The sequence below is a fragment of the Sorex araneus genome, chromosome 2 (assembly GCF_027595985.1).
Source record: "Sorex araneus isolate mSorAra2 chromosome 2, mSorAra2.pri, whole genome shotgun sequence".
Lineage (NCBI taxonomy): Eukaryota > Metazoa > Chordata > Mammalia > Eulipotyphla > Soricidae > Sorex > Sorex araneus.
This window is the reverse complement of record NC_073303.1, coordinates 221,876,093-221,948,181: the sequence shown is the minus strand read 5'-3', so window position 1 is coordinate 221,948,181 and position 72,089 is coordinate 221,876,093. Positions and strand designations below refer to the sequence as shown.

The 72,089-nt window shown below is 37.4% G+C and overlaps 4 protein-coding genes and 1 pseudogene across 4 annotated transcripts; 4 read left to right on the top strand and 1 right to left on the bottom strand.

The window, feature by feature from the left end:
- Positions 1-2,916: 2,916 nt before the first annotated feature.
- LOC101538309 (olfactory receptor 6C74) lies at positions 2,917-3,858 on the top strand. The gene has a single exon (XM_004601571.2). It carries the CDS (start codon positions 2,917-2,919, stop codon positions 3,856-3,858), a length of 942 nt encoding a protein of 313 aa, XP_004601628.2.
- Positions 3,859-16,014: 12,156 nt separating this feature from the next.
- Positions 16,015-16,954, top strand: LOC101538582 (olfactory receptor 6C74-like; annotated as a pseudogene).
- An 11,860-nt stretch (positions 16,955-28,814) lies between these two features.
- Positions 28,815-29,753, top strand: LOC101550998 (olfactory receptor 6C74-like). Its single transcript, XM_004601856.2, has one exon. The coding sequence runs from the start codon at positions 28,815-28,817 to the stop codon at positions 29,751-29,753; it is 939 nt and encodes a 312-aa protein (XP_004601913.2).
- Positions 29,754-45,891: 16,138 nt separating this feature from the next.
- LOC101551265 (olfactory receptor 6C74-like) lies at positions 45,892-46,821 on the top strand. Its single transcript, XM_004601857.1, has one exon. It carries the CDS (start codon positions 45,892-45,894, stop codon positions 46,819-46,821), a length of 930 nt encoding a protein of 309 aa, XP_004601914.1.
- Positions 46,822-68,708: 21,887 nt separating this feature from the next.
- LOC101538852 (olfactory receptor 6C6) lies at positions 68,709-69,650 on the bottom strand. The gene has a single exon (XM_004601573.2). The coding sequence runs from the start codon at positions 69,648-69,650 to the stop codon at positions 68,709-68,711; it is 942 nt and encodes a 313-aa protein (XP_004601630.1).
- Between the last annotated feature and the right edge of the window lie 2,439 nt (positions 69,651-72,089).

The following is a 72,089-nucleotide window of genomic DNA, read 5'->3' as shown; positions in this document are numbered from 1 at the left end:
CTGTGTCTCAGTAAAGCAAATGCATTTGACTTTATTTCTTTCTATATTTCTGATCTTTTTAATGGTTACAAAATACCACTTAGTATTTTCATTTTCAATGTTGACATTATCAGGCAACCTGATCAATGACAAACATTTTGTTCCTCTCCTATACATTGGTTGGCAATAAAAGCACAGAAGGACCCTCATTCTAGGCTTAGTCTCTGGGTTTCACTAATACCTCCCAACTTGGAGTCCAACTCATTATGCTTTCTCTCTAGGCTGGGCCTGACTTTGGCTGAGCTGGACTCAGCATCAAAGGCTTAAACAAGGTAACTAAATATAAATCTCTTACTGAAGCATCTGAGTTCAAAATTATAATTGCCTTATGATATAAGCAGAATATAGATTGATGAGTGTTACATTTCCTTTACATACATATGTGTGATTTCGTATATATATATTTATCATGGACATAAAGGGTTTTCTTAAAGGTTCAGGAAATGGCTTACAATACATGGCTATCTCTTGAAGTTTTTATCTTGTTTTCTAAAGTTGTTTATGGATTACTTTTGCCCCACTTATATTTTAAGCAAACTTGTATAGTGTTATCCAGGAAATTTTCTTTTAAATCATAAATAAATAAAATTGTTCATTCTCAAGACAAGTGGAAAGTACATACAAAAGATTACGCTCTTTGTGGCTTTAAAAACTATAAGCCAAGTAATTGAACTTCTCACATTGAAAAATCTTTAAACATGAGATTTTATTTATTTTTAATATTTTTAAATGGAATTACTGTTAGATACAGTTACAAAGCTGTTCATGATCTGGTTTCAGTCACACAATTTCCAACCCCCATTCTGCCACTAGTGCATGTTTCCCACCACCTGTTCCCTGATTCCTTCCTCCCACCCCTACCCCAGCCTGCCTCTATATCAGGCACTTTCTTTCTCTCTCTCTCTGTCTCTCTCTGTCTCTCTCTCTCTCTCTCTCACTCTCTCCTCTTTCTCTCTCACTCTGTCTATGTCTCTCTTCTTTTGGATGTTATGATTTGCAATATAGATACTCAGAGATTATCATGTTTGTTCTGTACCTATTTTCAGCACACAGTTCTTATCCAGAGTTATCATTTCCAACTATCTTTGTTATAGTGGTTCCTTTTCTATCCCAACTGCCTTCTCCCCCCAGCCCCTGAAGCTGGCTTCCATCTGTGGACAATGCTTCTGGCCCTTGTTTCTACTGTCCTTGGTTATTAGTCTTACATTATTAAACAAAGAGTTTAAATCTCTTACCACTCCTTTCTAAGTGATTTGCTTCTAACATAGGTAAGCAAATGTGTTTCTTGTTAAATATAACACAAACTGAGTACATTGCCTATTAAAAAAATAGTAACTGAAACTCACAAAGGATCTTATCATTATTAAGTTTGAGTTTATGTCCCAGGTGTATTCTGCTGGGGATAAGACTCTTTTGGATAAGGAAGCAATACAAAAATAGAAGTTAAGCCATAATTTAAAAAGTGGATAGAAAAACTTCAAAAAATATTGTGTTCTGGAATCAAAAAAAGTGTTAGAAAGGTTTGAAAATGTTGTTATTTCCTTTGTATTAGTCATAGTAACTGTTTAATGAAGCTGGGAAAAAAGCGGTTCCTACATGGTTCATTGACTTCATATAGGGTGAACTTAGAACTATATATATATTTTTACAAACCTAACACTAAGGTAATATTTTTAAGCTATACTAAATGAATAAATTATGTTAAAATCAGATGTCTCTGAATCTTTCCCCATATAAATAAATTTTGAACAGACATGTTTCATAATGGCCCAATATAATTTCAGAAATACTATTTATGAAACTAACATATTGTTTCATAAATACAATTATAGATAATTATACTCAAGTTTTGACTGTAATGTATATGGCCATCATGAATATTATAAATAATCACAGTAGAATAATGAATTAGTCTGGAGTTTGCAAATTATTTTATTTCCTATTTATTAGTTATGATATTGAACTCGGGCTGGAGCGATAGCACAGCGGGTAGGGTGTTTGCCTTGCATGTGGCCAACCCAGTTTCGATTCCTCCGCCCCTCTTGGAGAGCCCAGCAAGCTAACAAGAGTATCTTGCCCACACAGTAAGGGAGTAAAACAAAAAATAAACATGAGAATTTATATCTTAAAATTAAAGAGAAAAATGTGAGATTTTGAATCCTAATTTATATGGGCAAGAGAAGTTGAGGTATTTTTACTGTAAAATTCAAAAGCTGTCAGTTTGTAGCTAGGATTTGACTCTTGAATTTATGAAGTCTACAATTAAAGGTAATACACCCATAAATAGTGTTTGTACAGTATATGAGCTTGTTAAATAAAGATAAGACATGTTATTTATTTTTCAAATGACTTCCCAAGATTTTCTCGATTGTATATTTTTTCATACAATGGCCCAAGAAGGTAATTTTACTACCTTGCACTTTCATCAGCAAACTTTAAAAAGTTAAATATCGATAGTTTTTCTGACTTTGTTAACTTTTACTTTGTGTTATGACTATTTATTTTGCATTTAATTTTTTTGTTATTCTTGACATGTAGAATATACCTGGCATTCTTATGGGTCCAAGATCACTCCAAAGGCAGTGGGGCAGGGCACTTAATACTGAGGACAGGACCAGGTCCTAGTCCAGATAAGACATGTGCTCTACATCAGGAGCCACACCTAAGCCCCTGAGATCATTGCCTTGCAAATACTAAATTTATGAAAAGAAAATGCATAGCAATTCCATTTAGTCAATAAGGTTGATAAAATTATCAGAGTGATTGTTATAGTCTGTTATTGTGACTAGAGAGTTTGGTTGAGTAGAACTGTACTTAGGAAGGGTTATATTTGTTTCTGATTTTTTAAAAATTCTTTTATTTCTAATAAAAGGTATAATGATGAGAAACTACACAACAGTGACTACGTTTATTCTTCTTGGACTGACAAATGATCCACAATTACAAGTGTTAATCTTTTTTCTTCTTTTCTTCACATACATGTTGAGTGTTGCTGGGAACCTAACCATCATCACACTCACCCTATTGGATTCACACCTAAAGACACCGATGTATTTCTTTCTCCGAAATTTCTCATGTCTAGAAATCTCCTTCACGACTGTCTGCATCCCCAAATTTCTTGTCAGCATGGCAACAGGGGATAGGACCATTTCTTACAACAGTTGTGCAGCACAGTTGTTTTTCACTATTCTCTTGGGTGCGACTGAGTTTTTTCTTTTGGCTGCCATGTCCTATGACCGCTATGTGGCCATCTGCAAGCCCCTTCATTACATGACCATCATGAATGATAGAGTCTGCAATATGTTGATTTTTGCTTCATGGTTCTCTGGCTTTATAATAATTTTTCCAGCACTCATTATGGGTCTTCAGCTTGAGTTCTGTGCAGGCAATGAGGTGGATCATTTCTTCTGTGATGTTTCGCCAATATTGCAGCTCTCTTGTACAGACACATCAACCATAGAATTAATGGAACTTATTTCAGCCATTTTGACACTCTTGGTTACTCTGGTGTTAGTGATACTCTCCTACACAAAGATCATCAAAACCATTCTGAAGATACCTTCTGCTCAACAGAGGAAGAAAGCCTTTTCCACATGTTCTTCTCACATGGTGGTTGTGTCTATTTCCTATGGCAGCTGCATCTTCATGTATGTGAAACCCTCTGCCAAGGATAGAGTGTCTTTAAATAAAGGGATAGCTCTGCTCAGTACTTCTGTGGCTCCTATGTTGAATCCCTTTATCTATACACTGAGAAACAAACAAGTGAAAGATGCCTTTAAGAATATGTTCAAAAGGATGGATGTTATGTCAATGAAATGAACATTTAGTGACAATGCTAACTTTATGATTAAAATAAAACAGCAAAATTGTGGGGCTAGAGAGATAGTTCAGTTGCCTTGCATGTGGCCTACCTGGATTCAATCCCCAGCATACCATATAGTCCTCTGAAATCACAAGCCATAATTGGTAAGTACAAAGACAGGAGTGACCCGGGAGCATTACTTGGTATGACCCCAAAATTAAAAAATAAAAACCAATAAAATAGTGGGGCTATTACACTGCTTCTATTCAGTGTGATATGCCTCTCTTTATAATTTTCATTATGTGTTGTATAATTTTTGAATATATTCTTTACTTTAATTATTTTCATGCTGATGATACATATGAAATATATTTCTTGTTTATTATAAAGTTAGATTTCTTTCTCTTGAGTGCCTCTTTAGAATTCAGATTTTCTCAGGTGTGTTTAGAATTGAAATCCATTTTATCCATATTCCTTTTACTTCTCTCAAATTTAGAGATTGAATATGAAATTGAATGTGGAATATTAAACAAGCTTAGTTTTATACCTATATTTAATTACCTAATGTTGGTGGATTTAAATTTTCAACATGATTTCTTAAGTGCTTAATAGAAATTTAATTATTGTAGTAATTCAATTGATTGCATTTTGGTAATTACAAGCTTTGATTGCTTTACATTTTCTTCAGCTTGTGAAATATAGTTGCTTTTTAGGAACATAATTAAGGAAATTCAGAATGACTAAAGAATTGTTAACATGTAGGATTCAACAGAAAATTTTATTGTAATTTATTGACAATTTAATGATTATAATGCCTACTTTTAAAAATATAATTTTGTTTATATATGCAAAACTATACAAGGCAAGTATATCTTATATATTTTTTCTGATCACAAAAAAACATACATTCATAAAAAGTACTTTCTATAATGTAAATAATATATATTATATAAATTTATACATTGTATAACGCAGGCTAATTTATCTTTTATACTTTGTTACCAAAATAGAGTGGTAATAATTTCGACTCTTTTTTCTTAAGAGATAAATAGCATTAATATCTGTAGAAATCACTTGAATGATTTTAATGAACATTTTAGTAAATAATGTTCTTAAATAATATTTAAATAATATTTGATGTTAAATAAATAAAACCTTATGAGATATAGTGTACTTTGCTTTCCAAGTTAAAAGGTCTTAAACACTAAAAATTTGGTATGATTATTTTCAAAGCAAAATATTTGACCATATTTCTATTAGTTAAATTATATTTTAATGTGATCAAAACAATTTTAGAAACACTTAAAAATTTCTTGTTGAATATTTTATGATTTTTATCACAACAAAATTTTTGACACTATATTTTGGTGATAAGATTATTACTTTCAATATTATAGATTATCATACAACTTATCCCAATATATTGATAAGAGAGTGAAAGAAAACTAGGCTTTCAAGGTAGCAAGTTATTCGAAGTAATTTAGTGACCTCTAGTAAGATAACTAAATTTTAGTGCAGTGTGTAGGGCCCTTGTCTTGCATGTGGACAACTTAGGTTTGATTCCTAGCACTATATATGGATATATATATAGATCCCTGGAGCCCTTTCAGGAGTGATCCTGAGCATAGAGCCAGTAGCAAGCCCTCAGCACAGCAAGGTGTAGTACCCCCCAAAAACAAACAATAAAAAAATTACCTAAGCAATTATTAAAATGAGCATTCAGAAGAAATGTGGTACATGTAAAATAGGAAGTAGTTAGTGCAAATGACTTCTGTAAAGATATAATTTTTTAAAAGAATATTTTATTTGCAACAGCAATTTACATATAAAAATACACACTAGGGTCAAGCAGTGTGAAAAATACACACCTTTCAGCCAGAGACTCTACGGGGATTAAGATTCTGGCCCTGCATGTTGCTAAGGGCATTCCCTGGCTCTATATATGTCTTCCTTCCCCACTTCAGCACTAGGAGTGACCAGTAAGTGCAGAGCCAGGAGGGAACTCCTGAGAATCTTTAGGTATAGCCCAATATATAGTTTTTTCTTTCTGGATCACACCTGGCTATGCACAAGGGTTACTCCTGGCTCTGCACTCAGGAATTACTCCTGGTGGTGCTCAGGGGACCATATGGGATGCTGGGAATCGAACCCGTCAGTCACGTGCAAGGCAAACGCCCTACCCACTGTGCTTTCACTCCAGCCCCCTGGCCCAATATTTTTAAAAGCACTTTCAAATTTACTCTTTAAAGATTTTCCTTATGAATGCATCATAATGTCATTTTATATGCAGAAAAATTTGAATTTATAGATGACAACTGCATACCTTATTTTTTAAGGTGCAATTAAATAGATAATAAAAAGAAAAGGAAGTGCAACCCTGTACCTAGGTATAATGGAAATTATTAATCATTGTAATTTCCCACTTCATTTAATATGTGAATATTAGTTGGTTCACCATTAGTTGGTGAAAAAAATATGCTTGCTTTTGCAAATAAGATGAACCCTTTGATGAGGGTTCTTTTTACGAATCAATGATTCTCAGACATTGTTTGTTTTTAGGCCATACCTGGTGGTGTACAGGATTGATCCCTGATTCTATGTCAGGGATCAATCCTGGTGGCACTCAGGGGCCTATAGTTAATGCTGGGATTGAAATACGTGCTCAAAGCAACCTCTGTACTCTTCATCCCTTGCCTTAGATTTTTAAAATTTACTTTCCATGTACCTATCTCTACCATTTCTGAAGTTCCACTATATCTGGAACATAAATGTGACAAACTAACTGCACTCTTACTTCAAAATATATGTTGAATGAGTACGAAGAAAACATGTAAGCCATGTATTAACAGAAGAGACAGCTCTGAGTATGTTATTTCTCTGTGCCCCTGAATGAAATGCAGAATCCATGTGGGACCTCACTGAGAAAATCCACTAAACCATTACTGGGAGTTTTACAATTGCTCTAAACAGGACCATGCCGATTTTATATCTTAAGAGTGCATCCCCACGGGAGGGGTGGGGAGGAATACTTGGAAGTAGGAGCTAAAAGCTAGAAGGACTGTCAAGTCAATAATTGGCAACAGAACTTAAATCTCTACTTCACTGTTAAGCAGAAACCATAGGGGATTCCACTGTGAGAAAGAAAGCTTTTCTAGCAAAGGCTCTGGGACTGGCACCCTGGAAGTAGAGTGCCTTGCTGGAAATGACAAAGGGGCTTTCTCTATTGGATAGCTATACATATAGGTAACCCAGGGAGGAGGTTTTAGAGCTGTCATCCTGTTTAGACTCTAACAGATTAACCCATTCTCTGTAGCACTGTCGTCCCGTTGTTCATCAATTTGCTCGAGCGGGCACCAGTAACGTCTCCATTGTGAGACTTGTTGTTACTGTTTTGGCATAATGAATATGCCATGGGTAGCTTGCCAGGCTCTGCCGTGTGGGCAGGATATTCTCGGTAGCATGCCAGGCTCTCCAAGAGGGATGGAGGAATCGAACCCCGGTGGGTCGGATGTGTGCAAGACAAATGCCCTACCTGCTGTGTGACACTGGGTGACTTCAGGATGGCCAGGTCTAAGCCCATTCTCACTTCATCAAAAATTGACTGAGGAAACAGACCCCCTGCTGCATTGTCTGTGCTATTCAGAGGTTGCCCCTGGCAGTGCTTGAGGCAACATGAAGTTCAACTGCACTCAGCCCTTGGAGCTATTTTCCCAGGCCTGAATTCAACAATCTCTTCATTTTGAGAAGGAGGCTCACTTGCTTCCTTTTCTCAGACTTCTTTTCCATCAGGGTTGTGAAATTAGAACAACACAGGAATAGGAGGAGGAAATAGGTAGGGCAAAATTAGAAAAAAAGAGAAATAAGTTCCTGAAAAGGGCCTCAAGTGGGCCCAAATTATGCAATCAGAATATGCAAAGATGAGCCTTTCAAAGTCTTGCTATTTTCCCTGGAGACTTTTTCTTCCCATTTTGCATGCAGCAAACCCATTGCAGACTGCTTGTACATCTTCCTAGTAAGCAGAATACAAAGAAAGAGAACTTCAATCAAGATTTTTTAAGAAGCGTAAAAATATAAAAGTTGTTTTCCAGGTTTTCTGGGCTTTCTGCTTAAGGATATCCCATGCCCCAACTTTCAGATAATTCCTTTACTTTTTCAAATAATGTTTCTAAATTCAGTCCTCTCATCTTCATTCCTCTGCTTTCAGTTTTGACTGCCAGAGCTCGTGTAAGGTTGAATATTTTTTTAGTTTATTTTTTTTATTAGTGAATCACCGTGAGGGTGCAGTTACAGATTTTCACATCTTCACGCTTGTGTTTTCATCATACAATGTTCGAAAACCCATCCCTCCACCAGTGCCCATTCTCCACCACCAATGAACCCAGTATCCCTCCTACCCCACAATCCCATCCCTTCCCCACCCAGTCTCTGTGGCAGGGCATCCCCTTTGTTCTCTCTCTCTAAAGGTTGAATTTTTGGTTGGAAGCTCAATGCAGTTTAATTGGAAGGAAGGTAAACAATCCCTTAGGCTGAGTGCCTAGTTGCTTTGAATTATATTGCCTGGGAGCAAAGTGTCTCCTACTTTATGGAATAGCACTTTCTGTTGGCATTCCTGAAAAAAGGAGGAGAGAGGCTGCATCCTGATGAGGGTGCATACCCATTTCAGTCAACCTGGGGAAGTGTTGGGGGAAATCTAGGACTGACGTAAGTCAGCTCTGATTCCATGCTTGGTACAGGCTTTAAACCTGACTATCCCCAGGAGACAGCCATCAAATTATAAGTGGGTTCCACTTGCTCTGCCTGGGTTGGGAAATGATCCCTGACACCCCCTTTCTTCAGGAGCTGTGGAACCTAACCTGGAGCCCTTGAACCCAGGCTGAGTTGCTCTTTGCAGAAAAGGAAAGTTCTAAAATCTTACTCTGACCTTTCAAGTTCTTCACCTAGCTTCATTGTCATCATCACTGTCATCCCATTGCTCATCGATGTGCTCGAGCAGGCACCAGTAATGTCTGCATTGTGAGACTTGTTACTGTTAGGACTGAGACCACCCCTCAGTATTCAGAGAGACAAAAAGTCCAGCAGGACTACAAAACACATACCGAGACTTGATTATTCCAGCTAGCTGGGCCTGAGCTGTCCTGCTGAAGCAGGAGGTCCGAGCTCGACCCCGAGGGCTTACAGCCAAGGGTTTATATAGCCACCCTGGGCACACAGGCCTCAGGAGCAAGCGCAAAGATAAACAATTCCAAGGACAGAAATAACTACAAACATTTCATAATGAACAAAGGCATACAGGAAAAAGCAAAGATAACCTCAAACGTTTCATAATGAACAAAGGCATACAGGAAAATGCAGAGATAACCTCAAACATTTCATAATGAACAAAAGCATATAGGAAAAAGCAGAAATAACCCAAAATATTTCATAATGTACAAAAGCATACAGGAACAATATATCAATAAAACATTCCCAATTCCCATAAATCAAGAAAGCAAGGGATTTCTATACATTCAAGAAAGCATCTTATCAGTTAGATTCTTATCAGTTAGACACTGGATACAAGACACAGGTGCGTCAACTCCTGACCTTCCAGCTCCATGTCTGTGTAAACACCAGTTAGTACCTTTAGTCCATTAGCTCAGTCATAAATCCTTCATGGCCAAGGATGCTTCCCACCAGGTGGTACTGTTAAACAATTAGCTCAGTTAAATCATATATCCTTCCTGGCCTGAGCTGTCTATAGCCAGAGTGAGAAGAGGCGTATTCAGCCGCTTCTCACATTCCCCCCTACCACCTTTTCTCTGATCATACTGAGGAATCTACCTCTCACAGTTACTGTTTTTGGCATATCAAATACACCATGGGTAGCTTGCCAGGCTCTGCCTTGCAGGTGGGATACTCTCAGTAGCTTGCTGGGCTCTTTGAGAAGGATGGAGGAATCAAACCCGGTCGGCCGTGTGCAAGGCAGATGCCCTACCCGCTGTGCTATTGCTCCAGTCTGACCCTCCTAAAAGTAAAGAAATAAAATGTCACTCATCTTTGTTGCATATATATCATTATTCTTTTTGTTTGTTTTGCTTCTGTTTCGATTGCTCCGTCCCTCTTGGAGAGTCCGGCAAGCTACCGAGAGTATCCCACCTGCACGGCAGAGCCTGGCAAGCTACCCCTAGCATATTAGATATGCCAAAAACAGTAACAACAAGTCTCACATTGGAGATGTTACCGGTGCCCGCTTGAGCAAAATTGATGAACAATGGGATGACAGTGCTATGACAGTGCTACAGCGCTTGCTTCTGCTTTGGGCCGTATTCAGTGGGACCATGGGCTACCTGCTCAGCATTCACTCCTGGTGATGCTCAGCACCACCAGTGCAAGAGACCTAACCTAGGCCTCCAGCAAGCCAAACACGAGCTCCTGCTGTGAGCTTTAGTGAAAAATAGTCAAAGTTTATCAGAGTAATTGGAATTAGGAGTAACAGTTGTTGGGGTTAAGGGATAAGGTTGATAAAGGGAAAGACAGGACAGGAAGGTCTATGGGCTCTTTCAACCCAGAATGCTGGCACCTGAGACAGAAGGCTGGTTTGTGGGGGTCCTGTACCTGCTTTATCTCTGCTCATTCTCCAGAAGACCCTCCTCTGAGAAAGCCCATTACAAAGATGTTTGTTCTGATATACTAAGGCTCTCAGATGTGTAAAAGTCTAGACCTGATAGACTAAGACAAATATTTAACCCGAGAATAGTGTTCTCCTTCTGATAGTTATTGGTATTAAGCAATAATTTTCCTATGTGGAGAATAGTCAAGCTGTCCAACTATGAGACTGAGTCCCCTGACCCTATGCTGCTGTTTCTCTCTTATTTTTCTCTTTCTTTCTCTCTCTGTGTCTCTCTCTCTTCCTTCCTTCCTTCCTTCCTTCCTTCCTTCCTTCCTTCCTTCCTTCCTTCCTTCCTTCCTTCCTTCCTTCCTTCCTTCCTTCCTTCCTTCCTTCCTTCCTTCCTTCCTTCCTTCCTTCCTTTCTTTCTTTCTTTCTTTCTTTCTTTCTTTCTTTCTTTCTTTCTTTCTTTCTCTTTCTCTCTTTCTCTCTTTCTTGGTCACGCCCAGCAATGCTCCAAGTTACTCCTGGTTCTGCACTTGGGAATCACTCCTGGAGGTGCTCTGGGGACCATTTGGGATGGCAGGGATTGAACCCAGGTCGCCGTGTGCAGGGCTAACACCCTACCTGCTGTGCTATCCTTCAGGCCCCCTCTGTCTCTTTTCTTAAGTCTTGCAGAGTTCATTCTTCAGATCTGTTGATCCAGGCCCAACCCCCTAGCAAACAATCATTCCTGAAAAAGATAATGACCAGAAAGGAACAGGAATGAACTAACTGCTTTGTTTCTTTATCTGAGTGCTTATACTTGGGTATATTTAGTTGTTAAATGTGACCAAACTGTAAAACTCTGTTGATTGCCTTTTCTCTATGTTATACTTTATTAAAATGTTCTAATATCTAAAATGCTGCAACAAAATAAAATTTAGCTATAATAACAGATTATTTTAACTTAGATACTTAGTAATTAAAAGGGGAATTGTAGAGGGATTGGAACTATAATTTTATGTAGAACCAATCAAACTTTTCCAAAGTTTGGATCTAAATACCTAGAGAGCTGGAACAAATATAATGACTCTTCTCTATCTCGAGAAGCTCATTTCACTTCAATTCAGAATTTTATTTTCGAATCTAAATGGTCATCACATGTCAGTTAATATTTCCTTGTCATTGATTATATATCATGGCTTCTTATATTCTAATCCTGGTCACATCTCTAAATTTTTAAATGCAAATTTCTGGACTTTTGAGATTTAAACTCAGGAGTTGCTAATATATAATCATATATTAAGTAAATATTGGTACTTGGCTAGTGGTTGTGGCATGGTAACATGTTGAAGCTTATGAGAAATAGCAGGCTTTAAATATATAGTCTTATCAATGGTACCTCAATAAAACATTTTAAAATTTAAAAATATATCAAAACAAAATAAATTTTAGCAATTCTTAAAGATCCTATGTGAACATAGGTAATGAAGATTTTATTTACTATTTAGAGAGTACTGGCACACATTCTGTGTCAAGCAAAAAATTTAAGACCACCCACATGGAAAGCCTATAATTTGCTACTTGAGCCATTACTCCAGCTCCTTGATTTTGCCTTTAATGTTTTTGGTGGCATGAGGTTGTGGTACCAAAAGTGCTTTGGTAAATTGGTATAAGTGTGATAAGATGACAAAGTTTGAAGATGCATAAAATTGCACTCAATTCCAAAAAATGAGCACCTAAAAATACTCAGTTGTATAAAGTCAATGTAACTTCAGTAAATGATATAAAAATTAAAGGCTGATATTTAATAAATTTAATAAGTGATAAAAAATTAAAGGTTTGTTCAATCCCACAAAGACTAAGTTGTATTTTTAAGCAATTGTGATCAAATGATTTTTCTTGCTATTGAATTTTTGTATTTCTGGCATGTGTTTATATTAATGTCTAGGGAAATGTTTTCCTCTTTAGCATTTTTGAAATTAGTAATTCTCCTGAGAGAGTGGCAGAGTATAAATTATATTACAACCATTTTAGCCTTAGAACTAAAAACCAAACAATATGGCTTCTCATATTTTGAGGACCTAACAGCTCAAAATAAAAATCAAGTATTAACTAATCCATTTATATGTCTGTTTTAAAATTTTAAAATGTATCTTTTTTTATAATATAGAGATATATGGTATCTGAGTTAAACATAACAAATTGAAGAACACTACCTGTTTTTTAAAGATGAGAAATAAAACTAGGTAAGTTTCTTGAAATAGCATCTTTCATCTTTCATTATGAGAGTTTTTTTACTAGAGCTGATGTAGATTTGGTGAGAGTCAAGATAAAAGTAGAGGATACAGCAAAGCAAAATGATCTGGATAGGCAAACTGCAGAAACTCTTTTTGTGTATTCATGTAAAAAAAAGAATCAGAAATAAATTTTATGTTAATGACATTAAGTTTTGGAAAACTTTATTATTTTTATTAAAATTTTAATCCAATTGCTCTACCATATAATGCAAGTATAAATGACTCATAGGTAAGTGTTAATATAACATAGCATTATATGTGAACTATGTAAAGAAAAAAACACTAGGTTTTTTTTAAAGTTATATGCAAAAAAATATGCCTTAAAAAGAAACCTGTGACTTTTCTTTAAAGGAAACTCTGAACAGATTAATTCAAAATGTGAGAATTTCAGAATTGCATATGATTTTGGCATATTACGTGACTTTGAGTTAAATTATAGGAACAATGGATAAGTACAGAACAAGAGAAGATATTTTTTAATTTATTAAATTTACATTTAACTCAAGAAAATTCAAACATCTAATAAACAGCTTATCCAATTATCACATACTAAACTACTCTCTCATTTCTTACCTATACTATAAATCACCAAAGCAATTGTAGAATCCCATAAGATTCTAAAAGAGGACAGTTGCTATTTTAATAACTTGCAAAGAAGTTTGTCATGGAATTCATTGTATTACTGTCACTGTCATCCCTTTGCTCATTGATTTGTTCGAGCGGGCACCACTAATGTCTCCATTATGAGACTTGTTCCTGTTTTTGAATTGTTGTTACCGTATATTGAATACGCCTCAGGTAGCTTGCCAGGCTCTGCCATGTGGGCAAGATACTCTTGGTAGCTTGCCAGGCTCTCTGAGAGGGGCGAAGGAATCAAACCCGGGTCCACTGTGTGCAAAGCAAACACCCTGCCAGCTGTGCTATCGCTCCAACCCATCATGGAATTCGGAAGAAAAATAATGTTCTTAAGTTGATTGTAATAATTTTTAATTTACTTTTTAAAAAACAAGTTGTAACTTTATGCTAGAGAACAAGAATATATTCATATCTTTATATATTATGATAGTGTATATACCTCATCATTATTGATTAGTATTGTCTTAGCCTTTAACCTTCAAAAGAAATGCACCTTTTATTAAAAGACAATCTTACCAATAAGTATTAATTTTAGTTAAATGGCCAGAATATAGAGTTTAAAATTTAAATTAACTACCAAGATTCAGCAAATGAAATAAAATATTTAAGATGAGTAAAGGAAAAATAGAAAAAATTTTAATAGTAAATAATTTATAATTATTTTAAATATTTGTAATTGTTTCAACACCAAACCTGTAATAAGAAAATATTACTATCTAAAAATAATAATGTGATAATAAATGTGAGGACATAGCTATGGCCTAGAGGAAATTTAAGAAATAAAAACTAAGAAAAATAAAATTATTTATTTTATAATTAATATAGTCTATAGTTGTTCTGTGTGATCCAGAAGAAAACTTGGACATAGACAAAGGTGGCATCATAGATATAGGGAAAATTGTACAGATAAGTGACACTAATATTAGCTAGAAGACATGTCCAGATAATGTAGTATATGTTAAAAAGATTGTTTCTAGATATCTCCTCTGTCACAATAAGTATGCAGTAAATAATGTTATATAACATTGCAAAAGTCATGTGAGAATATCCTTTGTACAGAAGAGAAAAGGAACTGAGAGGGTGAGGGGAAAGAAAATTCAAAATTTCCAAAAGAAAGGGGGGGTATGAATAAAATTAGTCATCAGGATTTAAACCATGAAAGTTTGAAAATTTTGGTGAAGCTATTATTTCTATTCTATGTTTATGTGAGCCCAGCAAGCTACCGAGAGTATCTCACCCGCACAGCAGAGCCTGGCAAGCTACCCATGGCGTATTCAATAATATGCCAAAAACAGTAACAACAAGTCTCAAAATGGAGGTTACTGGTACCCGCTCAAGCAAATCGATGAGCAACGGGATGACAGTGACAGTGACAGTTTGTGTGAGACAGATAATATAAAATTCATTATAAATTTTAAAAGTTATAGTTCTCATGAAAAATTCCAAACTCTACTGAGGATAATAAAACTAAAGAAAGGCATTTATCAATGATGAATCTTATTCCTCAGAAAAATGAAGGTCATGAATTCTCCTGAAGCCAAAGATTGGTCTTAAGATTTCTTGATGTTCAATTGTTTTAAGACCTTCTACCAAGGAGATAGTTTAGGTGCTTTTTGCTTTTCATTCTTAAGTCATGCTAAGTGAAATAAGAATGACAGATAATTTCTAGATGTTTGCACTAATCTGTAGAAGATTTACCAATGCAGTGTAACTAGTTAAAGACTATAAACATCAAAGCAAAACTGACTCAGTTTGGATGAATGCCACAGAAGTTACAAAAGAAAGAGTGTGTCAAAGAAGTGTGTGTAGCAATGTCTTTGGTGATGGGGTAACAATTTGGGGTGATGTGACTCTTATGTACATATAAAAGTATGAAGCTAATCACCTGAGACTTCCGAATACTATTAAAAATGATGAACACAAATAAGAGGAGATTATAAATGATTCTTTAATACAAAAAGGTAAAAAGAAAGAATCTGTAACTAGAGAGAGTAAAAGAATGAAGTCGGGAGTGGGTGGAGCTCATGTGATTCTTAAGCATTTCCAGGGTGTCACTGAAGGCCTCAGTATAGACTAATAAGTACCACAACACTAGGATAAACAAAGAAGTATTAGACTAGCACCACTGGGTATAGTATTGCTGCAGAGGCTTCCCTAAAATTGGTTATAATCTAAATAAGAAGGGGGAAATCAAAAGTACAGAACTTAAAGTACTCTACTTAATTTTTGTGCCTTCATTTAAGTCACAATATATTTTTTTTCATTAAAACATCTGAATTTATAAAAACAGGGAAAGAAAAAAGTGGGATTCCATTTTGTTCATGATTGTCTAAGAGTTCCTACGATGGACTAGCAGACGATTGACGGTGGCTTGGCAAAGGTCTTCTGTGCTTAAAATTTCAAAATAGTAGCTATGTCATAAGCCTTTCCTCTCTCTTTTGTTTTTTCTTTTTGGGTCACACCCGGCGATGCACAGGGGTTACTCCTGGCTCATGCATCAGGAATTACTCCTGGCGGTGCTCAGGGGACCATATGGGATGCTGGGAATCGAACCTGGGTCGGCTGTGTGCAAGGCAAACGCCCTACCCGCTGTGCTATTGCTCCAGCCCCTCCTCTCTTGATTCTTAAGTATTTCAATTATTATTTGTTCTCTTAAATAGGAGCCAGCTATGAGAAACCACACAACGGTGACCACATTTATTCTTCTTGGACTGACAAATGACCCACAATTACAGGTGGTAATTTTTGTCCTTCTGTTCTTCACTTACCTATTGAGTGCTGCTGGGAATCTAACCATCATTACACTCACCCTACTGGATTCACATCTCAAGACACCAATGTATTTCTTTCTCCGAAATTTCTCATTTTTAGAAATCACATTCACAACTGTCTGTATCCCCAAGTTTCTTGTCAGTATAGCAACAGGTGATGGGACCATTTCTTATAACAGTTGTGTGGCACAACTGTTTTTCACTATCCTCTTGGGTGCGACTGAGTTTTTTCTTTTGGCTGCCATGTCCTATGACCGCTATGTGGCCATCTGCAAGCCCCTTCATTACATGACCATCATGAATGATAGAGTCTGCAATATGTTGATTTTTGCTTGCTGGTTCTCTGCTTTCCTGATGATTTTCCCACCACTTACTTTAGGACTCAAGCTCGAGTTCTGTGCAGGCAATAAGGTTGATCATTTCTTCTGTGATGTTTCACCTATGTTGCAGCTTTCTTGTACAGACACAAAAACAATAGAATTGATGGCACTTATTTCAGCCATTTTGACACTCCTGGTTACTCTGGTCCTGGTGGTACTCTCCTACACAAAGATCATAAAAACCATTCTAAAGATACCTTCTGCTCAACAGAGGAAGAAAGCCTTTTCCACATGTTCTTCTCACATGGTGGTTGTGTCTATTTCTTATTGGCAGTTGCATCTTCATGTATGTGAAGCCCTCTGCCAAGGAGAGAGTGTCTTTAAATAAAGGGATAGCTCTGCTCAGTACTTCTGTGGCTCCTATGTTGAATCCCTTTATCTATACACTGAGAAACAAACAAGTGAAAGATGCCTTTAAGAATATGATCAAAAGGATGGATGTCATGTCAATGAAATGAAACTTTAGTAATAATACTAACTTTATGATTAAAATAAAATAAGAAAATAGTAGGTCTGGAGAGATAATATACCTGGTAGGGCACTTGCCCTACATGTGGTCAACCAGCTTCAATTGTACACATCTACGGTCTCTTAAACATTACCAGAAGTAATTTTAAGTGTGGAACCAGGAGTAACCCTTGAGCATCACTGGTGTGACCCCAAAATTGAATACAAACAAGAAAATAAAGGGTTGATTGCATTGTTTCTGTTCAGTGTGAAATGCCATCTTTCTTATTTTATTATTTTTTTCAGTATGGGCTGTTTACACTTCAGATATTACCTTTACTTTTTGCATGCTGAGAATGCATATGAAATATATTTCTTGTTTACTGTAAAGTTAAATTTCTTTCAAACAGAAAGTGCCTCTTTAAAATTCCTTTCAGATTTTCTCAGGCATATTTAGAGTTGGAATCCATTTTATCCATATTACCTTTTAATACCCTGGAATTTAGAGACTTAGAATGAATTTGAATATGGACTCTTTTACATGAAGTTTAGTTTAATATCTATAGTTGATTACCTAATGCTTGTTGAATCAAATTTTGGAGTTCATTTCATAAATGCTTAATATATATTTGACCATAGCAACTTAGTAAATTTTGAGTTTTGATTTCATTAAATTTTCCCCAGTTTTTGAAATATAGGTAATTTTTAGAAATGGAATTAAGGAAATTCAGAATTACTAAAGCATTATAACCCTATAGGATTCAGTAGAAAATTTTATTTTAATTTGTCAACAATTTAATGGTTACAAAGCCTATTTTTTTTCTTCAAGCCTACCTGCCAGGGGCAGGTGCTAAATAATTTATTTTTCATTGCTCTATTTGAGTATCACAAGAGCTCACATGGCCGTGCTTGTAAATGTAAATTTCTAGATTGTAAATGCTTGGGTTCCAGAGACTGTATGGGACTAATCCATTTTGATTCAATCAGAAGTCTCTGGGCCAAGGCTATTGGTGCACTAAGATGGTACCCGGAGGCAAATTGTGGGCATGACAGTCAGTCTGTTTGGTGGGCGGGGACCTGGGAAGGGACAGCCCATGTCCTCTGCAACCATGCAGCCTGGAGATTCAGTCCTGGAACCTGCATACCTGGACCTTGCTTGTGATAACTCTTGGTCCCTGGGATACCATCTGGAGTAGGCGGGGAGACTGCATCTGCTCCATCTGAAGTGCCCCAGTGAAACTGGCCCGGAGTGGGGCCCGGAGAGATCTCCGATGCTGTGGTATCTCTAGGACTCAACAAAACCTATTTTTAAATATATAATTTTGTTTATATGTACAAAACCAGACAAGGCATGTATCATCTTATGTATCTTTTTCTAACAAAAAACACACACTGACAAAAATATCATCTATAATTCTAATTATATGTAATTACATATATTTTTAAAATTATATAATACTGTCTCATTTATCTTTTATAGATTATTACCAAAATTGGATAGCAATAATTCTGACTTCTTTTTCTGTTAAGAGCTAAATAGGCACTGATATCTATGTAAAGAACTAGAGTGATTTTAATAAACAATATAGGAAAATTAAAGCCTTAAAGAGATAGAATTGTACTTGTTTTCCTCAAGAGGTTGAAAATATTAAATAATTGGTATAGTTAAATTCAAAGCAAAATATTCTGACCATATTTCTAGAGTTAAATAAAATCTTAATGTGATCAAAACAATTCAAGGAACACTTTAAATTTTCTTATTGAATATTTATTAGCTTTCTTACAACATAATTTGTGGCTTTATGGAATTCAGAGGCATGAGATTATTACTTTGACATTTCAAAATGTCATACAAGTTATACCAATATATTTATGAGAGAGAAAGGAAACGACTTCTGTGATAGCAAGGTATTCAAACTAAATTAGTGACCTCTGGTAAGATTAATACATTTAGTACAGCGGGTAGGGCTTTTGCCTTGCACATGACCAAATCAGGTTAATCTCTGGCACCACATATGGTCCCCTGAGCCCTATCAAGAGTGGTCCTGAATGTAGAGTAGGGAGTAAACACTCAGCACTATATGTGCCCCTCCCAAATAAAAACAAACATTAAGGATAAAGATGAATACATTTTATCTAAACAATTATAAAAAAGGGCATTCAGAGAAATGTGATACATGTAAAATAGGAAGTAGTGTAAGTGATTTTTGTCAAGCTCTAAGTTTTAAAGAATATTTCATTTACAACAGAAATTTACATGTTTACCCTAGGGGCTGGGGAGGGGGTTGAAAAATGCACTCTGTGGGGCCAGAGAGAATACAGGGATTAAAGTATTCACTTTACGTGCTCCTAAGGACCAATTCCTGGCTCTAGATAAGCCCTCCTTCCGCTATTTCAGCATTAAAAGTGACCAGTGAGCACAGAGACAGGAGGGAAACCCCTGAGAATCTCTGGTATAGCTCCAATATTTTTATTTTTATTTTTTTGGTGTTTTTTTAAAATTTATTATTTTTTTAATTAGTGAGTCACTGTGAGGGTATAGTTACAGATTCGCACATTTTCGAGCTTGTTTTTCCTTCATGCAATGTTTAAGAGCCCATCCCTCCACCAGTGCCCATTTTCCACCACCCATGAACCCAATATCCCTCCCACCCCCCAGTCCCATCCCCCCACCCCACCCCGCCTCTGTAGCTAGCCCCAATATTTTTAAAAAGCACCTTCAACTTTACTTTTTTAAGCTTTACCTTTTATAAACACATCATATTTTGTTTGCATACCCTAAAATTCTAATTTATGGATGACAACCAACTACCTTATTTTTCAAGGCTCTAATTAAATAGTAAAAGATAATAATAAAAGAAATGCAATCCTTTGCCTAGGTATTATGAAATTTATTAATAATTTTTTTCACTACATTTGATGTGTGAATCATGAGTTGAACAAATATTAGCTCTTGAAAGTATAATGAACCCATTGATGACGGGTCATTTTATGGAGCAATGATTCTCAAATTGTATTAGATATTTTTGTTTTTATTTTTAGGCCAGGCTGGAGCGATAGCACAGTGGTAGAGCATTTGCCTTGCATGCTGTTGACCCGGGTTCGATTCCTCCACCCCTCTCGGAGAGCCCAGCAAGCTACCAAGAATATCTCCTCTGCATGGCAGAGCCTGGCAAGCTACCCATGGCATATTCAACATGCCAAAAATTGTAACAAACAAGTCTCACAATGGAGATACTACTGGTGCCCACTCGAACAGATCGATGAGCAATGGGATGACAGTGACAGTGACAGTTTTTTAGGCCATGCCTGCTGGTGCATAGTGTTTAGTCCTGATTCTGTGACCAGGGAGCACTCAATCCTGGTGGTGCTCAGGGGGCCCATAGGTAATACTGGGTGTGCCCGTGGCAACTCTGTATTCTCTAGTCCTGTGTTAGACTTTTAAAACTTAGATTCATGTAAATATTGCTGCCACTTCTGAAGTTCCATTGTCACTAGATCATAAAGGTGATAAGATAACTGACCTCATACTTCAAAATATACACTGAATCAGTATTAAAGAAACATGCAAGACATTTGTTAACAGAAAATATAGCTCTGAGCATGCCCTTGTGGCAATGACACAAAGATATCCATATACCTGAATGGAATGCAGAATGCACATGGGACATCATGGGAAAAGCTACTGGACAAGCCAGACACCTCACTGAGGGTTTTACTGTTGCTCTATGCAGGGCCGTGCTGTGTTTTTTTTTTTTTTTTTTTTAATCTGAGGAGTGCACTCCCATAGGGGAGCTGGGGACGGGTATGGTGAAGTAGGAACAAAAACCTCTCAGAACTTTGCACTAAGAGAAGGGACTGTCAAGCCAATCATTGGCAGCAGGACTTAAAACTCACTTGCCTGTTAGGCTGCCAGAAACCAGACTGGACTCCACCGTGAGCAAGAAAGCGTTACTAGGAAGATTGTGGGGCAGGCAGTTGGATGCCTCACTGGCAAAGACAGGGTGCTTTCTTTATATAGGCATAGCTATATGTTTAGGTCATGGAGGGAAGATCCTTTCTTTCTTCTTTCTCCTTCTCTTCCTTCCTTCCTTCCTTTCTTCTTTCTTTCTTTCTTCTTTCTTTCTTTCTTTCTTTCTTTCTTTCTTTCTTTCTTTCTTTCTTTCTTTCTTCTTTCTTTCTTTCTTTCTTCTTTCTTTCTTTCTTTCTTCTTTCCTTCTTTCCTTCCTTCTTTCTTTCTTTCTTTCTTTCTTTCTTTCTTTCTTTCTTTCTTCTTTCTTTCTTTTCTTTCTTTCTTTCTTCTTTCTTTCTTTCTTCTTTCTTTCTTTCTTTCTTTCTTTCTTTCTCTTCTCTCTCTCTCTCTCCTTCTTCCTTCCTTCCTTCTCTTCCTTCCTTCCTTCCTTCCTTCCTTCCTTCCTTCCTTCCTTCCTTCCTTCCTTCCTTCCTTCCTTCCTTCTTCCTCTCTCTTTCTCCCAGCATCTATGTCAGCACTGGTTGTTCTTGTTCATTTTGATGTGTGCCAGTCTGCCAGTTTTGTGTTGTGAGCTAATGTTTCATTAGATAATGTTTCATTAATGATTTGCATCTCTTCGATGACTAGCGATGTAAAGCATTTTCTCACGAGCCTTTTGGCCATTTATATTTCTTCTTTGAGGAAGTTTATGTTCATTTCTTCTCTCCATTTATTTATGGGGCTGTTTTTTTTCATGCAAAGTTCTACCAGTGCCAAATATATATTTTATATTAACTGCTTATCAGTTGGGTTTGAGTAAATAATTTTTTCCAGTCTGTTGGATGTCTTTGTATCCTGGTTGCAATTTCCTTTGAGGTCCAAAAGGCTTCTTGGTTTAATGTAGTCTCATTTGTTTATCCATTTGTTTATTTTTGCTTTCACTTGCGCAGTCAGTGGTGTTTGATCTTTGAAGATGCCTTTAGCTTCAACATCATGGAAGATTCTGACTACATTTTCCCTATGTACCTCATGGATTTAGGTCTCATATTATGTCTTTAATACATTTTTATCTGACCTTTGTGCATGGCACTTGAAAGATATCTGAATTCAATTTTTTTTGTATGTAATTGCTGGAGTGATACCACAGCGGTAGGACATTTGCCTTGCATGAGGCTGACCTGGGTTCAATTCCTTTGCCCCTCTCGGAGAGCCTGGCAAGTTACAGAGAGTATCTCGCCCACACAGCAGAACCTGGCAAGCTACCTGTGGCGTATTCAATATGCCAAAAACAGTAACAAGTCTCACAATGGAGTTGTTACTGGTGCCAGCTTGAGCAAATCGATGAGCAGCAGGATGACAGTGACAGTGACATGGAATTGCCTAGTTTTCCCATCACCACTTGTTGAGGCACTTCTCCTCCAGGCAACATTCTCCAACTCACATAAACACTCAACTAAAGGATTGTTCATTTTCTTCGAATACTACACTTTACTCAGCTTTCAACAAATCCAAGCTTCATGCTGGCTCAGATTTTCATTCAGGCAATCAAGATTGAAAGCAGAGAAATGAAGACGAGATGAACAAACATAGACACTTTATTTTGAAAAGTAAGGGAGAGTACGGATGCTGGGGACTGAAGTATTTAAAAGCTTTCTCTCTATGTATCCTGGTTGCTTAACCTGTGCCCACCTTGGGTCTTTCTCCGGAATTTCTTTCTTTTCAAACTTGTTCTGTGTATTTCCTTCCACTCCTGTGTAGTGTAGTTATTATATCACAGCCATGACAGAAAAGAAGTTTGAGCAAAGAAAGCACCTAAGCTTGCCAAATGAAAAGATGAAGAGTTGAATTCAGGCATGGGAAAATAGCCCCAAGGGTTGAGTGCATTTTGCTTTAAGATGCTTCACGCACTGCCAGAGCAACCTCTGAGTTGCATAAATAATCAGTGCAGCTGGGGTCTGTTTCTTCAGTCAACTTCTGATGAAAAGAAGAGGGGTTAATCTGTTATAGTCTAAGTAGAATGAAAGTTCAGACCTTGTCCAGGTTTCAATAACAGAGATATGATGAGCCTGATGGGCTACTATTGCAACAAGTATTAATACATCTCTTCTTTTTTTTTTATCTTATTTAAATATTCAGGCAGGTATCGAAAACATCCTGCAATGAGGAGGAAAGAGAAATTTGTGTTCTCTGTGTTCTCTCTGGATTTATTTTATTTTATTTTTTTATTGAATCACCATGTGATAAGTTAAAAAGCTCTCAGGCTTAAGTCTCAGTTATACAATGATCTGACACCCATCCCTTCACCAGTGCACATGTTCCACCACCAAGAACCCCAGTGTACCTCCCATCCCACCCCACCCCCTCCTGTGTGGCTGATGATTTTCACTTTACTTTCTCTTTACTTTGATTACATTCAATATTTCAACTGAAAACTCACTATTATTGTTTGGAATTTTCCCCCAATAATCAGACCTGCCGAAAAGGCATCATTTGGTATTTTGTTTTCCATTGCTGAGAATGAAGAGCATATGAGCAGTTTTGGATTTATGGTATTTTAGTAATTAAGTCCAGAGGGATTTCTGCCAAAAGTCGCATCATTGCAAGTTTGTACCTTTGTTTAGTGGGCCTTATAAGATGGCGGTCACCAGGCCCCCGCCGCCAGGGAAAGGAAAGGCAGAGAGAGAAAATCCTTTGGGGCTGCATGGGGCCATAGCTTAGTACACAGTCTAGAGGCATTTCTGGAAGAAGCCGCTGGGTGCTGAAAGTAGTCGTTGGCCTCCAGGATCATGGGCGTTCAGGAACCGAGAGGCTGCTCATGTGCAGCCGCTCGGAATCACATCTGGGCGAAGAGCGGCCTGGATTTACTTTTTCTGCTGCAATTTCTCGTGCTAATGACTGAAATAATGCTTTACCATACAGGATGAAGTGACAGTTGGTGACAGTGGGTTTCTGTGTTCATCTATAGTTCTTAGGTTCTCAGGAATAGTTAAATAGATAAATTTTAGTACATATTTCATCTATATATTGTTTTAAATCACTGAATCACTGTATCACTGTCATCCTGTTGCTCATTGATTTGCTCGAGCGGGTGCCAGTAACATCTCCATTTGTCCCTGTTACATTCAGAGGAATGAGGTCCATTATTGTTATTGTTTTTGACACATCAAATACCCCACGGGTAGCTTGCCAGGCTCTGCTGTGTGAGATTCTGCATTGCTCTCTTCCGGGAGCTTAGTTTTATAGTCTCTGGATCTTGCCAGTTGATGGGATTACATGGCAACAGGGGCAGTTTGTGGGTGTGGTTGCCAAGCTACTGGAAAATGGGGGATCTGGGTGGAGGAAGCCCAGTCCCCATCTGAGCAAGCTTGGAAATCTCAGCCACGGGTCCCACAAACCTGGGTTTTTCTATCAGTTCCTTCATGTGTGAGGCTTGTCTGAGCATGTGGAGAATGACCTGGAGCATGGCTGTGGCTGGGTTCTGGAGGTTTTCGGCTTCCAGAGTTCTTCTTGGGGCAGGAAAAGAAACTCAACCCGGTTCCCTCTGAGGGGTCCCTGATGAAGACAGCCTGGCACGGGGGCAGAAGGTTCTGCCACTTATTTGTTTTGCTATTTTGTTTTTTAGTCACACCTGGCAGTGCTCTGGTTCTTCTCTCAGGCATCACTGCTAGTGATGCTAACTGTAACATATGGGGTGCCAGGATCAAACTCTGGTCAGCCATGTTCAAGACAAAAGCCCTACTCACTGTCCAAAAATAAAAACAAAAATTAAATTACTCAGAGTTAGATAAAAAGTTTATTGGAATGTAGAAGAGAAAGTTACTCCCCAGCAGGGAGGAACTTAGTATAAGACTAAATTAAGTATGCCTCTCCTTTTGTGAGGTTTTTAAAGGAAAACTGGGGGAAATTTGTGTTACTTAACAAACTTAGGAATCAAATTATCAAAAATTCTGATTTTTTTCTTGAGGATGTTAATGCAAGGCCCATTTGTATTGATTAAATAAGATCAATGATTTGCATTCCCACATACGCTGGCAGGGACTGTCTATTTATTTAAGACCCTTTAGATTAAGTTTTTTCTCATTATGCCTGGTACTTCCCCTTTCCTTTAGTCTCATGTGAACCAAAGATCTGGGGCAGAATTCATGGTTTTCAAAAATTGGAAACTTCCCCAGTCTCAGAAAGAGCCCAGAATTAGCAGGAATGCTTAAAGTGGAGGATACAGACAGCAGAAATGAAGATGTTTGCAGCAGTTGGCAAAAAGAAATTGGTGCTTCCTCTTTCAATTTAATCATTGTATAATAGAAAAGTAAAGAGGAGGACAAACCAATTTCGATCAGATGATAATAATGGAAATTGCTCATTTATTCCCGACATTTGAGAAGAGACTGGGGGCTGCGGTTTGGACCAAACCTGCAGTGCTGAGGACTTACTTCTGGTATGACTCAGGGTCATAGGGACAAATGGGAACAAAAAGGGTGAGACTAGGAATATGGCTTTATCAAAAGGACTGAATAGGATAACACAAGGTTGAACATAGGTAGTGACTAATAGCCTGAATGAGCGAGGCTCTGCCTTATAACCCAGATGATCAAATAAAGTAGATGACAGGATGCCAGCTGACAATTATCTCAACATCCTAGCCCATTTCCTCAGCCTATCTTCTTTATTTTATCTTATTTTCCTTTTTATTTATTTTATTTGTTTTATTTTTTTGAGGGCGGGGAACACCCAGCAGTGCTCAGGGTGTCTCCTGTGCTCAAGGGTCACTCCTGTTCTTTCTTGGGGAACGATATGGGGTGCAAGGATCGAAGCTGCCTGATAGCAAGCAAGTCCAGTATCCTGCCGGCCATACTATCTCTGGCCCCAGACAATCTCTTTTAAACTCTATAAAGAAATACTAAAGCAAAAATACTCCGCTTTTATTTTTAAAGTTTTTAAAGGGGAAAAGTTTTTCCTTTTCTCTGGAATCCTTCTTCAGGGATTGCTCCCTCCACCCCCCACCCCACCCCACCCTGCCACACACACACACACACACACACACACACGCCATATCTGATCATCTAGGAGCTCCCTGCCTTTTCCCCTTTTCCCTTTCCCTTACTCTTCCTTTAAAATCTTTCCTGTATTTCATATGACCACAGTCCCTTGCTTTCATTCTTGACTTCTTGAGGTCAAGGACCCAAGTGCCTGTGCCCACTACAGCAGGGGGATCATACACAGTGTCAGGGATCAAACCAGGGCCCAAGGGTGCAAGACAACACTTTAACCTCTATTCTAGCTCTCTGGCCCTTAAATGATATTTTGGGTGGGGTAGAATTAAGTTCTATAGCATACAAGACATATAGATATAAATGCACATACTATCAGCATAGAAGAATTGGAGGATGCTGTTATGAAATACTAGTTTAAGACCAATTAGACTATCACACAGATTATTTTCAGAGAAGGCAGCATTCAAAATGAAATGCAGGCCATCAAATGTTTCCTGAAACTGAGCAATTATAGTGGCCCATTAGCTTGAGGTACAAAATTTCTACTGATCAAATAAGCTTATTCATCTTTATTACCAATTACTACATTTTTCCCTCTTCCAATATCTATTTATCTCAGCTTTCAAATTACAAATTTTGGAGATAAAAATATCATAGAAGTATATACTAAATTCTCTAGAGACATTGTTAACAGTTGTTCAAGAATATAATTTTTATCAAATATTTAGTGTCTGGGGAGAACTTATTTAAGAATACATCTGGATCCTTTGGGAATGGTGTCTTCAGCATCATAATCTCCTGAGAATTTTCCATTTTTATAAATATTTTCATTGAAAATGTACAAAGTATAAATATTCCATGGGTTCTATTGCTGATTAATGTTATATGGACTTGTGAGTGATATTTGGAAATGATTTAAGCCTAAGTAAGTAAATAATAATAATAATATAAAATTGATACACTAAGTCTAAATCCAGATATAACTGAAAGCAGTTATAGGCTGCAAAATCAGTTATAGGCTGCAATTTATAGATAAGGGAATAAGTTGTTGTTGGGCACAGTGATATTTATTTAGAGATAAATTAAATATCATAATGTCTTGATCCCATAACAAGATGATGAAAGAGTTAAGTATTGAAGTGTAGAAAAATTTATTAAACCAAGGCTGTATATATGTCTTTTTTACAAAGGAAATGGTGGAGTTTTCACATTTTGAGCAGTTCATATTTCCATTTTGCATTCCCTGCACCAGAACAAACAGGAAATTATTATTTTTCAGTTAATATTTCTTTTATTATATTTTGTATAACTTTACTGATTGCTTAAATATTTTTTTGACAGGGAAATATATACCTCCTAAAGTTTTCTGATGATTATTGTGTGATTCATTGAGTATTTGAGATTTGACACGGTTTCACTTCTCATTTCTTTTAGGCCATATTGACCATTAAATTGTTTTTCTTTACATGTGTTTTAGACAAAGTATAAAATACTAAGTGTAAGGACCTGAAATATATGGACTCAATTTTAATATAGACATAAATACACATTATTAACATAGAAGAATTTGTGGATGCTCTTATGAAATAAGTTTTAGAGCCATTAGACCATCACAAAATTAGATTTATCACAAAATAGATAAGCATTTTTGTAAGTTTTATTTACTAAATATTGCTTGCTCTGTTTCTCATTCTTTATTTCCAATTAACATATCTATATTATTTATTTATTAATTTTCATTCTAAGTCTTATAATTTTTACTTACAAATTTTCATATTTTACTTTCAAATTTTCATATTTCAAAATTCTCTTTTTTCTGATTACTAGCCTATACCTAATCAAAGCTTCCATCTCTACGAGTTTCCTATAGTCTATTTTCAATGTTGCCCTACTTTTAATTTTTTGTTCCTATAACTTCATATACTATATATATATCACGTTCTTTAGCCTCACACTTTTTCTTTTCCTATTTTTCAGAATCATCACCTGCTGAGAGAAATGGCAGTTTCTGATTTATATATGAGATTTATATATATTATTTATATATGACGAGACTGTTGCTGCTGATTTTCTCTTCTCATTATAACATGAATAATGGAGATAATAACAAAGACTGAGGGGCTGGAAATCCTAATGTTAAGTACAGTAAATGCAATGGCTCCTCATGTCTCATATTTCCTTATGTGAAACTGGATCTCACTGGTCATGAAAATACATGACAGAATCAAATATTTAAGTTTAAGTAGTTGAGTGACAACATGCTAACCCTGTTTATTGATGATGGATAATTTTTTAATTGAAAATATATGTGTATAGTGCAAAGAATAGTGTAAAGAATTTTCTAGAATAAAAACGTCTTTTATCCAAGAGAAAAAAAACAACACACTCCTAATTTTTGCATATTACAAGATAGGAAAAGAATTTGTTTTTTATTGTTTAAACCCTCTTCTAATTTTCCTTCAATTGATTCAGATAAAATCATCTATAAACTACAATTTTTATGGCGGGTGTTTGACTATAGAATTGTAGAAATAAGATTGAATTCCATACGTATATAATGTACCCTGGAAATTTTATTAATTGTTTTTCATAAAAAATCATCTTGCAAACATGAATATTATTTTACTGTTCCTGAAACATTGGTTTGCTATCCTACATTAAATATTAGTAATTCCTTTTATTTTTATATTGGGATTACCAATATTTAAAAATTATATTTGATCCTCCAAAACTACAACACAGCAGGCAAGTTGCTTACCTTGCATGCAGCTCACCCAAATTTGATGGGGCCATCAATTGTGGTGTCCTGAACATTACCATACCCCTGAGTGGAGAACCAGGAGTAACCCTGAACATCTCAAAATGTGGATCAAATTCAAAAACAAATAATAATTTAAAAAAATCCCATAAAACCCCTACAGCACAGCAATGGGAAACCATACAAAAGTGACAGTCTTCATTCTTGCAGGTTTGACGGAAGATCCACAAATACAAGTTATATTATTTATCTTCCTCTTTTTCACCTATTTGCTAAGCATTTCTGGTAATCTGATCATTATCACACTTACTCTAGTAGACACTCAACTCAAGACCCCCATGTACTTTTTCCTCCGGAATTTTTCCTTTTTAGAAATTTCCTATACTACTACATGCATCCCTAAATTGCTGGCTACGATGGCCACTGGGGACAAAACCATTTCCTATGACTGTTGTGTTACTCAATGTTTTTTTGCCTTTCTGTTTGGAGCCTCCGAATTTTACTTGCTAGCAGCCATGTCTTATGACCGTTATGTGGCCATCTGTAAGCCCCTGCACTACACAACCATCATGAATGGTAAAGTGTGCCTAACGCTTCTTCTCTGCTGTTGGGTGGCTGGCTTTTTTACCATCTTTGTGCCTCTCCTTTTAGGCATAAACCTTGATTTCTGTGACTCCAATATTATTGATCACTTCTATTGTGACACAACTCCTCTTATGCAGATCTCCTGCTCAGACACCCACGTCCTAGAGACACTGGGCTTCATTTCTGCTTTAGTGACACTCTTGGTCACATTGATAATGGTGATAATATCTTATGCCTATATTGCAGTAACAATTCTAAAGTTCCCTTCAGCTAGTCAGAAGAAAAAAGCTTTTTCAACATGTTCGTCTCACATGATTGTGATATCCCTTTCTTACGGCAGTTGCATTTTCATGTACGCTAAACCATCAGTTGAACAAAGAGTATCATTTTCGAAGGGAATTGCCGTGCTCAATACTTCCGTGGCTCCACTTTTAAATCCTTTTATCTACACCTTAAGGAACAAACAAGTGAAAACAGCCTTCATGAATACATTGCAAAGAGTTGTTTCCTCCTTAAAGAAGTGAATTGGTATATGCAACATATAAAATAAAAAACTTCTTTGTATTATATATATATTCAATTCTAGTGTACAGTAAAAATGTTCTCTTATTTTAGGGGTCTCATTTTCCTGATGATTATCTTATATTTTATAGCTTTATTTCCACATCAATCTTTCAGCTAATTTCTTATATAATAACAAATTATTTTTATATTATCTAAATCAGTTCATTTTTCAATGTATCTTTTGCTTTGAATTCTCATCAAAATATAAAATATTTTCCTTCAAATTATGTTGAATATTCTATGACACTTTAAAGTATTGCCATCCTTTTAGACTTTACAGATGACTTTAAAGTGTCTAACAGGGGCTGGAGCAATAGCACAGCGGGTAGGGCATTTGCCTTGCACACGGCCAACCTGGGTTCGATTCCCAGCATCCCATATGGTTCCCCGAGCACTGCCAGAAGTAATTCCTGAGTGCAGAGCCAGGAGTAAGCCCTGTGCATCGCTGGGTGTGACCCAAAAAGAAAAAAAATAATAAAGTGGCTAACATTTGTACTTTTGAAATACTTCCAAATTATTGGTGCTTACTTTAACAAACTAAAAGAAAGCTGCTGCAGTGTAAGAATTGATTTTTTTAAATTTTTTTTTATTTGAAAGTGTATATTGTTTGCTACTAACTATTGATGCCCAGGTTAAAAATGTTTTCGTGTAGAGCGGGTACAGTACTTGCCTTGCATGAGACAGACCTGACTCTGTCCCTGGCACTGTATTATGGTCGTCGGAGACTGCAGGAGCAAGTCCTTAGCACAGAGCTAGGAGTGAGTCCTATGCATAGCCCGGGGTGGCCTCCAAACAAACCAAATAAAATTTTGCATTTTGAAAAATTGCATTTTTTAAAGTACATTGTAGATAACCAGTTGCTAGTTTCTATTACAAAATTGTTAAAATTAAAAACAAATATTGTAGATAAAGCATGTCAACCTTTAGAATATTTTACAGTTAAATTAAAATATATGGTTCATTTAATATTTTCTTGTCCTCCAAACTTGGGATATGAAGTTATCTATAAATTGCTTCTATAAAAAGACATAATTAAGTTCTTATCTTAGAGATCAGAATACAATAGAATAATACATATTACATGTAATTGACGGAACCACTCTGTAAGTCCATAGAAGTCATTGGTGAACTAAATCTAAAGATATTTGACTCATTGTTACTGTGATTTCTGAAATAATAAATATTGAAATAATTGTTTAGATATCTTTTGATTAATATGCTTTCAATTTAAGTAAATAATGTATTGATCTAGGACATGAAGCAATATTAAAAATTCTAAGGACATAGAGAATAAAAAAATATTAGATTATACTACCATTTAACATCAAAATCAGATTCTATCAATAATTTTACTTTAGATACTGTTATGTATCAATCAGGTTAAGTTTTAAGGTTTTTACTTATTTGTGTACTTTGTTATTATTGTGCAAATTAAACTGCAAATTTATCACTAAGTTGTCCTATAATACATCATATGTTTTTTCTCTTTTTAATTTGGGGGGGTACTGTACCTAATATTTCTCTGGGCTTACTCTTGGTTTGATGCTCGTCACTCCTGGTAGTACTAAGTAGTACTCCTGGTAGTACTCAGGGGACTCCACATGGTGCTTGGGATCAAACAGGGATCTGCTGCATTCAAAGCTAGTGCCACCCCCTTTACTATGTTCCAAACCTCATTTATATATTTTGGGCTGGAGCAATAGCACAGCGGGTAGGACGTTTGCCTTGCACGTGGCTGACCCGGGTTTGATTCTCCGTCCCTCTCGGAGAGCCCAGCAAGAGTATCACGCCTGCATAGCAGAGCCTGGCAAGCTACCCATGGCGTTTTCAATATTCCAAAAACAGTAACATGTCTCACAATGGAGATGTTACTGGTGCCCGCTCGAGCAAATCCATGAGCAACGGGATGACAGTGACAGTGACATTTCTATATTTTAAAATTCCTGGCATCATCTAATGATTTACCATGGAAGTATTCTATGACTATAAATATGAGTCTAGCTCTTCTAAACAAAGGCTTTCTAGGAGCCAGAGAGAAAATACAGAGTTAAGACATTTACATTGCCTGCAATCAGCCCTATTTAAATGATCAGCAACTCAAGGTCTCACAAACATCACTAAATATTGATCCTAACTGTCCTGGCCCTGATTCTCCACAGGAATCATAAGAATGATGGGAAAAGACCCCTGTGTCTTCTGAGCACTCTTTTGGAGATGCACCTCCCCACCAAAATACCTTCTCATTCAATCTTGTTTTAACTTTTGAGATGTGTGATAATCAGATGACTTAGAAACATACAATTTTGAAATTCTTCAAAATGTCTTCAAATCAAAATCAAACAGCACTATTTTAGACATTCTAATTAAATTATAATATAAAATTTAGTTTCCCCAGTTGCTGTTGGAAATGGTTCAGTCTTCAACTATGTGGCTATCAGAAAATGAAATAGTGAAGCAGTCTGAATGAGATTTCCAAGAAGGAGAAGTTGTAGAGGAAAAAAATATGGTGAAAATCATTAAGCATGGAATCTGCAATACAAAAATATAGTCATTATCATAGTTAATATGATGTTTTTAAAAAAGAATCAAGAAAGTGACCATTTTAACAAAATTCTATCTTTAAGTCCTAGCAGAATAAAAAACTTTATCTCCATTGATTCATTCTTATTTCCTTTTGATAAAGCTTGTGAAAAATACAAATAGGTTATAATTAAAATGCAATAACTTTTTGGGCTGGAACTATAACATAGCAGGTAGGGCATTTGCCTTGCACGTGGTCGGCCCGGGTTCGATTCCTCTGCCCCTCCCAGAGAGCCCGGCAAGCTACCGAGAGTATCTTACCCGCACAGCAGAGCCTGGCAAGCTACTGAGGCGTATTCAATATGCCAAAAACAGTAACAAGTCTCACAATGGAGATGTTACTGGTGCCTGCTCGAGCAAATCTATGAGCAACAGAATGACAGTGATACAGTGAAAGCTAAAAAGAAAAATGCAATAACTTTATTAATTTTTAAAAATACATTATATTGGCAATACTCCCCAAAGCATTATACAGATTCAACGCAATCCCTATAAGTATACCCATGACATTCTTCAAAGAAATGGATCAAGCAATCTTAAAATTTATATGGAACAACAAACGTCCAAGGATAGCTAAAACAATTCTTGAGAAAAATACGATGGGAGGCATCACCCTCCCCAACCTCAAACTTTACTACAAAGCAGTAACAATTAAAACAGCATGGTACTGGAACAAAGGCAGAGCTGTAGACCAATGGAACAGGGTGGAATATCCTTACACACAACCCCAAATGTATGATCATCTAATCTTTGATAAGGGACCAAGAGATGTGAAGTGGAGCAAGGAAAGCCTCTTTAACAAATGGTGCTGGCACAACTGGACAACCACATGCAAAAAAATGGGCTTAGACCTTGACCTGACACCATGCACAAAAGTCAGATCAAAATGGATTAAAGACCTCAACATTAGACCACAAACCATAAGGTCGGCAAAACCCTCCACGATATTGAAGATAAAGGTATCTTCAAAGGTGACACAGAACTAAGCATTCTAGTAAAAACAGAGATCAACAAATGGGACTACATTAAACTAAAAAGCTTCTGCACCGCAAAAGTTACAGTGACCAGAATACAAAGACTATCCACAGAATGGGAAAGGATATTTACACAATACCCATCAGATAAGGGGTTGATATCAATGGTATATAAAGCACTGGTTGAACTCTACAAGAAGAAAACATCCAACCCCATCAAAAAATGGGACGAAGAAATGAACAGAAACTTTACCAAGGAAGAAATATGAATGGCCAAAAGGCACATGAAAAAGTGCTCTACATCACTAATCATCAGAGAGATGCAGATCAAAACAACCACGAGATACCACCTCACACCACAGAGACTAGCACACATCCAAAAGAACAAAAGCAACCGCTGTTGGAGAGGATGTGGGGAGAAAGGGACCCTTCTACACTGCTGGTGGGAATACCGACTGGTTCAGCCCTTCTGGAAAACAATATGGACAATTCTCAAAAAAATTACAAATTGAGCTCCCATTTGACCCAGCAATACCACTGCTGGGAATATATCCCAGAGAGGCAAAAAAGTATAATCGAAATGGCATCTGCACATGTATGTTCATCGCAGCACTGTTTACAATAGCCAGAATCTGGAAAAAACCCGAATGCCCTAGAACGGATGACTGGTTGAGGAAACTTTGGTACATATATACAATGGAATACTATGCAGCTGTTAGAAAAAAGGAGGTCACAAATTTTTTATTTAAGTGGATCGGCATGAAAAGTTTCATGCTAAGTGAAATGAGTCAGAGAGAGAGAGACAGACATAGAAAGATTGCACTCATCTATGGCATATAGAATAACAGAGTGGGAGACTAACACCCAAGAATTGTAGAAACAACTACCAGGAGGTTGACTCCATGGCTTGGAGGCTGGCCTCACATTCTGGGGAAAGGGCAACTCAGAGAAGGGATCACCAACTATAATGTAGTCGAAGGCCATGTGGGAGAAGGGAGTTGCGGGCTGAATGAGGGCTAGAGACTGAGCACAGTGGCCACTCAACACCTTTATTGCAAACCACAACAGCTAATTAGAGGGAGAGAACAGAAGGGAATGCCCTGCCACAGTGACAGGGTGGGGTGGGGGGAGATGGGATTGGGGAGGATGGGAGGGATGCTGGGTTTACTGGTGGTGGAATATGGGCACTGGTGAAGGGATGGGTTCCCGAACTTTGTATGAGGGAAGCATAAGCACAAATGTGTATAAATCCGTAACTGTACCCTCATGGTGATTCATTAATTAGAAATAAATAAATTTATTATAAATAAAAAAAGTCAAAAAAATACATTATTTTCTTTCTATATAAAATGTCATATTGAGGCTAAAAATAACAAAAGAGAAATCATGATATTATGAGAGATATTCCATGGAATTGTGCTGTTCTACTTGCTAAAACTAAATTTACCTTAGGGACACTCTGGGGATATTTTAAAGATTTAGGGAATATTAATAAGTACTAGGAGGTTGACTCCATGGCTTGGAGGCTGGCCTCACATTCTGGGGAAAGGGCAACTCAGAGAAGGGATCACCAACTATAATTTAGTCGAAGGCCATATGGGGGAAGGGAGTTGCGGGCTGAATGAGGGCTAGAGACTGAGCACAGTGGCCACTCAACACCTTTATTGCAAACCACAACAGCTAATTAGAGAGAGAGAACAGAAGGGAATGCCCTGCCACAGTGACAGGGTGGGGTGGGGGGAGATGGGATTGGGGAGGATGGGAGGGATGCTGGGTTTACTGGTGGTGGAATATGGGCACTGGTGAAGGGATGGGTTCCCGAACTTTGTATGAGGGAAGCATAAGCACAAATGTGTATAAATCCGTAACTGTACCCTCATGGTGATTCATTAATTAGAAATAAATAAATTTATTATAAATAAAAAAAGTCAAAAAAATACATTATTTTCTTTCTATATAAAATGTCATATTGAGGCTAAAAATAACAAAAGAGAAATCATGATATTATGAGAGATATTCCATGGAATTGTGCTGTTCTACTTGCTAAAACTAAATTTACCTTAGGGACACTCTGGGGATATTTTAAAGATTTAGGGAATATTAATAAGTACTAGGAGGTTGACTCCATGGCTTGGAGGCTGGCCTCACATTCTGGGGAAAGGGCAACTCAGAGAAGGGATCACCAACTATAATTTAGTCGAAGGCCATATGGGGGAAGGGAGTTGCGGGCTGAATGAGGGCTAGAGACTGAGCACAGTGGCCACTCAACACCTTTATTGCAAACCACAACAGCTAATTAGAGAGAGAGAACAGAAGGGAATGCCCTGCCACAGTGACAGGGTGGGGTGGGGGGAGATGGGATTGGGGAGGATGGGAGGGATGCTGGGTTTACTGGTGGTGGAATATGGGCACTGGTGAAGGGATGGGTTCCCGAACTTTGTATGAGGGAAGCATAAGCACAAAAGTGTATAAATCTTTAAATGTGCCCTCAGGGTGATTCACGAATTAAAAATAAATTAATTAATTAAAAAAGATTTAGGGAATATTAATTATTAGAATTTTATACTCTTAGAAACTTCATTAATACAACCTCATTGGCAAAGAGAATAAAAACAGAAACAAATAACAGGGACTGTTTCATTATTATCATTTTATATACTGATCATTATGGCAATAAAATATACTATAGACTTTATTCAGTCAGTATTCAGCTCAGAAGAACATATGTGGTGCCAGAGTTTGTATCAAGGTGGCCTCCATGCAAGACAAGGACCTTAACCCTGGCCTATTTCTCTGCCCTCACTGTTTGGGGTTTTATTTTTCTCTTGGTGCTTTATGTATGAGATCACTCAGCAGTTGACCTGACTCACTTTGCTTAAAATGACACCATCAAGTTCCATCTAAACTGTAACAAAACGTGAGATTCATTTTTTTTAATTGTTGAGTGTACTGAATATATTCGGGTAGAGTACATAAATGCATATATGTTTAATGTAACTACCTATGCTCAATATAATATAAATGTATATTTTAAGTATAATGAAGAAAAATAAAATTTTACATTTTACTACAACTTGAATGGAACAAGAAGGTGTCATATGACATAAAATGAGTCAGGAGAAGAAGAGCTGTATTTGGCAAGTGAATCTATAAGGCTTAATCTTGAACTAGAGGAGAAGAGTGGCAAGAGAAGGCAGAGGTGTAGAACAGAGGTTAAGGAAAATGCCCTGCATGCGGTCAACACCAGTATGACCCCTGACACCACTTGATTCCCCAGTATTGCCAGGTACATCCCTGGAAGGCCCTGAGCAGCACCAAGTAAGTTTTTGGAGTTCCTGTGCATGACAGGGTGCCCCCCTCCCAAATACCCAGTACCACAGGGCTGATATAGCACCTTATCCTGGGACCCACACTTTGAACTTCAGCACGGTCGGCAGAGACTAAGATGAGGGGTTACCAAACATCTTAAGATCTTCCGTTAGGCTACAACAATCAATTCTCTACAACAAATTAAAGAAAGCCACAAAGTAGTGGGAAAATAATACATTTTATTTATTTATTTTATTTTTTTGATTGAATCACCCTGAGATAGTTACAAAGGTTTCAATGATTGAGCTTCAGTCATGCAATGATCAAACACCCATCCCTCCATAAGTGTATATTTTCCATCATCAATGTCTCCAGTATCTCTCCTCCCACCCCAACCCCACCGCACTTCCTGCCTCTATGCCAGGTACTTTCCTTCTTACTCTCCCCCAAAAAACAATCTGAAAGATCAATGAAACAAAGAACTGGTTCTTTGAGAAAGTAAACAACATTGATAAACCATTAGCAAGATTCACAAAGAAAGAAAGAAAACCCTAATAAACAGAATAGAAATTGGGGAGGGGGGGTGCTGGAGTGATAGCACAGCAGGTAGGGCATTTGTCTTGCATGCGGCCAACCTGGGTTCGATTCTCAGCATCCCATATGGTCCACCAGCACTGCCAGGAGTGCAGAGCCAGGAGTACCCCTGTGCAATGCCAAGTGTGACCCAAAAAGCAAAAAAAAAAAAAAAAGAAAGAAAGAAAGGAAAAAAGAAATCGAAAAGGGGACATCAAAACAGAAACTAGAGATATTCAAAGGATCATCAGAGATTCTATGAGAATCTCTATGCCACAAAAAAGAAAACCTTGAAGAAATGGATCAAGTTCTGGATTCCTATAGCCTTCCAGGCTGAACTAAGAAGATGTGGAATACCTGAACAGATCTATCACTATCAAGGAAATTTAAATGGTAATCAAAATCTCCCCCAAAACAAAAGCCCTTACTCAAATGGATTCAGTGTTGAATTCTTCCAAATATCTAAAGAGGACCTATTCCCAGTCCTTTTAAGCTTTTCCAAGAAATTGAAGAATCAGAAATACTTCCAAATAGTTTCTATAAGGTAAATATTGCCCTGCTACCAAAAGCAGACAGGGACACCACAAAGAAGGAGAATTATGTGTGGGCCAATGGCATAATGTATAACATATCTGACTACAGATCAGGAGGATTATAGGCCGATATCCCTGATGAACACAGATGCAAAGATCCTTAGCAAAATCCTAATAATATATTTTTATTTTAAGCCATATTATAATAAAAGAAAGTGTACTGGCTAGAGATGAGGTAAAAATGGAATGGAAGTAACAGTCCAGAGCAAGCCCATAGATCTATGGTAAAAGAAATTTTGAGAATGGTACCAAAACCAAGCGGGGGGAAAAATTAGTCTCTTGCTATCAGGTAAATAGTACAGGAAGGAACTAAGGTGTTTGTGTGAGTGCAATGCAGTTCTGATCTGATCCCTGCATATGGTCCTTGGAGCACCACCAAGAAAGCCCTGAGCACTACCCTAAAACCAAGAATGACTAAGTTAAACAAATAAAAGAAAGTAAAGGCAGTCTTTCCCACCTAATGATTCTGGGTTAACTAGATATCCACATACAAAAAACAAAAGTTCAGTCTTTACCTTGCATTACATAAAAATCAATCTTTTTACATGGTGTTCTAGATAAGCAGGTAAAAATTAAAACCTTCTTAGAAGAAAATACAAAGGTTAAACTGTACAGAAAAACTTTGCTTTTTGACATTGTGATAAACTTTTAGATAGAGATAACCCCAAATTAAATTGGATTAAAGCTTTCATTAGAAAAATAATTAGATTTAAAAGTGGGAAAGAAAAATTTCTAAATTATTTTGCATAGAAAGACTTAAGAAAGTTTAAATAAAATCTATAGTATGGCTGAAAATATTTTAAATATTATATCTTATATTTGATAAAATCCTGATTCTTATGACGTATGCATACTAATAAAATTAACAGCAACTTCAACAATGCAAACAATTCTATTAAAAATGTACAGCATTGGGCTGGAGACATAGAATAGGGGATAAACTTTTCATACAGATGAGTTCAGTTTCTTTTGAAAAACAATACGAACATTCCTAAAAACTCCTAGAAATTGAGCTCCCATTTCACCCAGCAATACCACTTCTAGGAATATGCCCTGAGGCACACAGCAGAAATGTCATCTGCACTTCTTTGTTGCAGTACTACTTACAATAGCCAGAATCTGGAAACAACTTAAGTGCCCAAGAATAGATGACTGGATAAAGAAAGCAGGGTACTCAACCTGTACCTGCGGTGCTAGTGCATCAGTATCCTGGTGGTACCTTCAGGCTTCCTGATACCCCCTAATTGCCATTGTGCCTTTGGCCAGACCCCAAAAACTTGGGACCAAATTTACCAAGAAATTAAATGGCCAAAAGCTAGGTATATGGGAGCCACACCCACAAACCACCTCTGGCTCAGCTATACAAGCTCAATGATTGGCCTTTTTTTCAGAAACCCATAGATAAATCTCGAAAGAGATCAAAAGCCACAGTTAAGCTCAGACCTGCTCATGGCTGAACAGACCATGAGTAAATCAGAAGAGGGTGGGTTGGCCTGGTGGCCCACCCAAGTAGAGCCCCCAGCAGCCACTTACTTCCACAATCCAAAATTGTTGCCAACACTCTGGCCTGACTCCACCATCTCAGGATGGGCCTCACCAAGATATAACCTGCTGAAAATTTTGGTATGCGTGTTTTGTGACTGGAATCTCTAGGTTTTCTCAGAGTTATGGTGGACTATCTCCCCAGTTCCCACTACACATGAAAGCACTGGCAGTCACCCCCCAAGAACCAACTCCAGTACCACCCTTTAAGCTCTACTAACTGGCCTTGCTTCAGAGACCCCTAATAAATCTCTTTTTTTTTTTCCCTAATAAATCTCGAAAGAGATCAAAAGCCACAGTTAAGCTCTGACCCATGCATGGCTGAACAGACTGGGGTGAATTGCAGGGGGGCGTGTTGGCCTGTGCCTGGCCATGCAGAGCCCCTGGCAGCCTCTTGTTTCCACAATCCAGAATTGATGCTATATCACCAGCATGACTCCACCTTGTAAGGATGGACCTCTGTCACTGCCATCCCTTGTTCATCATTTTGCTCAAGCGGGTACCAGTAATGTCTTCATTGTGAGACTTGTTACTGTTTTTGGCATATTGTGTATGCCACGGGTAGCTTGCCATGCTCTGCTGTTCGGGCAGGATACTCTCAGTAACTTGCTGGGCTCTCTGAGAGGGGTGGAGGAATCGAACCTGGGTCAGCTGCATGCAAGGCAAACGCCCTACCCTCTGTGCTATCACTCCAGCCCCAAAGACACATAGTAGGGTAGCAATAAAGATGAACCTCATCAAGATACAATCTGCTGAAAATTTTGTAATGTGGATTTTAGCGCACAAACAGCCCTGACCCAGAAACACAACGGCAAGTCCTGGAAGACACCACAGTGCCAGAGATCTCTTTGGGCCCCATACCGAGCCAATTTCACAGGGGCAACCCCCAGATAGAACAGGCGCAATCTCCCTGCCTACTCCAGATGGAATCCTGGTGACCAAAAGCTTCCACAAGCAAGGGCCCCGGTATATGGGCTCCAGGATTAAATTTCCAGGCCACATGGTGGGAGAGGACATGGGTTTTCCCTCACCAGGTCCCTCTGGCCCAGCAGACTGGCTGTAATGTGCACAATTAGCCTCCGGGAGCCATCTTAGTGTTCCAATAGCCCTGGCCCAGAGACTCTCAATTGAATCCCAAAATGGATTAGTGCCATACAGAGATGTCTGTGGAGCCCAAACATTTACAATGTAGAAATTTACATTTACAATCATGGCCATGTGAGCTCTCATGATATTCAAAATGAGCAATGAAAAATAAATTATCTATCATCTGCCCCTGGCAGGTAGGCTTGAATGGTGTTGGGAAAATTCAAGCAAAACATAATGCCCCAAGAGAGCCTCCCGCCTACTGACTGTGATCCTGAGGTCTCCTAACCCATTTTGGCACCAGAGCAGATTCTTGCAGCCATGCATTTTGACTGCGAACTGAACTACAACCTCGTGCAGCCCGGGGAGGGATTTTTTTCCCTCTCCACCCCATCTTTCTGAGCGAAAATGGCGGCAGCGGCAGCAGCCACGCGGTGAGAGCCACCCTCTAAGACCCCTCCACCAGGAGGTAGGACTTTCTTTAGTGACGTAGCCTGTAGGTGATCCTGGGAGGGGAGGTGTTCCCGGCGCGCCTTCCGCCCAGAGATGAACCAAGAGCCGCGGCACGAGAAGCAGAGCCTCCCGCCTACTGACTGTGATCCTGAGGTCTCCTAACCCATTTTGGCACCAGAGCAGATTCTTGCAGCCATCCATTTTGACTGCGAACTGAACTAAAATATTAGAAACCCAATAGCGGCCGCGCGGACTCAAAGTCTTCACCTTTACCAAGGAAGAGAATTTATTAGATGATGCTTATTCAGCAGGCCTGATTGTTGGGGAAAATTTCCAATCAACAATAGTGAGTTCTGTATGGAAATATGAAATGTACTCAATATATAGAGAGAATAATGGGAATATCATCAGCTACTTAGATGGGGGGTGGGGTGGGAGGGGGGTGTATTGGGGTTCTTGGTGGTGGAACGGGTGCACTGGTGAAGGGATGGTGGTTTAATCAGTATTTGACTGTGACTTAAAAAAAAACAAAACATAATGCCCCAAATTAGAGAGAGTATTGGGGAAATTATCTGCCATAGAGGCAAGGTGAGGACTGGGATGTGTATTGGGGGGATACTGGGGACATTGGTGGTGGAAAATGTGCACTGGTGGAGGGATGTCTCCATTCATCCTAGCCCTGAGATTTTAGAAGCCTCTCTTTACTCGTCCTTTCTAATGGTGCCTCATTGGAGGCTCTTTCAGAATCAGGGCAATGAGACCCATCATTGTTACTGGTTTTGGCATATTAATACGCCACAGGGAGCTTGTCAGGGTCTCCCATGTGGGCAGGAAACTCTCGGTAGCTTGTCAGGTTCTCTGAGAGGGATAACTAGCCTATAACATGTCCAAGTTTCCAGGAACTTGGTTTTATAGTCTCTGGATATTGGCCATTGATGGGATTACATGGCACTGGGGCAATTTCTGGGTGTGACCGCCTAGCTACTAAAAAATGGGGGATCAGGGCGGAAGAGGCCCAGTCTCGATCCAAGGAGGCTTGAAGATCTCAGGCCTGAGTCCCGTACACATGGGCTCCTCTGCCGGTTCCTTCATGCATGAGGCTTGTCTGAACGTGTGGAGAGAAGCCTTGAGCATGGCTGTGGCTGGGTTCCGGAGGTCTTCGGCTGCCAGGGCTCTGCTCGGGGTGAAGCTATAGTGCACAATAGTTAAAGCTTATTAGATTTACTGGAATTAAGGGTGACAACTGTTGGGGATTAAGGGTTAAGATTGATAAATGAGAACGAGAGGTTGGACAGGTTTATGGGACGTTTTAACCAAGAATTGAAAAGAGGCTGCATCAAGACAGAATTTAAGGTGTCCCATGTGGAAAGCCTAGGATTTACCACTAGACCCAATTCTCTAGCTCCTAGATTTTGATTTTAAAAATTTAACAGACTCTGGTAGTACTCAGTGGTGGTACCAAAAGTACTTTGGCTTTTTGATGGTAAGTGTGATGTGATAACATAGTTTGAAGAAGTGTAAAATTGCGCTCAAATCCTAAAATTGAGCACCTAAAATATTAAGTTGTATAAAGTCAATGTTGCTTCAATAAGTGATACAAAAAATTAAGGGCTGTTTTTAATAGCTTAAATAAGTTATAAAAATTAAAGGCTTATGTTTAGCCTCACAAAGTCTCAACATGTTTTTAAACATTTACGGATTAAATAATTTTTCCACTTATTAAATTATATTTTTATAATTTTAGCATCTGTGCTTACCAGTCTTTAGGGAAATGTTTCCTTCTTTAGCATATTTGAGATCATTTAATTCTCCTGAGAGAGTGGCATAGTATAAATTAGATTACAATTTTTCCTTTAATCTTAAAACTGAAAACCATACAATATGGTTTTTCATATTTTGAGGACTAAAACATCTTAAAATAAAGAACAAGTATAAACTATTCTATTTACATTTCCATTCTAAACATTTTTAAAGTACTTTTTGTCTATAATATAGGTATATACATATATATGTCATAACTGAATTAAATATAACAAATTGGAGAACATTTTCTGATTTTTAAAAATGAGAACTAAGTCTAGGTAAGTTTCTTATAATAAATTCTTTCATCTTTTATTAAGAGGGTATTTTAATAGAGCTAATGCAGTTTTGGTGAGAATCAAATTAAAACTTGAGGCCAAAGCAAAACAAAATGTTTTGTATAGGCAACCTGCAGAAACTCCTATTGTGTATTCATGTCAGAAAAAGAAACAGTAATTCATTTTCTGTTAATGACATTAAATTTTGGAAAACTTATTTTCTTTAAAAATTTAATACAAACTACTCAACTACATGAAGCAGAAATAAATTATTTATTATGTTTTGATTTCATAAGACATTATATGTGACATATTCTTTAGAAAGAAACATTAACGTTTTTAGAAAGCTATGCTGTAAAAACAAATATGAAGAAACCTATGATTTTTCTTCCAGGGAAACTGTTAATAGACATCTTTGAAAATGTGATCAGAAATTCAAAAGTATTGAATGTGCTGTTTATTCCGGATAATCATACACAATTGCATATGACTTTGGCATATATAGTGATTCTGAACACTTGAATTGTATTATTGGAACAATAACTAAGTACATAGCTAGGGAAAATATTTTATAATTTATTAAGTCAAGGAAATTCAAACATTTAATAAACATCTTACCAATTCTCACATACTAAAGTATTCTCTTATCTCTATCAATACTATAAATCAGTGAAACAATTGTAAAATCCCCCAGGATTATAAAAGAGGTTGGAAAAAATTGCTTTTTTAATCATGTGCATGGCAGTTTATTATGAAATTAAAAGAAAAATAATACTAAGTTGTTTGCAAATTTTTAAATTTACTTTTTCAAAAACAAGTAGTAAGTTAATTTATGGTAGAGAGTAAAAATATACTTTCCTTTTATATATTATGATAGTGTTTATACCTCATCATTATTGAGTAATATTTTTATGCTCTTATCTTCAATGAAACCACATTGTATTTGAAAAATATTACTAATAAGTATTAATTATATTTAAATGGACATAATAGAGAGTTTAGAAAATAAATTAGCTGCCAAGATCTAGAAAAGGAAAGAAAATACATAAGATGAATAAACAAAGGGAAATTATTTTAAAGTAATTTATAATTATTTGAAACCTTTCTACATTGTTCTAGTACCAAAACTGTAATATATTAAATATTACTTACCAAACATAATTATATGATAATATTCTTCTTAAATAAAACTTTGATGATAGAGTTTTGAGGTAATAAGTGTAAAGACATAGCTATGGCCTAGAAGGAAGTTTTAAAAAAATAGGAAAAACATGAGAAAATTATTCTAATCATATACTAGAATTATTCTGTGTGACTCAGAAGAGAGATCGAATATAGATAATGATGTTATCATAGCCAGGGGGAAAATCAAACAGATAAATGACAGTAGAAGAAATGTCTATGTAACATATTATATGTTAAAAAGATTGTTTCTACAAGCCTTCTCTGTCATGATAAATATGTAGTAAATCATTTGTATTACATTATAAATGTCATGTGAGAATATCCTTGTTTAGGAGAGAAAAGAAAATGAGAAGTAGTAAGAGTTGAAAGAAATTCACCCTTCCAGAAAAAGGAAACACAACTTGTCATCAAAATTTAAACTCTGAAAGTTTGAACCTTTGTGAAGTTATCATTCCTATTATATGCTTATGTGAGACATTTCTATATTATTTCAGTACCAAAATTGCAATATGCTATATATTACTATGCTGATATCAAATTCATTGTAAATTTAAAAAGTTAATAGTTCTCATGCAAAAGTCAAAGTCTACTGGGAAGATTAATAAACCCAAAGAAAGGCACTTATCAAAGAAGAATCTTGTTCTTTAGAAAAATGAAATGTCATGAATTCTCTTGAAGCCAAAGATTATTCTTAAGATTTGTTGATGTTCTATAGCTTTAAGACTTATTGCTAAGGAGATAGTTTATCCAGAGAAAAAGTGAGGAAGAGAAGTGTGTATAGAAATGTTTTGGGTGATGAGTTAACACTGAATCTATGGTGGTGATTTTGACTCTTAACATACATATATCAGCATGATGCTAATTGCCTGAAATTCTCTAACATTGTAGCACTGTTAGCACTGTCATCCCATTATTCATCGATTTGCTTGAGCAGGTACCAATAACGTCTCCATTGTGAGACCAGTTGTTACTGTTTTTTGGCATATTGAGTACCCCACAGGTAGCTTGCCAGGCTCTGCCGTGCAGGCAGGATATTCTCGGTAGCTTGCCGGGCTCTCTGAGAGGGATGGAGGAATCGAATCTGGGTCGACCACATGCAAGGCAAATGTCCTATCTGCTGTGCTATCACTCCAGTCAACAAATGAAAAATCAGTAAAAATAAATGAAGATCATGAATGATTATTTAATATAAAAGGGGTGGGAAGTAAGAATGGGTCACTAGAGAATGTAAAGGAATAAAGTAGGAATGAGGAGTTAGCTCGAACAGCTGGAGCTCACATGGTTCTTAAGTCCGTCCAGGGTGACCCTGATAGCCCCAGTATTGACTAACAGGTGGTACATCGCCAAGACAAAAAAGAGACCAGTGTTACTGGATAAATATTGCTGCCAAGGCTTCTCTAAATTTGTTGCAAACTAAGTAAGTAGAGAAACTATAAGTATAGAAGTGCTTTATTTTGTTATGCCTTCACTATATTACAATAAATTTGATATTCTTCAGAAATACCTCAATTTATAAAAACAAAGAGAGGAAAAAAGTGAGATTCCATTCTGTTGATGGAAGTGAGTAAAATTTGTCTGTGCACTAAAAGGTCCTTATTGCAGCGTGGCATAGGTAGCTCAGTGTTTGCAAGGACTTCAAAATAGTAGTTATATCACGAGCTTTTCCCCTTCCGATTCTTAAGTCTTTCTATTAATATTAATTGTTCTTTTAAATAGAAGTCAACTATGAGAAATCACACAACTGTGACCACATTTATTCTTCTTGGACTGACAAATGATCCACAATTACAGGTGGTAATTTTTATCCTTCTGTTCTTCACTTACCTTTTGAGTGTTAGTGGGAACTTAACAATCATCTCGCTCACCCTACTGGATTTACAGCTCAAGACACCGATGTATTTCTTTCTCCGAAATTTCTCATTTCTAGAAATCACATTCACAACTGTCTGTATCCCCAGGTTTCTTGTCAGTATGGCAACAGGTGATAGAACCATTTCTTATAACAGTTGTGTAACACAGTTGTTTTTCATTATTCTTTTGGGTGCAACTGAGTTTTTTCTTTTGGCTGCCATGTCCTATGACCGCTATGTGGCCATCTGCAAACCCCTTCATTACATGACCATCATGAATGATAGAGTCTGCATTATGTTGATTTTTGCTTGCTGGATATCTGGTTTCCTAATGATTTTTCCACCACTTACTTTAGGACTCAAGCTTGATTTCTGTGCAGCCAATGAGATAGATCATTTCTTCTGTGATGTTTCACCTATGTTGCAGCTTTCTTGTACAGACACAAAAACAATAGAATTGATGGCACTTATGTCAGCCATTTTGACACTCTTAGTTACTCTGGTGTTAGTGGTACTCTCCTACACAAGAATCATCAAAACCATTCTAAAGATACCTTCTACTCAACAGAGGAAGAAAGCCTTTTCTACATGTTCTTCTCACATGGTGGTTGTGTCCATTTCTTATGGCAGTTGCATCTTCATGTATGTGAAACCATCTGCCATTGAGAGGGTATCCTTAAATAAAGGGATAGCTCTGCTCATTACTTCTGTGGCTCCTATGTTGAATCCCTTTATCTATACACTGAGAAACAAACAAGTAAAAGATGCCTTTAAGAACATTATCAAAAAGATGGATGTCCTGTAAATGAAATGAACTTCTTAAATGACAATATTGGCTCATAGGTAAAATAAAACAAGAGTGGTAGGCTGTCACAGAAGAACTTTTCAGTGTTTCCATAGATGTATTATTTTATTTTTTTCTGCCCTCTTTAATCACCAGCATCTAAATAGCACTGTGTTTTTTTTCTCACACTGAGAACACATATGGAATATATGTCTTTATGTTAATGATTTTACCTTTCTGTTTCTTTGATTTGTTTTCCAAATGTTTTCAGATGAGTTCTAATTGTACTTATTTAGCCACATTCCTTGTCTTTGTTCTTGAATTCAGAGATGCATTTTTCCATATATTTCCATGTGAAGTTGGATCCCTATATAGGTCTGTTCACCTCTTCATCTTATTATTGGTTCAGTTAGAATTTGAAGCATAATTTATATTGGTAATTAATTGAAGCTTAATTGGGAAATAAATAAGCTTAATGTTATTAATATTTAAATTTAGTAACATTAAATTATAACAAAGACTTCAGTTGTGCATCAAGATACATCAACCACCAAATCTATTATTAGCTATGATCCAAATTTAATATTTTTCTTTTGTAACCAATTTCTAATCTGTACTGTAGTATTGATGCTTTCCCCCTCAAAAAGTCAACTGTTTTCCCCCTTATTCTGATAACCACTAATTTTATCACATAGTATTAAAATTTAGATTTGGAATGGAGAAATAATGAAGTAGTAAGGGTCTTACCTCGAACATATCCCACTAAGTTTGATTCTAGCACCTATTGTGGTTCCCAGAGCCCAGCCAGGAGGAAATCCCTGAGCTGAAAGCCAGGAATAATCCCTGTTTACTACCAGGGTTCCTGACTCTGCATTCAGGAATTATTCTGGGTGGGTTCCAGACCATATGGGATACTGAGGACTGAACCCAGGTCAGCTGTATGTAAGGCAAGTGCTCTAGCTTCGACACTATATCTCCAGCTTGAAATGCTATTTCTTAGTTACACATTTAATCATCATATTTTTACACAGATAAGAGTTACAGAATAATTTTAGAAAATATTTTAGAAAAATCCCAGACTGGTCAAGGCTTTTTTGCTCTTACATATTCAGATAGACCCTTTTGGCAATATTTATTGATTACCTTGTGATTACCTCTCCACATGTTTGGTCAAGCCTCACACATGAAGGAACCTGCAGAGGAGCCGGAACAGGCAAGCTACCGAGAGTAATACAGTGATGCCTTGTGATTGCCAAATTGTGAAATGCATGCTATTCTGTCTTCAAAATTGTATAAGACAACAAAGTCTGGTCCTTTAATATGCAAGCATCTTTATTCCTAATTATCAAAATAATGTGGAAATTATGAGTACCTGTCAGGAGACAAACAGCTATCTCTATGAAATGCTAATTCCTTAAAATAGAATCTAAAAAATGGCACACACGCTCAGGCCTTATGAAGTATTCTGGTATTTTTTTTAAATTAAAAGTTTTGAGTATTAAATAAGATAGAATGATTATCATGTGCAAGAAAATTTGGCATTCTTTTACATAAATTGTATTATATGTCACTGTGACCACCTAAAATTTTTTCAAGAAGAATCATTTGAAATTTTTAATCATATTTAATCATTATTATATTTCATTAATGAAAATTCATTAAGTTTGTATATATCTGTTGGCAATATTGTGGATAATTATTATTGTGGATAATTATTTATCCACAATATCTATTGTGGATAATGATTTACAGTATTATAATTTTTTTACTTTTGAAATTATTGCATGAATCATCCTAATAAATTTAGAAGAAATATAACTACAGTTAGATCTTAAATTTTCAAGTAGGCTGACACATAATTTTGCATTTGTGAAACATTAAATTTACATATCTTAAATCATTTAAGTAGAAGTATCGATAAATATCAGAAAAGGTTGAAATATACACTTGGGATAGGTCCCATGTTAGTTTGAGTTATTTTTCTAAAACTGTAACATTTTAAGAATATTTTATTTGGCAATATAAGTCATAACATAAAAGATGTATCTTTTATTTTTCCCTTTGTGACTACTATTTTTCACAGATCAACTTTGAAAAGCGTCATAACTTTGATTTATATGCACACAATTTTCTACATAATGGTTATCTTAGAAAAGTATTCACAAAATATCTGGCATCTGTCATTAAAAATAATTTCTTGGGGGCTGGAGAGACTTTGAGTATTAAGGGGCTTGCCTTGTTTGCAAATGACCCAGGCTCAATCCTTAGCACCTGAAATAATCTTTCAAATCTGTCAGGAGTGATCACTGAGAGCAGATTAGATGTAATATCTGAGCAAACCTGGTATGGCCAACACAAAATTAAAAAAATTTCTTACATTTTTGGAACACTTTTGCATAAATCCTGAATTTTGTCAAAGTCAGTTATTTGAATATTCTCTTTTATCTTTGTAAATTTGTTATTAAAATTTTCTATATATATGAACTTTAAGTCTATTGAATTCTTGTAAAAATCTGATGTATAAGAAAATCCATTGCTAATTTAATAAAGATAAAATATTGTAACATTCCTCTTTAATTTCATATCATTTTATGAAATAGTAGTTAAGATAACTTTATGAAATTATAAGTATATTTAAATAGTTTAAGCCTCCTAAAATTCATAGGCTTACTTCCCCCCTTTTATTTTTAGGTTGTGGATAATGAAAAATGCAAAAGGAAATCAATTATTGACCCAAACCTTGTGAAAATAATTTTTCACTTCAATTGAAATAAGTGAAAGTTTTGTAAACTTTTTTTGAGATAGCAGAAATAAGGTACATTTCATGAGACAATGGCTCAATAGTGAGATATTTGCATTCCTGTTTCTAATGAATGCAGCAAATTTACACCAAAATTTGAATGAATGTGCACAGACATTAACATGATACCCAGAGGACCAGAGCTTTTCTAACAAGGGATAGAAGACTAACAATACCAGGCTGATTAGAGAATAAGAGTTGCCCTTGTCACAGTAGATACAAGGGCCAGGCGGATTGCTGGAAGCCTGCTTCATGAGCAGAGGGGAGAAGGCAGATGGATAGAGAAGGGATCACTAAGAAAATGATGACTGGAGGAACCAATTGGGAAGGGAGATGCATGCCGAAAGTAGATAATGGACCAAACATGATGACCTCTCAGTGTCTGTGTTACAATCTATAATGCCCAAAAGTAGAGAGTATGGGGAATACTGTCTGCCATAGGGGCAGGGGGAGGGTGGGAAAGAGGAGTATACCCGGGATATTGGTGGTGGGGATTGTGCACTGGTGGAGGGATGGGTGTTTGATCATTGTGAGATTATAACCCAAACATGAAAGCTTGTAACTATCTCACGGTGATTCAATAAAATTAAAAAAAAAAAAAAGATTTGCCCTTGTCAAGAAAGAAACCCCAATGTGGAACAGTAAGTTGCAACCAAGAAGAGACTTCTAAAGATGCAGAACTTTGCCCTAGGGAGCAAGCAGAACTGTGCCCCAAACCTGACACCTTAATCCTGTAGTTATGTAGTTTTAGCATTGGAAGAGAAGGCAAGAAACTAAAGGGTATAAGCCAAGGCCAGATTTCCTGGATAATAACCTGGCAACTTTGCTGATTGCTGATCACCATGCTATGGATACCACATTGCATCTTAGTAACAGGAACTAAGGACCAAATGATGAGGATGCTACACTACTCCTAGCAAATAGCTGAGCAATCAAAGAGATGAGAGAGAATTAATTATCAGAAGTGCTTATTTCAGAAAGACAAACACTTCTAGTACACCCATCCCCCCGTCAGCTAACCTAGGACTGCTGACCAAAAAAAAAATTCTATATCTACAGACAGGAAAGGACTCTGTGGCCAACACAAAGCATTTATGAAGAAAGAGGCTCTTCCTGCTATACTTTCTTTTCAACAAAAGGTCAATCAGCTTCTGCTTCATATTTATTTCCTGGGTTAAATAACCCATTGGCAACAAGGCAACAATCTTCTCTTATACCACTTAGCATGAATTAGTTCTCCAGTTCCCTGTAGATGTGTATGACTGGGGCTCTCTGGTGACTGATGAGTATTGGCAACCTTGAGTACTCAAGTTTGAAACCTGGTTGCCACCAGGTCCTCTAAAATTTGGTGCATAGCTTCTCCTGGACACTTTTTTTCTGCGTAACTCTGAAGTCCACTTAAAGCTGCTTGAACTTGGTGCATAGGAATTTTCTAACTCAGTCATAGTCCAGAGTGAGTAAATTCATGGATGCCACCAGGGCAACATAATGACCAGATCCTCCCCAGACCTGTGAATCCTTCCAGATATATAGGAAGAAAATGTATTATTGGGGGAACTGACAAAGGGTAACAGATAGCCTAGTTACTATGATTGGTCATTTAAATCACATTTATGTGGGGCACAGCCAGTCAGATAACAGAAATTGCTAAGGACAGCTATAAGTAAAACATAAATGCCAAATGCTGAATTGATAACTTTCTCATAAAAAGACACTCACAGGGGCTGGAGAGATAGCACAGCGGGTAGGGCATTTGCCTTGCACATGGCTGACCTGGGTTTGATTCCCAGCATCCCATATGGTCCCCTGAGCACCTCCAGGGGTAATTCCTGAGTGCAGAGCCAGGAGTGGCCCCTGTGCATTGCCAGGTGTGGTGTGACCCCCCCCCCCCAAAAGAAAAAGCCAAAAAAAAAAGACACTCACAGACCAAAACAAAGAACAACAGGGCAGCTAGGACCAGGCACTGGCATAAAGCAGCAAAACACCAGTGGTGAGCAGTGGAGCACAGATCAGATGGCACGAGCAGACAGTGCAATAATAAATCGATTCAGAGGAAGTAGATGGTGAGGAATAAGGCAACAAAGACCTGGATGACAAGGAAAGTGACTGGGTGGTGTGATGAGAAGCAACTAGAACGAGTGGCATTTGAGGTTGCTGTCCTAGCCGTGGCAGTTCCTGTTTCAGTGGATGCTGTGGTCTGCAGAAGGGTACCTGCATGAGCTGCTAAATAAAGAGATGCTGTGAATAAAAGGGTTGTGATACCAAAGATAGATGGTGGTCTGTGTGCTATTGTCACCAAGGACACAGATATTAGCCTCAATGGACATATGCTATAACACACTTGCTGCCTGAATGAGAGGCAACTAAAGTCTCTAAGGTGAGCCAGAAACATATTTAGAGGTGGCAGACAACAAAGGAACAGTTCAAAGGTAGGTTAAGTAGAAGATTCTCTCCTGATGCTGTCTGGAGGCCCATAGGAATTGCCTCTGCATTGGTAGCCATTATTAAGTTTTTGCAGTCATTGCTCCAGTATCATGCCAACAACTGGTTGCAATAAGGTTAGCCAATTCACTCCAAAAATGTAGAATGAATTCAGTGCAGACTGCAGGGATAGAAAACATCCTCACTTTCATGCACTTCCTTCATGTATGTCTGCCTATCTTCATCAAGGTCCTTCTTCCCTTGTTACTGAAGTGAACCCGCCTAGAAAGTTATTTTTAGTTCTCTGGGAATAAAACTTAGCTATCACTCTGTTCAGTAGCAAAATAGGTCCAAGGTTTTTACAGATAGGGCAAGCACTCCAGAACTTAGAGCAAGCATTGGGTATAGCATCTTTTCGTTTTTAGCTACTCTGGATTGCTTCATGCCTTATGCTATTGTTCATTATGATGATTAAGATCCAGAGGTGTACACTCATAAGTTCTGTGTCTTACTCTTTTATGTTCTTATCCAGGAGACAATGATTCTCAATCCCACTCTTGTCCCTATAATTTGGTTCAAGAGTAGACCACCCTCAATTTCATCCTCATACACTCTAACTCCACCTTCATTCACACGGCAGCAATTTCAGGTTCCACTTCTCAGTGTATCCCCGGGGAACATTTACCCTATGCCTCACCTCTTAGTGTTTATTCAGAGGTGGATACTTTCTACTTGCCTTGAATTACACTCACTGGACATTAGTTTTGTTTACTTGCCTATGAATTCACTTACCACCTACTTGGCAATGGCTGAAAACCTCCTCCTTAGACTAGTGACACTAGTTCTCTACATCATTCCCTGGATAGAAACCTCACATTTGGTAGTGGATTTTTACTCCACCCCTGAATGTTGATTTCCAGACTAGCTGCTCCTATAGCCATTACCCTTGGGATCTATGGAGTTGTGACTTCTGCTTCCATCTTTATGTGTGGTGGCATGACTGCTCTCGGATAGTGGATAATAGCAAACCTCAGTACTAGGATCCCTCTTCTGCTGGTGAATTTGTATCAGCAAATGAAGCAGATATTAGCTTGTTGGATAATCATATTTTCTCAGAACTCCCTCAGGCAAACCATGGGTAGGAGAAGGCTTCCCTGGTCTCTTTCCTCTTATTATCTGGGGTCTCATAGGAATCTGATCTGACCCCTAGAGCACAGGGACAAATTATGCATAGTATTTATGCTATGAGGCTTGCATTCTTTGGCTACGTGTTTCAGATTTCATAATAGGTAGAACATCTTGACACTAGGATGACTTTTCTGCTTTGATTCTGCATCAGCAAATACAGAAATCAGCTTAGCAATACTCCACATTTACTAGAAGCTCCCACAAGAATTTATTTATTTATTTTAAATAATGTAGGAGTACTGCTATTTATTCAGCCATTGAGTAAGCTGATTGCATTGGGCATGAACTCCATATTACTTTTTTTTATTCTATTCTGAATGTTAACTTTATTTTATTTTATTCCTCCTACCCCCGTTTTGATTCACCATGAGATACAGCTACAAAGCTTTCATGTTTGAGCTTTAGTCATACAATCATCAAACACCTATCCCTTCACCAGTGCACACTTTCCACCACCAAAATCCCCCCACCCCATCATTCCAACCCTTCGCCTGCTTGTGTGGCAGACAATTCCCCCATACTCTCTCTTTACTTTGGTTACATTCAATATTTGACACCAATCTCACCGCCACTCAAATCTGCTGAAAAGTCAATGCTAGACAGTTTGTTTTGTACTGCTTCTTATGGATAGAATATAGTGTCCAGGAAATTCTGTGTCATTCTCTTCTGTGAGCTTTAGTTTATAGTCTCTGGGTCTTGGCCGTTGATGAGATTACATGGTGCCAGGGGCAGTTTGTGGGTGTGACTGCCAGGCTTCTGGAAAACTGGGAACCTGGGGGGAGGAGGCCCAGGCCCAATCCAAGTGGGCCTGGCGATCTCAGTCATGGGTTCCCACATATCCTGGGTTTTCCTGCCAGTTCACTCTCTGGTGAGGTTCATCTTGTTTTGGGTGAAGCTCGGCCAAATATGGGTATGGCGGTGGTTGGGTTCTGGAGGTTATTGGCTGCTGGGGCTCAGCTTGGGACAGGAAGGGAAAACTCAACCAGCCCCCCTTCGAGGTGCTCTGGTGAAGACAGCCTGGCCCAGGGTCAGGGCATTCTGTAACACTGTCTTCAGGAGCTTTAGTTTATAGTCTCTGGGCCTTGGCCATTGATGAGATTACATGGCACCAGGGACAGTTTGTCGTGTGACTGCCAAGCTACTGAAAAACTGGGGACCTGGGGAGAGGAGGCCCAGACCCCATCCAAGCAGGTTTGGATATCTCAGTCATGGATTCCCACACACCTCTGCACTACAGGCCCTAACTGCATCTTTTGATCTCTTTTGAGATTTATGGGTCTCTGAAATAAGGCCAGTAAATGAGCTTATATAGCTGAGCTGGAGGTGGTTTGTGGGTGTGTCTCTCACATACCTAACTTTTGGCCACTTAATTCTTGGTAACCTGGCCCCAACTTGTTGGGATCTGGCCAAAGGCACAGCAGCAATTTTGTGGTATCTGGAAGTCTGAAGACATCATCAAGCTTCTGATGCACTTGCCCCACAGGTACAGTGTTGGGGCTGGACTGAGCTACCAGGATGAGCCCATTGGTTTGGAACATCAGAAGGCTGAACATCTTCTCTTGGCTGCCTTAGTAAATAATTTCCTAAATTATACCAAAATTGTCAGTCTTCCTTTTCTCACAGATCCCTGGTTCTATTTAGCCTGTTTGTTGTCAGTATGCAGATCGTAGGTACTTAACCTGTTATCAGTATGCAGATATTAGGTTCTTAGCTTGTTTGTTGTCAGTATGCAGATCCTACATTGTTTGTTTTCCCATATATAGAAGAACTTTGCATGACCTTCCCAGAACTCCTTTGTTGATGACCTTACTGTATTGAGTCCTATGAATTATAGAATGGTAATAAAAGGAGACTTCAGGCAAACAGCTTTTATGAAGCCAACATTAGCATATTACTGAAAGCAGGCAGGAGATGTTTACATAAAAGAAAAAAATGTATCCCTGATGAATATTGGTATATGTACTCAAAAAATGTTAGTGAATAGATTCCAACAACACATCAAAAGGATCATGCATCATGATCAAGTAAGATTCATACCAGGGATGCTAGATGTAATGTACAATATCAACACAAAGAAGGATTAAAAATCATATAATTGTATACCATTGACAGAGAGATTTTTAAACAAAACTCAGTGTTTATTTATGATAAAAATCCTCAAGGAAATTTTGATATATGAAACATTACTCTAGATAGTAATGGTTATTTACAATAGATCTACAGTTAACATGATATTTAAAGGTCAGAAAGTGGAAGTCTTCCTTCTAAGATCAGGTGTAAGACAAGGAAGACCATATTTATCAACACTATTTAATGTAACCTTAGAAGTATTAGAAATCCACATCCCAGCAATTATATAAGTAAAGTAAATAAAAGTGACTCAAACTGGAAAAGGGTAAGTCAAATTATCACTATTTGTGTATGGAATGTTAATATGTATAAAATGCAAAAAAATCCCACTAAAAAGTCTTAGAAACAATAAACCAGTACAGTAAGGCAGTGGATAACAAAATCAATATGCAAACATTTGCTTTTTTCTGTTATGTAAACAATGAACTACAACAGAAGAGATCAAAAAGTTTGCTCCAGGCTGGAGCAATAGTACAGTAGGTAAGGCACTTGCCTTTCTTGCAACTGAATAGGGTTTGATCCCAGAAACTCATAAAGTCAATTGAATCCTACTGATGTAGGCAGGAAGATAGGGAAAGGCCCTGGGCAATGAAACTTAGATTAACAAAGTCTCTGGGAAGGAGAATCCTGAGACTGACTCACCCTGTGGATATAGAAAACAAACCTGATAAGACCTTCAGCAGACCCTGAGGAGGTTGGAGCCCTCCCCATGACCAAATTCCCTTGACTTCTCCCTTAATCTGATTAAAATGTGATCCAGCCTAAAGAAGACCATCGCCACTCCTAACCTCCCTGGTAACCTCCTTAGCAATGGACTTTTACCAGGGAAGAAACCCCGAGTCGGGGCAGGTTGAAGAAACCCTATAAACGACACCTTAAACAAAGGAAGCACTCGCATATGCTGCCTGAGACCATGTACTGTGTGTGCCCACGTGGCCAAGCACATGAAGTATCCAAGCACATGTGTCACCCGCATCTCCCCTCTTGAGAGGTGTACTTTTATACTTTGATGTGTAGTACTAGGATGTGTGGAGGGACTCTCTCCATCCTCGGAGAAGTTCGTGTTCTCTCTTGAGCGTGTTACTCCTACTATTCTTTCTCCCACTTATCCCTTCCTCCTTCCCTCAAAAACCCTCTGAATAAAATCTGTTTACTTCAGTGATTGTCTACTCCTGAAATTCTTTTCCGAGAGCGAGACAAGAACCCAGTAACCCTGGGTCCCGGGTGGTAGAGGCGGTTGGGGAGAAAGTGACCGTCTTTCTCCTCCCCGCTTCATGTAAGTCACCCGTGGGGCCCACCGACATCACTACCAGTAGTGACTCCTGAGAGAAGAACCAGGAGAAAACTCTGAGCACTGCTGCAAGTGGCCCCCAAGTCAAACTCAATCAAACAAAGAAAAAAATCATATCCCATCAAGAAAGAAGAAATAAATAGTCTCTTCCATGAAAAGGACATACAGATGGCCAATAAGTATATGACAAAAGTGCTCATTATCTCATATTAGGGAAACATAAATCAAAATGACAGTTACCTCATACCAGTAAAGATAAAACATATCAAAAGACTTAAAATTAACAAATGTTGGTAGGTATGTGTTTAAAACTGGAACCATCATTCACTATTGATTAGAATGTCATCACCTGGTTCAGTCTCTGTTGGAAACAACATGGATATTAATCAGTAAAGTAACAATGGAGTTTCCATTTGGCCCATGTACCTCTCTCCTACATCATCTACCCCCCAAACACAAAAGTAATAATATGAAAAGATGTACACACACTGATGTCCATTGCAGCATTTAGTATAATAACTAGGGTATGGGACTAGCATAAATGCCAATACCAGATGAATGAATAAAATAGTTGTGGTATATTTACACAGTAGAATACTATGCACCCACTATAAAAACATAAGGTCTATAGTTTACAGCAAATGAAAGGAACTGGGGGGTATCATGCTAAATAAAATAAGCCAGAGACAGACAAATACAAGATGATCTCCCTTATCTTTGATACATAGAGAAACAAATCAGTTCTATAGACAATATAAATAAATAACAAATCTTGGATAATGGAATACAGACATGGAACTGCCAGGTTTATGGGTAGAAGGTGAGAGGAACAAAAAATTTCTGGGAAGTAACATAAGAAAGTAAATGGAGGATCTTGAGCACAAGGATGGTGCTAAGGGAGGTAAAAGTGTGCACTAAAATTAAGGACCTCAATAGTGGTGGCCAAGTCAGCAATGATGGGGATGATGTGAACCAGGCTGAAAAGGACTGAACGAGCAAGGATTGAAACAGCTGGGAAAGTGGTTAAACAGCAAAAGCATCAGAAAGAGAGAGACAGACATAGAAAGATTGCACTCATCTGTGGAATATAGAATAACAGAGTAGGAGACTAACACCCAAGAATAGTAGAAATAAGTACCAGGAGGTTGACTCCATGGCTTGGAAGCTGGCCTCACATTCTGGGAAAACGGCAGCTCAGATAGAGAAGGGAACACCAAGTAAAATGTGGTTGGAGGCCATGCCTGAGAAGGGTGAAGCGTGCTGAATGTAGACTAGAGACTGAATACAATGGCCACTCAACACCTTTATTGCAAATCACAACACCTAATTAGAGAGAGAGAACAAAAGGGAAGACCCAAGACTCTGCCACAGTGGCGGGGGGGGGGGGGGGGGGGGGTTGGGGGGAGGGGGGTGGTCAGGGGGAGATGGGATTGGGGGGTGTGGGAGGGATGCTGGGTTTATTGGTGGTGGAGAATGGTCACTGGTGAAGGGATGAGTTCTCGAACTTTGTATGAAGGAAACATGAGCACAAAAATGTATAAATCTGTAACTGTACCCCCACTGTGACTCACTAATAAATAAATTAAAAATTAAAAAAAAAACACAGCAAAAGCAGTGAGGAGGCAAGATAATTGGTGTCACTATCACAGAAATGGTAGTTTTTGTCTCTATTGCTTCTGAAGTCTGCAAAGTGTAGTTGCTTATGTAGCACTGTAGCACTGTCATCCCATTGTTCATGGATTTGCTCTAGGGGGCACCAGTAACGTCTCCATTGTGAGACTTGTTACTGTTTTTGGTATATTGAATACACCACGGGTAGCTTGCCAGGCTCTGCCATGCGGGTGGGATACTCTCAGTAGCTTGCCGGGCTCTCCGAGAGGGATGGAGGAATTGAATCCGGGTGCAAGGCAAACTCCCTACCCGCTGTGCTATGGCTCCAGTCCAGCTGCTTATGTATTAAATAAAAATCTGTTAAGGAACTATAGAGTCAAAGACTTCTGGCAGTTTGCCTGCTAATCTGATGCACAGTACTCAAGGATTCAGAAGTTAGCCAGTATCCACTGTAACCAGGGGAACCCATTCACATTGATGAGCTTAGACATCATCCTGGGAAAAACTTTTAATCCATAATAGCTAAGCAGCCAACCAGAAGAAAAAATCAAAGCAATAGTTTAAATAAAACTATTTAATAAAACTATCATAATAAAAATGATATCAATAGAAGATAACTGAAAAAAAGGTAGAAAAATATGAGAAGGATAAAAACTGAATCATAATGCTAAAGAATGCAACAGATAAACTAAAATCTACAATAAAGGAGATAAGCCACAAATGAATGAAGCTGAAAAGTGAATGAGTGAAGTTAAGGTTAGCTGAACCCATGAAAAAACTAGCAAAGAGAAGACAAAATTAAAAATGTGAAGATGGCATATGAGATTTGTGAGATACTATCAATAGGAACAACATTGACATCAAAGTGATTCTATAAGAAGAAAGAGAAAGGGGAAGAATTCTTATCTGATGAGATAATGATCAATAGTCAATAACTTTGCCAAGCTGAGAAAGGAGTTTGAGACAATATGGAGAAGGCTCAAAGAGTTCAAAACAAACAAACAAATCCAACTAAAATATGAACATAGCATACATTATAATTGATGTGGCAAAAATCCAAAATAAACAGGACTTTTTAATCATCATGATAAAGGCAATAAGTCACTTATAATGAAATCTCCATAATACTATTGGGAGATTTTTTTCAGAAGTTTCATTGGCAACTATAAGACACAAATGTGATGATCTATACAAAGTGCGGAATGGAAAAGACAACCAAACTTATTCTACCAAGCTAGATAATAACTCATATTTGAAGGAATTAAGTGATATCAGTTGAATAGCAGTTAAAGACATTGATACCCCATAGATTAGCCCTCTAAAAAACACTGAAGGGACTTCTATAACAGAAAAGGAAATCCCACTGGAAGTACAAGATACCTAAAAAACATAAAATTTGTGGGAGGGAGAAAGGAATCTCTCATTTTCAAGTTTACTCATCCTTTTTTTTTAGTGGTTTCACTATATATTTTTTCTTTCCCTTTATTTTTTTTTATTAGTGAATCACTGTGGGGAGCTGTTACAGACTAACAAACTTTCGTGCTCGCATTTCAGTCATACAATGATCGAGTATTTATTCCTCCACCAGTGCCCATTTTCCACCACCAATGGTCCCAGCATCCTTCCCACCACTCCCACCCCATTCCCCCACTCCCACTTCACCCCACTTCTGTGGCAGGGCATTCCCTTTTGCGCGCTCTCTCTCTTTTTGGGTGTTGTGGTTTGCAGTAGAGGTATTAAGTGGCCATCATGTTCAGTCTATATTCTACCTTTTCAGACCACGATGCACTAAAGATAAAAGTCAACCACACACAGACTGCTGGTGGGAATACAGAATGGCTCAGCCCTTTCAGAAAATAGTATGGACACTTCTCAAAAAATTAGAAATTGAGCTCTCATTGGACCCAGCAATACCACTTCTGGGAATATATCCCGGAGATGCAAAAAAGTTTACTCATTCTTTACTTTTTTCACTATTCAGATAATTTTAAGCTTCAGATATTTTTATTTTCAGTTGCATTTAACAACAGGCTTTATTGGCTGAGACTTTTGAACCCCTGCACCCCCCAGTACTATAGGGGAGGTCCAAAAACAAAGAGCCAAACAAACAAACTCAATGCAAAATCTATCTTGGGTAGCAGAACTCATTTCTGTTTACTTCTTTTATCATTCATTTGAAAACTGGGTCTTTGTGTTACTTATCAAAGTGTCATTGGATTGTCACAGATGTCTCATTAAATTAGGACCTATTCCTGTTGCTAAGATAAGACTAACATCTTTCATACCCACTTCTGGCTGTTGAGGTCTGTCTATTTACGGTTATATATTTCTTCATCTGCCCAGGTATTGTCCCGTTCACTAACGTCAAATATTTTGTTAGCCCAAGTTTTGGCACATAATTAATGGCTTTGGGAGACTGTAAACTTTACCAGCCTCAGAAAGAATACAGGAATTTGTAGGGATTATTTAAAATGTAGGACGTGATACATAGTGTATCTCATGGTGATTCAATGGAAGGAAGGAAGGAAGGAAGGAAGGAAGGAAGGAAGGAAGGAAGGAAGGAAGGAAGGAAGGAAGGAAGGAAGGAAGGAAGGAAGGGAGGGAGGGAGGGAGGGAGGGAGGGAGGGAGAAAGGAAGCGAGGAAGGGAGGGAGAAAGGAAGTGAGGAAGGAAGTAAAGAGAAAGAAAAGAAAGGAAAGAAGAAAGAGGAAAGAAGAAAGAAATGGAAGAAAGAAAGAAGAAAAGAAAGAAAGAAAGAAAGAAAGAAAGAAAGAAAGAAAGAAAGAAAGAAAGAAAGAAAGAAAGAAAGGAAGGAAGGAAGGAAGGAAGGAAGGAAGGAAGGAAGGAAGAAAGGAAGGAGTTAATTTTAGGTCATCATATAAATAATAACTAACAAATAATAACATATTAAGATTGGTGTAAGATGGGTGTATGTTTCCTCTCCAGTCAGATGTTGAAACCCTTGACACTCAAAGTGACAGGTTTTATAGATGGGAGTTTGTGGGGATGTTAATATGATTTTGAAACAGTCATGAGGGTGGATCCTACACAACGGGTCATCAGACATGGCAACCAGGACTGTAACTCCAAGTAAGAGATTAAAAAACAATTGAGTTGCACAATTATTGTATGAGATCATTTTATCTTTATTTACAGTGGTTATCAGGAATATTAGGATATATACTGCTATAAATATTGATTCTAAAAATACAAAGTTATGGAGAAATAAGTATATAGTCTTGAGGTAAGGATCCAACCAGATGAAAGGATAATGATCAAATTCCCTATCAGGATCAGTGTATGAAGAAGAAACAGAAACTGGAATATCACAATTTGCAGTTGTGGATCATCTGTTAACCATGAAAGAATGAAATATAAATCATGGATTGGTTCTTCTTTTCTTTCTGTGAGCCTAAAAATATCTATGTAAAAGAAGAAGACAAATTTTACATCATATAAATGAACTTAGCATAATCTAAAGCAATATTAATCATCTTTATTCTTTTGTGTTTTATTATGGACATCACTATTCTATCTATTAATCTTTTCTTATTTAGTAAAAATTAACTATTTTGCAAAATAATTATGTGGTAGCTTTTATGTTATGTATTTATTTATTTTTAATTTTTTAATTTTATAAAGTAGTTCACAATATTTGACTACATTTAATATTTGAACACCAATCTCACCACCATTACACCTTCCCACCACCATATTTTGGATGTTTCCATCCAGATCCCCAATCCCTGCCCCAAAGCAGAACCGAGATCACATATTTTGTGTTGTTTGTTATGAAAAAGCACTGAAAATGCTACAAAAAAATTTCCTTAGAGGAAAGAGTGTGAAGATTGTTGTATTTCACTCAGAGGCCATTAAGCCCTTCTATAAGAGATCACTAACATGTTGTTTAAGCCTTGTGTGCATATATGTATTATGTAAAAAATATTTCCATGTAAGATTGGTTGCTTCTTACTTTAAGCTCCGTCTTGTGTGGTGCTCTACTCTTGGAGTATGAGTGTTATAAGGTATGAGATGTTGCACAGTCCAGGCGTAGGTTTACTTGTGGATGAGGTTTAGCCTGAGATTGTGGAGAGTGGCCGTGAGTATGGCAGCTCTTGAGTTCTGGAGGTTTTCGGATGCTGGGGCTGGGTCCCTTGGGGCGGGATAGATCTCACGCGCCCCCTGTAGGCTGCCCCAAATGAAAAGGCCTGGCACAAGGTCCAGCAGCCTGGTTATCGTGTGCGTCGTGTTAATCTCCCTTCTAGGAGAGAAGGACATGCAACTCTGGATCGTGGCCGATGACCACTTTTATGTTTTTAATGGTAACAAACTTGCAGTCTCCATCTGTAAAATAAATGATCACAAGCATTTCTTATAAAATATTTTAATGTTCTCATTTCAACTTGTGTTTTATAACTTTTAAGAGTGTGTCCTAGGAATTATTTATACAAAATAGGCTAGACCACTCAGCATTCCCACCACCAGTGAATGAGAATCCCTTTTTCCCCTGCATACACACCAGTACTGGTTATTCTTATTCTTTTGAGGTGTGACAATCTTTATGGTGTGAGATGATTATCTCATTATTGTTTTGATCTTCATCTCCCTGATGGTTAGTGATGAAGAGTATTTTTTCGAGTGCCTTTTTGCCACTTGTATTTCTTCTTTGATAAAGTTTCTGTTCATTTCTTCTCCCCATTTTTGATGGGGTTGGGTTTTTTATTCCTTATAAAGTTCTACCAATACCTTATATGTATCACTTCACTTATCTGATTGGTATTAGGTATATATTTTTCCCATTTGTGGACTCTCTCTGCACCTTGGTCACTTTCTTTTGAGGTGCAGAAGCTTCTTAGCTTAATATAGTCCCATTTGTTCATCTCTGCTTTCACTTGTTTGGTCAGTGGTATTTCATCTTTAAAGATGCCTTTAGCTTCAGTGTCATAGAGGGTTCTACTTATGTTTCCCTCCATGTACCTTATGGATTCAGGTCTGATATTAAGGTCCTTAATCCATTTTGATTTGACTTTTGTCCCTGGTGTTAGACAGTGTCTGAGTTCTCTTTTTGCATGTAGCTGCCCAGTTTTCCCAGCACCACTTGTTGAACAGGATTTTCTCACTCCATTTCACATTTCTTGCTCCTTTGTCAAAGATTAAATGATCATATATTTGAAGGTCTGTATCAGGATATTCAACTCCATTACATTGGTCTGCATGTCTGTCTCTATTCCAATACCATGCTTGTGAAATGTAATTTTATTGTCTTACCACACAATCCAGGGACATATGGAAATACAACAAAAGGGAAAAAAGAGAAATTCTTTTTCAGTGATCAGAATTTCAAAGTGCTAATTATCACCAATGACAGTGGCGACCTACTTTAAATAAAATGAAAAATGTAGAAGCCCTGAGAATTATCACCAGTGATTATAAAAAATCAACAAAATATTTAAGAGAGTTATTAATAGTTCACTTTTCTGGAGCAACACTGAAAAATCTCAAGATGAGTTCAGCAGTACACTTTAACAATTTGCTTCAAGATCATGGTAGAAGTAATTTTAAACTTATTAGAAACCATTTCAGATTTTGGCACCAAGTGCACACATATATGCACACACCAATTTTTATAGTTATATATTAGTTACTAAGTATAATTTATCTTTGGACTGTAAAGGAGAAGTTCAGAATTTTTTAATGGATTTTTTTCAAGTTAACTATATTTTATCTTTTTATCTTAAATTTTTGTTAGTGACAATTCTTTCTCTATCATATGTTAATTTAATATGTTGTAATAGGTGCTGGATAAATAATACAGAGACTAAGAATTTGTGTTATATGCAAGTAAAGTTTGTTTGATCCCCAGCACGGTATGGTTTCCTAAACACCACTTGGGTAACCCAAAATAATGCCCAATGTGGTCCAAAGCTCATCTTCTAGAAAAAAAAATAAGTTAACTAAAAATAAGTGAATGAAAGGTCGCTGTACAGAAAGTTACCTCCAAAACATAGAATCATGCATGCTTCATATGTAGGAGGCAGAAATTTAATTTTTGGCTCCAATATAGTGTTCCTTAGCAATGGTTGGGCATAGCACCTGATTACACTGGTTGTGGAAAACCAAATAAAAATAAAATATTGTGAGTATATATGTGTGTGTGCATATATATACATATATGTATACATATATATTTACATGTATGTATCTGAGTGAACTAAAAGGCAAGTGAGCCTTATAATTTTTAGTTTGATAAAGAGACATGAATTATAAACTGTGTAAACACACAAAAAAAGGGCAGCAGCCCTTTATCTCTCTCCTGCTGCCCTAGTTAGGTAGTCTCATGCCGCTTTCCCCACTCCAGGGAGGTCGATGACGATGGGCAGGTGAAGGAAGGAATGAGGGCCAATCTGGTTGGTCTCAGTTGCAGTTTATTTCATTCCCATCTCCATCCTCCTCTGATTCTCCTCCTGCTTCTTCCTCCCCCATGCTACTTCATTCTCCTTCTCACTCTGGATCTGGATCTTGATCCGGAACCCCCAGCCCACTCTTACAGCCTAGTTAATCCCCAAGCATGAGAGGTTGGGGTTTACACATAGGTGTGGTCACAATCAATAGGGTTACAGTTCTTTCCCTCAGGGCATGTTGCTTCTAGGACAGATTCTCATACAGCAAGATGACCTGCCGAAGGGCGAAATACCATCTAGAGGTGTGTTTCTCCTTTCCTTAGTCCAACAAGTATACATTCATAACATTAGTCATTTTGTATGGACACAATAAGAGATACATTAAACTTATAGAATTGCTCTCCTGGAGCCATCTAGACCTCAGACTACAGTGCTCACACCAGATTAGTCTTTCCTATCCCTATCAGGGTCCTTATCTCATCATTACTTTTAGATCATGACAGCATTGTCCATGACCAAGCTCTTAACTTATAGTTAAGAATCGTGGCACTTTGGCGTGGCCCATTTTGATGTCAGGGTAGCTCACAGCTTGACCTGGGTCCTTTCAATCCCTCTTTGGGACCCTGCATTTGAGGTGCTAGGAACTAAGGGCAACTGAGGCTTAAGTTGGGAAAGCAGATAGCCAGGAATGAATAATATTCAAAGCCAATTAAATCCCAAGTTACAAAGTATAATATTAACTGTCTTCCTGTGTCTATACAAAAAAGGACATTGTTTTAAAGTAAACTATTCAAAAGACAAAAGGAGAAGAGAAAGGCAATATTTCACTCATACATACAAAAATCATAGATTTCTGAGGAATCTGACCTTACAAGTTAACGGAGTCTGTTTAGGGGGGGAAAGGTGATAGACTGGTTGGGGAAGGAAGCATAGAGAAGTGGTTACAGAAAAACAAAGGAATGGGAGTGACTCAGGAGCACTTTGATGGGTGTGCCCGATAATCCTACAATAAACTTTTTCATCATTAGGTTTTTGACATACATTCTTCCATCTCCAGCCTCACCAGCTTCCCTTCACCAGTGCTCATAGATTTCCACTCCAACTCCCCCACCAACCCAACACCATTCTGGCATCTTGACAGGCACCTTTTAAATCCAGTTATTAAAATTCCACTGTTGTTGACTCTGTGATTAAAATATTTAACTCTATCCTTCCTTGACATTTACCATGTATTTGAGTCCCCTTGGCCCCTGCCCTGAAAAATATCTTGCTTTGATAAATAAACCCTATATCTGGTAGGTATTTAACTGATAAAATCTCTCTGTAACATTATGATTTCTATACTGGAGCTAAATTTTATAAATTAATAAGTAATAAAGATAAGACACTTTCGTTATATGGTATTTATTGTCTATGATGACATTTTGGTCAGCATACTTTTCAAATTGAGATATAGAATGTATACATTTGACTAAATATATTTATCACAATAAACTTTTCTATTTAAAAAAATTTAATTTCTTACTGTTTTCACCGGGGTCCCTCAGAGGAGGTGGGTTGAGTTTCCATCCCAACCCCGAGCAGAGTTCCTGCAGCTAAAGACCTCTGGAACCCAGCCACAGCCATGCTCAAAGACCCTTTTCACACAACTTCACACATTCGGTTGAGCCTCATGCATGAAGGAACCGGCAGAGGAACCCAGGTGTGTGGGACCTGGGGCTGAGATCTCCAAGTCTGCTCAGATCAGGACTGGGCCTCTTCCTCCCAGATGCCCCATTTCCTAGTAGCTAGGCGGTCACACCCAGGGACTGCCCCCCCCCCCACCCCATATAATCCCATCAACGGCCAACATCCAGACTATAAAATCAATCTCCCGGAAGCGACACTTTACAGCCTAGTTCTCCCTCTCAAGAACCTGGCAAGTTACTGAGAGTTTACTGCCCGCATGGGAGAGCCTGGCAACCCCCCAATGACATATTCATAAGCCAGTAACAATGCTGAGTCTCATTCCCCCTGACCCTGAAAGAGCTCCCAATGAGGCACCATTGGGAAGGATGAGTGAAAGAGAGGCTTCTAAAATCTCAGGGCTAGGACGAGAAAATTGATGATTAACAGGATGATGATGATGATTTTTTTACAGGCTATTAAGTCTGAAATCACCTCTAATCATCTCTATATTCATGATAATGAAAACATTCATCATGATTAAAAGTTTCTTAACACAATATTGCAAATTACTGTTAGAATCCCTCAGGAACCACTTACATTGCTTCTATAACTATGGATTAACTGAAACAGAAAACTTTATATGAATGGAACAATGTAGCATTCCTTTTAGCTAAAATTGTTATTGCAATTCATCAATAGTATTACTGATATTGATGGATTCTTAGTTCTGGTTTAAATGAGGATTTTATTTATTTTTTATTTTTTTTGCTTTTTGGGTCACACCCAGCGATGCTCAGGGGTTTCTCCTGGTTTTGCACTCAGGAATTACTCCTGGCAGTGCTTGGGGGACCATATGGGATGCCGGGGATCGAACCCGGGTCGGCCGCGTGCAAGGCAAACGCCCTACCCGCTGTGCTATCGCTCCGGCCCCGAGGATTTTATGTTTTTATACCACAATTCATTTATTTTTCGAAGAAGCATAGTTGTGTGCAAGTTGTTCTTGACTAAAAAATAAACCTACTGTGAACTTTTGACTACAACTTAATGTGTGGTCATACACTTTTCATCTTAGTAAATAGTAAATAGTGGTTGTAGTATATGGTATGTTTGTAGATGACTATGTCCATTAAAATATTATTCTATACATTAAGAATATTCCGAGTTTTCTAAAATTGTGTATAATATTACATCTCAAACATTTTATTAGAGTTTCAGTTCAAAATAACAATGTATTTTGCTAATATTTTTTCAGGATGATAATTTATTTTTAAATCCCTAATTGGTGCATTGGGATTTTAATTTTAATCATCTGAATCTGATAATGAGCATTTTTTGTATTTACCACAGTTGTATGTGTTTTAAAACATATTTCTCATACTTTTAACTGTTCAGATTTTTATTATTAATGTTAAATTTAAAGTTTAAAAGAATATTCTAAAATTTTAAAAAATATTCTAAACATAATAGTTTCATTTACATTTTATTATTAATTAAAAATTATTTAAATTTACACTTAATGTTTAAAATTTAAATTATATGAATTTTAATTAAAAATTTAATTAAAATAAAACATTTAAATTTTATTACAATTTATATTGCTAATGTTGAATTAAAGTTTTAAAAAATATTCTAAATATCCTATTTTTATTGATGCCCAACAAGTTGTTGCTCTCAGGCCACACAATATGAGAATAGAATTCAAGACCTTGGGTACATAGCTATATAGTACAGTAGGTAGGGCATTTACCTTGCATGTGGCTGAGCAGGATTCAATTCCTGGCACCTGTTGATGTCTCCTGTGTTATATTAGATGTTATTCCCTGAGTATAGAGCCAGAAGTCATCTCTAAGAACCTCCAGGTGTGGCCACAAAAACAAGGGGGAAAAAAAGAATAAAGGCCATTCTATTTAGAAGATACATAATCTATAATTGAACTAACTCTAAACTCCTTTTTTTTGTAGTAATTGGTTTGATGATATTGAACCAGCCAACAGTGCCTAGAGTTGCCTTTTTTAAAAAAAAATCATCAAAAGGACATTGCTTTGAGGAGGAAAATATCTTGAGCTAGACCTGTAATGACTAAAATGAAAAGAAGGTAAATGCTAGTTTTATGTCTAATTAACTAACACATTAAATACAACAAGTTGCACTTATACAAGTCATTATTTAATAAAAACATAGTTTCTAAACATACAATAAGGAGATACTATTTAAAACCCAAATAACAGATTTGAAAGTCAGTTGCTCTATGAAGCAGGGTGAAATACTTTTTACTAAGAAGAATAAAATTGAAATGTAGAACTGAGCAAACGACTAGAAGAGAATCTCCTATTATGTAATGAGGTAGAGAAACAAGCATTATTAGAAAAAAAAAATCCTGAAACAGTTTGCAGTATTCTTTAAAGTTGTTTTTTAGAAAAATACATTTTTTGCAACATATCCCAGAAGACTTGTTTCACCTGCTGGTTCCTTAGGGTATAAATGAAGGGATTTAATAAAGGAGTAATTGAAGTATAGAGCAAAGCTACACCTTTGGATACTGACACTCTTTCTTTTGCAGTTGGTTTTATATACATAAAGATGCAGCTACCATAAGTGATGGAGACAACAATCATGTGGGAAGTACATGTAGAAAAAGCTTTAGTTCTTTGCTGGACGGAAGGGAATTTCAGAACAGTCTTAATAATGCAAGTGTAGGAAATAATTACCAACACCAGCGTGATCACGAGTGTTACCACAGCTAAGATGAAAGACATCAGTTCTAGAACACGTGTATCTGTGCATGATATCTGCAGGATAGGAGAAGTTTCACACATAAAGTGATCAATCACTCTGGAAGCACAGAAATCCAGTTTGAGTCCCATAGCCAGTGGGGGGAAAATGATGAGGAATCCAGTGACCCAAGAGCTGAGTACAAGCTGATAGCACACTTTGGTATTCATAATGACGGGGTAATGCAAGGGTTTGCAGATGGCAACGTAACGGTCATAGGACATGGCAGCCAGGAGATAAAACTCTGTAACTCCAAGTAAAAGAATAAAAAATAACTGAGCTGCACAATTATTGTATGAGATGGTTTTATCTTTAGTCACAATGGTTATCAAGAATCTGGGAATACATACTGTTGTAAATATCATTTCTAAGAATGCGAAATTACGGAGAAAAAAGTACATAGGTGTCTTGAGGCGAGGATCCAGCAGAGTGAGAAGGATAATGATCAAATTCCCCATCAGACTCAGTGTATAATTAAGAAATAAAAATAGGAATATTATAATTTGCAATTGTGGGTCATCTGTTAATCCTACAAGAATGAAATCTAGTTCCATGGATTGGTTCTTCATTTCCTTTTTGTGAACCTCATAAAATCTACATAAGAGAAGAAGACAAATTTAACACGTTGTTATTGAATTTAGTATAAACTACAGTAGTTTTATTATTTTATTCATATTGTGATACAGCCTATTAATTAGCTCTTTTTTATTTTGGAAAAAATAACAGAATTCTTATGCATGTGATTTTCCACAGCATTTATAAGGGTAAGATTTTTGCGTTTTTAATGGCAACATCCAACTTTCAATCTTTGACTACAAAATGGTCATAAACATTTTGTTATAAAAATATTTATTTAACTCCTTGCTATGATTTTCCCTTTTTTCACCTCTGATTTTTAAATGTATAGGAATTAGTTAGACAATTTTTATTATCATAAAAATTGGTTCTAGAACAATGCTACTAAACTTTTAGGAAGAATTCATGCTACTTTTTGTTTATTTTTGACAACTAACTACCTTAGTTTGTACAGACATACAAGACAAATAAAAAATGTGACTGGATATATATACGTAACATCTTTAATATACAGCCATAAAATGACTTCATTAGTAAGATTTATTTGGAAATGTTCACATTCCATCAAAATTCAAAAAAAATCTTCCTGAATTGAACATTCATGTTTAGCTTGTATTGATATATTTCTGTGTGTACATAAAGTAAACACAAGTTTACATAGTTAACTACATTTTGACTTTTATATAATCCAATTTTATTCTCTAACCTGGATATTTAATGCCATCAACTTTTGTGGATAAAAAATATGTGCATATTGCAAATAATTTATTTTGTAAATAATTTCCATATTTTCTAAAATTTATACTCACTTTGAAGTTCAATGATTCGAATGCACATCCACATTGTATTCCAGATAACTTGCATTTTGCAGACTTTTATTTTTAAAGTTATTGTAACTCAAAACTGGAAATAGGGAGTCATTCTTTAAAAGAAAATAAAATCAAATTAAATAGAATAAAAAATAACACCTGAAAATAATTTATGAAATCATCTGATGAAAGATAAGCAACTGTTCCAGGAAAGAGAGTTTATATGGCCAATTGTTGATTTGTAAAATGTTGTATTTTTATCATCTTTGATTTATTATAACCTCTAGGGATCTATGCAAATAAGACAAGGAAAAAAACAGCCTCTGGAGATCAAAATTCCAAAAGTACTAATTATTGGCAATTACTGTGCTAACTTACTTTAAAATAGCCTAAAGTAAAATTATCCCAGTGGATTATAAAAGTGATCATGGAAAATCAACAAAATATTTAAAAGGATCACGTACAATTTATTGTCCTGCAACATCACTGGAAAATCCCAAGTTGATGTTGCTTCCAATTAACAATAGAAGCAACTTTAGACTTATTGGAAACCATGATACACTTTGACACTAGTATGTACATACATACATGCACACAAATAAGTATTAGTTACTAGGTATGATTTACATTTAGATTAAAAAGGAAAGACTTGAATTAATTTTGATGATTTGAAAAGAAAATTTAAGTTATCTGTGTTTTACCTATTAATTATATTTTATCTTAGTACCCATCATTATATCACTGTCATCCTGTTGTTCATCAATTATCTTGAGCGTGAACCAGTAATGTCTCCATATGTCCTAGTCCTGAGATTTTAGCAGTCTCTCTTTAATCGTCCTTCCCAACGGTGCCACATTGGAGGCTCTTTCAGGGCCAGGAAAATGAGACCCATCATTTATACTGTTTTTGGCATATCAAATATGCCACCGGGAGCTTGCCAGACTTTGCTGTGTAGGCAGGATACTCTCAGTAGCTTGCCAGGTTCTCTGAGAGGGAGAACTAGACAATAAGAGGTCATCCACGCTACCAGGAGCTTTGTTTTATACTCTCTGGATCTTGGCAGTTGATGGGATTACACAGAGCCGGGGGTGTGACTACCTAGCTACTGGAAAAGGGGGGGATCTGGGTGAAGGAGGCCCAGTCCCAATCGGAGCAGGCTTAGAGATCTCAGCCACAGATCCCACATACCTGGATTTCTCTGCCGGTTCCTTCATGGGTGAGGCTCATCTGAGCATGTGGAGAGTGGCCTTGAGCATGGCTGAGGCTGGATTCCGAGGTTTTTAGCTGCCAGGGTTCTGCTTGGAGTGGAGAAGGAATCTCAACCCGCCCCCTCCAAGTGGGCCCCATGAAGACAGCCTGGTGTGAGGGCATGAGATTCTGCCATATGTAGTAAAATATTATTTATTAATAAAATAATTTACAAAACATATTTAAACTGGAATGATAGCACATCTGTAGGGTGTTTGCCTTGCACGTGGCTGACCCGTGTTTGATTCCTCTGTCCCTCTCAGAGAGGCCAGCAAGCTACCAAGAGTATCCTGCCCGCACAACAGAGCCTGGCAAGCTACCCATGGAGTATTCGACATGCCAAACTCAATAACAAGTCTCACAAGAGACGTTACT

Bases quoted from the DNA above. Each gene is read 5' to 3' on its own strand.
- LOC101538309 (XM_004601571.2), top strand. From the start codon at position 2,917: ATGATGAGAAACTACACAACAGTGACTACGTTTATTCTTCTTGGACTG.
- LOC101550998 (XM_004601856.2), top strand. From the start codon at position 28,815: ATGGGAAACCATACAAAAGTGACAGTCTTCATTCTTGCAGGTTTGACG.
- LOC101551265 (XM_004601857.1), top strand. From the start codon at position 45,892: ATGAGAAATCACACAACTGTGACCACATTTATTCTTCTTGGACTGACA.
- LOC101538852 (XM_004601573.2), bottom strand. From the start codon at position 69,650: ATGAAGAACCAATCCATGGAACTAGATTTCATTCTTGTAGGATTAACA.